This window comes from Lissotriton vulgaris, chromosome 6 (assembly GCF_964263255.1).
Source record: "Lissotriton vulgaris chromosome 6, aLisVul1.2, whole genome shotgun sequence".
NCBI lineage: Eukaryota > Metazoa > Chordata > Amphibia > Caudata > Salamandridae > Lissotriton > Lissotriton vulgaris.
Genome location: NC_141694.1, coordinates 1,486,105,854 through 1,486,177,942, shown reverse-complemented (window position 1 = coordinate 1,486,177,942; position 72,089 = coordinate 1,486,105,854). Strand labels below are relative to the sequence as shown.

Below are 72,089 nucleotides of genomic sequence, written 5' to 3'. Positions count from 1 at the left end.
TTTAGCAGGCTGTAGAATACAGACATTCTAGGGCTGGCAACATGCCGTCTTTCCTTCTTACGCAAAATTGCAACAGGGACTGACCCTTCATAGTGTTGGAATGCCCCTCCCCAGACCCTCCGAAACATTTAGGGGTTAAAAGACGCATCACTTTAGATAAATGACTGTGACAAATGACGGCCCTTTCTTAGACTGCAGGCAGAGACTGTGGTCACCGGTGCAATCGTTGATGCTGTTCTCTTGCACACATGGTGTCGCCAGTGTGAAACACATTCAGACAATTATTATATTTACATTTCTTGTTTCCGTTGCAGGGCAAAGCTACTGTTTGCCTGGACTGAGTAAACGAAATTAGATTTTTCCACATATTTAATTGTACAAGAATTATGTGATAGTATTCCATAAGGCCGTGACACCTCCCTGTCACTGTACACCAGTGACGGAACTTGTGATTCCAATCTTACAAAAACAAAACAAAAAAAATCCCACAAATTTAATGAAACAAAATATGGTATTCCACATTTTCCATGAGGGTGGAAACCAGAACTAAATTACCTCAGACAGGTCAGGTGCTTGAAACTTCACATCATAAAGTTATATAACATAGAACAGCCCAACAACAAATAAAACATACTACAACAAAACCTAACACATAACATATCACAAGGTAACATAGCGTTTTAATAATTTTCCATATCTGGTCAGGCACAAGTTATGAAGCTTCAATCAATCAGGGGCTTGTAAAGCACGGCTACTCACCCGTGAGGCTGGTCCTTGTTGGTAGGGGATAATTTGAAGAGACAGGTCTTGAGGTCCTTTTTGAATTGGGTCAGTTACGCTGATTGCCTGAGGTGGAGGGGCTGGGTATTCCAGGTCTTGGAGGCGAGGAAGGAGAAAGAACTTTCACCAGTTCTATTCTTGTGGATCCTGGGGTCAGAGGTTAGAGCGAGTTGGTTAGAACGGAGTTGTCTGGCGGGTACGTGGAATGCGAGGCAGTGTTTTAGATATGATAGCCATTCATTGTGGAGAATTTTGTAGGCATGTGTGGGGAGCTTGAAGGTGATTCTCTTGTTGACTGGGAGCCAGTGGAGTTGTCAGAGGTGTTTGCATAATGTGGCTGTGGTGGGGGATGTCGAGGAACAGTCAAGCTGTGGTGTTTTGAATGTTTTGTAATTTCTAGAGCTGGGTTTGGGTGATGCCAGCATAGAGTGCGTTGCTGTAGTCGAGTCTGCTGGTGATTAGTGCGTGCGTGAGTGTCTTTCTGGATTCTGCGGGGATCCATCTGAATGTCTTCCGCAGCAGGCTGAGCATGTGTAAACTGCGTTGATTTGGCTGTTCATTGTGAGCGATGAGTCCAGTATGATGCCAGTATAAGTGGGAAGAGATCCCAGAGCAGCTGGCCACCAGAAGGGAGTCATCACAGGCTAAAGGTGTGGGTCCTAGGACGAGTACTTCGGTCTGATCCGAGTTGAGCTTGAGGCAGCTGTCTTTCATCCAGGTAGCAATGGCCTGCATTCTTCTATTGAAGTAGTTTCTGGCAGTTGTGGGTTGATTGGTGAGGGAGAGGATCAGCTGGGTGTCGTCGGCATAGGAGATGATGTTGAGTCTGTGGGTTCTGACAATGGCTGCGAGGGGGGTCATGTAGACGTTGAAGAGGGTGGAGCTCAGGGAGGAAAGCTGGGGTACTCTGCAGCTGATCTCTATGGATTCTGAGAGGGAGGTTTTAGTGGTCACAATCGGAGAATTGGGTTTTAGCGACTGCTAAATAGCCTTTTGCTATGTACTTACCCTATTTTTAGAGTCAGTAACCTATTTCAGACTCTTAAAATTGGGTCTGCAAGTTGGTATTAGGAAGGGGCATGTAATTTTGGAGCAACAAATTTTTCACACTCCCCTCCCCCGCCCAGCGGTCAGACAAGAATGCATATATTTACATTTACATGAATTATCTCATAACAATTACAGAGTTGTTGTTCCTAGCTTCAGCTTAGACTAAGAATACATTTATTCAATTCCCGCCTTGGAACTGGCACCATTCCAATAGGGGAGTCCAAATTTCTAACCCTCTTTTGCGTCCCCTTCTGCCCTTCCGTTCATAAATGGCGCTTTCCATATTTGAGATGGCAAGAAATCTAGCTAACCATTGCTGAAATGAAGGAGCCCTAGAGTCTAGCCAAGCTGAGGCAATACATAGCCTAAAAACAGCCATAGCTTTAAATATGAGTTCATGCCCCACTATGGCATTGTTAGGGTCTGCTGCCCCAAGTAGGATAACATCACAAGATAAAACTATCGGGCTTTGCAGCACTGTTGATAAAAACCTCCCAATTTCTTGTTTGATAGATATTAATCCATCACTGGTAGGGAAGATGTGCACTGAGTCAGCACTATAGAGCCTGCATCTAGGACAGCATGTGCTTTTGCCACTTCCCCACTTAGCTGTTTTATCGGGGGTAGAATATAGGAAGACGCAAGTTTAAAAAAATTGTGCTTGCAATTTGGTTGACAAGAGAATTGTCTGTGACATTAAAAAAACATAATTAAATTCGGCATCAGACAATCCAACTTTCTCTTGCCGTTTCTGTGAAGTTTTTACCATATCGTCCGGAAACAGTGCATTAATAAGTGAATAAATCCCCCCATTAGTATTTCTTTTTGCCATGAATTAAAGTCTCCACTAAATTGTTTTTATCAAGGCCCCCCTACCTTGTGAGACAAGAAGTCCCTAATTTGAAGGTACTTGAAGAAATCTTGTCAAGCCAGACCGAAGTTGTTTTTCAGTTCTTCAAAAGAATAAATCCCATCCGAGGAGAGTAGACAGCCTATTTGAACAATCCCTGCATCCAGCCACTTATGTATATACCTGTCATTAGAAGTGGATTATTTTCTAGGGGAGTGTAAGAGGACCATCTCCCTATACCAAGCATTTTTCTAAAAGCCTTCCAAAATATAGAAGGCGTGTGATCCTCCTCTCCTCCATTACCCGGGTGCTCTGTAACAGCTCGTTCCTATATAATAGCACTGTCGCCCAATAATATGCGTTTAGATTAGGGAGGGCTAATCCTCCTTTCTCCTTGTAAAGTGAGAAGCTTAAATGCCCGCCGAGGTTGTGAGTATGCCCAGACAAAATTTGAGAACTCCCATTCTAATGATTTAAACCATGAAGATGTGAATTCCAGGCAGATTGCCCTGAATAGATATAGAATTTTGGGGAAGAAGACCATTTTAATCACATTTACTCTTCCAATAATAGAAAGGTGCAAGGTGTCTAGGCGCTGGAGGTCTTTCTGTATAGCAGGTATCATAGGTTTCAAGTTTATATTAACCAGATTATCCAGATCGGATGTTATACTGACTCCTGGGTATGTAGCTTGTTCCACCATGAGTGCATTCCGCATTTTGCTGTTCTTATTTAGCACAATCTGTGTTTTACTTTTATTAAGTGCATATCCAAGCCAAACGGAATCGCCTCTCCTTCAATAGCAATCATGGCAGTGTTAGGTTTGGCTGTCACGATTGCGATGTCATCTGCATATGCCAGTGTTTTGGTGGGATAGTCCTGTGAAATTATGGGTTCAATTGCACCATTCTCTTCTAGCTTGCGGATGAAAGGGTCTATATAGATTGCAAAGAGCAGGGGTGAGCAAGGGCAGCCCTGCCGGGTTCCCCGTGATATCATCAGTTCCTCAGTTAGGCTGCTATTCACCATGACTACGGCCCTAGGGTTCACAAATAGATTTTGGATTGCCTGTATGTACCCTTCCTTTATGCCCAGTCTGGCCATGGCAGCCCATATGAAGTGCCAGGAGACCCTATTGAACGCTTTCTCCGCATCAAGCAGCACCAGCGCCATAGGGTCTCCTGTAACATCCATGCAGTCAAACAGGGTGATCACTCACTGGATGCGATTGATAGTAGATCTGCCTGGAATGACGCCATGTCGACTTTGAGCTATCACTTTGTGGATAATAGGCGCTAGTTTATTTGCCCGGATTTTCGAATATATTTTGGAGTCCGAATTAATAAGAGTGATGGGGCAATATGAGCCTAGTTGCTCCCGGGGTTTACCTTTTCGGGAGAAGATAACTATTTTTGCCCGGGACCATGACTTTGGTGGCTGTCCCCCTTTAAAAATTTGATTGATAAGATTTATTATAGTGTCTTTAATTTGTTTTGAGAAGGCAGCATAGAACTCCGAGGGGATGCAGTCCAACCCGGTTGCTTTCCCTTTTGGCAGTTCTTTGATGGTGGTTAAATGTGCGTCTATTGTGGGGATTTCTTCTAGGAGATCTACGTCCTCGTCCCAGAACTACTCGTTGCTAGCACTCTCTAGATATTCCTCACTGCTTGCCTGGTTACCCCTCTCGGTTTATGTGTATAAAACTCAATAAAACTTCCAGAAAGCCTGTCTTATTAATATAATTTCTTTTCGTGAAAGCGTTTTTTTAACCGCGTTATCGGTAAAGACATTCATAATTAAAGCTTTGTCAATTGCCACTTGGTTCTGCATCTTTTCTAGCTCTTCCTTCCCATCAGGCATATTTCTCATTGTCACACTTATTAACCCCTCCTCTGCCTTCCTTAAATTTTCCTGCATCCGCTGCATAGCTTCCCTAGCTCGTTTGTTAGCATTTAAGGAATATTGCAAGGTCTCCCCACGGATCCCAGCTTTCAGCGCATCCCACACTGTTTCGATTGATGTACTCCCCACTTTATCAGTTAAAAAACTTTGGATCCACTCTCTCATGTGACTACAATAATTATCACCTCAAAGCAAAGTTTTATCAAAAGTCCATCATTTGGTGCACCTTTGTCATGATCTATTTCTATGGAACATATTAATGGATTATGGTCCGAGAGGATTCGTGGGAGTTTTTTCATTTTGCATTTTGTTTTTATTGAGTTAGACATTAATATATGATCCAATCTTGCGTGGATAAGATGCGGACTAGAAAAGAATGTAAAACCTGGGTCCTTAGGGTTTATGGTCTGCCAGCCATCCACTAGGCTGAGTATGCTGCACAAATGTTTCAGTGTTTTAAATACTTTGGGTTTGCGACCAACATACTACAACTGTCTTTTAAAGACCAATCAATAGGGAGATTGATATTGAGATCCACGCAGATCATAAGGGGTAATGGCCAATGCATACGTTCGTTTGAGATCACGTCCAAAACTGACGGGTCATCGCTGTTATTACCATAGACTGCACATAGAGTACATTTTTGCCCTTTCCTATACTGGCATTCTGTGATCACCCAACGACCAAATTTGTCTACCTTTGAGCGACTAAAAACCAACCCGCTTCCCATAGCAAGAATAGTAACCCCCCGAACCCTGGCACCTTGTGTAGTTGCACAAATCAGCCTATACCCAAGTGATTTTAGAATGTGCGTTTGTGACCCCTCAATATGCGTTTCTTGTAAGCAAACCACATTTGTCTACCAAAACCTGATGCCCTGCAGCAACCGTTTGTCTTTTTTTTAATATCATTTAAGCCACATATATTCATCTTAGCAAACCCATTTCCTTCCCTTCATTAAACCATACACATAATCAGGACTTCACACATATCGAGACCGGGTATTACCGACATACCTAGTTTGTCTGCCCCATATTGTGAAATTTGAAGCACCCTGTCTGACCCAACCCAAGCCCCCCCCCCACCATCTACCACCCTAGGAGGTTACCTGGTTAGGCCAGGAATTTGACATCCGACATGCAGAACCCCACGAGTCCGCAGAGCCCCCCTCCCCCTTAAGAAAGAGAAAAAATAAAGTAGAAACAACTTCCTCGTCTCTGGTAGCTGTTGCCCTCCCACCCCCCAACATGAGGCTTCTTAACGTCCAGTGCAGAAACAAAGAAAGAGAAAGAAAAAAGGCTGGAAAATAGATCAACGAAAGCAAAAAGAAAAAGAAAAGGTAGGAAGACCAATACCCTCAGCTAAAGAGCGAGTACCTTGTGCAATGTTGTAACCCTACATGCCCCACAAATTCCTTCATCCGTATCTGAGCCTACTTAACATATGCCCCCAGTGATAAGCTCAAATAAGGGCTACCCCCCTTTTCTTCACCCCTTTTCTTCCTTTCCAGAAAAGGATGTTGTCTGCCTTACTTATGACTAGTCAACTCCTCTAGATATTTTTGCGCTTGAATTTCAGAAACAAAGCTACATATGGCCCCCTTATATACCACTTTTAGCCTGGCCGAATTTTGTAAATAAACCTCAGCTCCCTGTCTCTGAAAAAGCTCAAGCAGTTGCCGAAGCCGCCACCTGCGCTCCACCGTGGAGTGTGCGAAATCGGGTCTGGTGAAGAAAGTTATCCCCTCAAAGGTTTGCTTATTTGTGGGTCTTGCGAGGTCGAAGAGAGTTTGGCAGAGTAAGAAGTTCCCAAAGAATACCAGCATAGCACGGGGTGCTGTGGTGTCGTCGTGCATTTCCCAGGAAACAGAGGAAATCTATGGGCCCGTTGGATTTCTCTGTCCAGATCCCAGGATTGTAGTTCAGAAGAGCCCCTTTGAGTAAGGTGATCATAAATGTCCTGGGGTCGTCTTTCTCGGCCCCTTCCAGAATTCCTAGAAAACTGAGGTTATTGCGTCTCTATCGATTTTCTTGCTCCTCCATTTTCCACATTACGTCCTTTACCACCCCCTCATGCTCCTCATGTTGCGTCTGCAGTGTGACATCTTTTTCTAGATGTTCTGTCCTTTTGTCCAACATGGCCATTCGTTCTGCAATATTGGAGCATGTTTTACCGACCTTTCTAACTGCCCCTTGCAGTTTTTTGGCGGCCAGTCGAGATCTGCGGCTGTCCGCCTTAACTTCCTCTTGAAAGCCTTTGATAGTTTGTAGGATATCTGTCAAGGCTGGTTCCTCTCTTGAGTGGGCTCCCCCTTTTGTACTGCCAGTATTTGTTTGATTGATTGCAGGAGCGCAGTAAGAGCTTTATGGATGTAGAGATTGAGATGAAATGTGTACTACAGAATGTCTTTCGATTTTCGGTTCACAGATCTATTGATCTGTGAACCGAAACTTACTGTAGTGTTTCCCAACTTACTGTAGTGTGTTGAAGTGACATGTGTCTCAGGTCGGAGGGAATAGACTTGTATAACATATCAAAGCCCTGGGCAGTGGTGGCTTCTAGGCGCTTGCTTTGCAGACTCAATGAAACAGTTCATTTTGTTTGATGGAGCAGTGTTAAGTTCATTTAATAGCAGGCGACATTTTCCTGATAAGGGCATTGGGTGATGGGAAGAGAAAGGACTCTGTCCAAGATCACACGCTTTCTGTCAAGGGAGGAATTAGGGTTAGCGCCGAAGTCTCCTGGGTTGAAAGTTAATCAGCTAAAGCTAATTAGCTACCCACGCCTCCTAAATGTATGTTCCACCACACACTACTCCTTTCTTTGGCTCTCTCTCGCTCTCTTTCTTACATCTATTTTACAGTCACATTTATTTAACTCTGTCCTATTTACTTTTTTTCATATCCCTTTCCTCTATATTACCTTTACCACAAGCTTTCTCTTTCTACTGCTCACTTTTATTTGGATCCTATTATTCCCTCTTTCTGTCTAGCTTCTTCTCACTTACAAAAAACCATGCCTTCAACAAATCACCCTTACCCTCTCCTAGCCTTCCTTTCATTTGTTCCCCTGTGAATGTAATCTTTTACTGACGTTTTTCTATTCCAAAGTGCAGCCAAGCATTTGCAATGCAATAGGTCGCGTATTTACGCAAGTTTACTCTATTAGCATTGTAATTAACAATGCCTTATATTTATGTTTAAAAAACAAAAATAATAGGCATAGTCATTTACAATGCCAATAGCTTAAACTCTTGTAAATGCGAGACCTAATGCATTGCAAAGGCTTGTTTAGTTTGGTCTGTACTTTTACTGTATGCCTATTGCGCCACAATATGGAGCTGCTTGGTGGAGGTGATGGCGGTGTTTTTTCAACCAATGTGAAAGTAGAACAACAATAAAAGTTGAGGCATTGGGCACCTTCACCCAGTCTGTGGGATCTTCGGCAGAATGCATCTTTTTAATATGGTATAGCTAAAGCGTCTTAAATACAACAGTCCAGTCACTGAGCTTGTTTCTTTTCGCTGCCTTCCATCTCATGAAGTGACAAACACTCACCTGAGCACAGCCACCCAGGGCCTCATCTGCCCCTCATGGCTATGCTCAGGCAGCAGGCCTGGTAAAGACACCAGCATTCCCAGACTGTGACCCCTTGAAAAATTCCATGGTACTCATGGCTTTGTTATTATATATTTTGCATATTCAAAAGGCTGCTGTCCAGGAAATAGTGCTGTCTGAGAAGAGTGCAACAGACAAAGAATCATGCAAAACACAAGCTGATCAAATCTACACAATTATGCCTGAGTTATGGTATTTTATAACTGCTCTTTTCTGGTGTGAAACTTACATGGCCATGATCAGTAATCCTGCATTCATAATCCATGATGACCAGTTTAGAATTACGTAATTAGAAAATGACAATTTATTGTCATTGCTATGGTATATACAAAGTTTGTTGAATACGAACAGACACATAAATGAGACAAGCAGAGAGATGTCGCCGCTGCAACACTCTGTGATTCTGGGCAAGTCACTTATCTCTCTGTGCCTAAACAAAACAAGCTACTTCTCCTTTATGCACAGCTCCGGATGAGGCGGGTTTGAAACTGAGCTCTGCCACAACCGGAGCATAACCCCATTATCCGGCCAATAATCCATTGGAGTAAGCGAGTACGAGGCAACTGAAGCCCCTGGTATATCTGAGAAACCGGCAGACCCGGAGTAAGGTCTGCGAAGGGACCACTCATCATGAGCGAAACCAAAGCCTAAAGAGACAATGGGTGGACCCGTCAGTGCCGTTGCCGGAGGGGAAGATTAAGTAATTTGCCCAGAATTACATGATGTTGAACCAATGCCGAGACTTGAACCTGGTTCCAATGGTAGGAACTCAGCAGCTCTAGTCATTACAACACATCCTCTCCCATCTTTCATGGTTAGTACTTGGTTCTGTTTTAGGCGGCGCTAACAGGAGAAATGGGCTGGTGCAAGCTACCCCCTGACAGGAGCTTCAGGACTTCTTTTTTTTTTTTTTTTTTACAAATTAACCACCTCTGTGGGGAGTAACTTCTCATGGATGAATGAACTGAATATGGCGCTTGGACATGTAGAAGCTTCATTATGGCATCTGCTATTTACACCTGGCTGGTGATTGCCGACTTCCAGGTTGTTGTGACACCGGCTCTTTAAGGCTACTCCTGTGTGAGATGCTACTGTAAGCCACCCTGAAGAGGGGCGAGCATCAAGGCAAAAGGTACTCTTTATTGCTGTTACACAGCCTCATGGGGCAGTTCAGAGCCTGTTAAAGCTCGGTGACAGTTTTCCCACTGCGATGTCCTTGAATCCTTAGCGTCGGGGTGGTAATGGAACTTTGTATTTGTTAACATACGATATGAAGAGCATTTATGAAATGTTTCTTTACAGCAGTAGGTCTCACGGCACTTTATAGCAGATGTTTAATGCTAAACTGTGCAACTGTACTCATTTTATAGTCTTCGGGGAGTGAAAGGCAGGGTTATAACCTGTCACTATAAAATGCGGGGAAGGGGCATGGGATGTACTAAACCAGCGAGACATTATATCCTCGCAATATAACATCGGGCGTAGTCACTACCAGGGTCTGCGTCTCTAAAGGGGAAGCTGGGGTCTCGCCCAGCTTTCCCGCGTGTCCCTGTTCCCCCGCCTGCAGCTTGGGGTTACCTGCAATGGCTCACTCCAGACTAGCAGAGCTCAGCTAAGAACGGGGCCGCACTCCCGTCTCTCACGTCCTGCAATGACCCTGAGAGACACGTTCAACCGGTGCAGACACCAGCGTAGGCATGAAGCATATGGAGCCTGCGCGCTCCCGCGGACGGTGACCTCATTGCGGCATCACGTGCTGGGGAATTACCCACATCCCTAGACCTGACTTCGAGGGCCAGTGAAAGAAGTTCTCCATAAAGCATGCCGCATGCGTGCGCCCGTGCACATCTCTTTGCAGGGAGGACAGAAGATGTGCATGCGGGGCCTGGCTTTACAGGCGGTGCAAAAAAAAGTCCACTGAGTATCATGCTGCCAGTAAAGGGGCCAATACCCACTTGCACATCTTCTGTCTCGTTTGTCTCCCGGCGTGTACGCTGGAATCATATCGATTCCAAAATGCCTCTCATGGCAGAGCAGCGCATGCACTGCTTTCGCCAGGCCGAGACCTAATGAGGAAAAAAGCCCAAGGAGAGAGCAATACGCAGGGGCAGTAGGAAGGGATAAGAAAACGTATGTCAATCACGTCGGCAGCAGTGAACGGCACAGATTAACTAGAATTAATCTGTGCTTGGTCCCTGCTCCACAGAATTCACCTAAAATTATGTTTCGCCTGCACTGTCCAATTAGGGAGCCTGTAAAGAACAGTGACACTGAAGTGCACAAATGGCAAGTAAGCATGAGTGGGTTTCAAGCCCTTTTCTGCATACAAGAGTGCCTCACAAGCGAGAAGCATTCCCTAGCGCATACTCTCGCTGGCTCGACCTAAAAAATGGGATCTGACCTTATGTAATGTAACTGGTGCTCCTCTGATGCAGCCCTGGGGTGCGACATGCTATATATAACTGCAAAAACTAAATATTAAATAAATAAATAAGTCGTTTTATGTTAAAGTACATCAGATCTGAATCGTAATGCAACATCTCCTCCTTTAAAGTGTGTTTTGCAGGCATTCAGTTAAAAGAATTAATGTAGATTCTCCTAGTAGGCGAGTATTATGCTTTTCTTATTATGCTTTATTTTCCATAGCAGCCAAGATAAGTAAAAACTACAGTTCCCAGAGGGCCCAGGGAAACAAACCGGCCAATGGGAACATAAACAGAAAAACACTTCACAACAAATCATGGAGCATCAGTCAGGATAATGTCACCATCTGACTGCGAACATTCCTCTTTTCTTGCTGCTCGCAGTTAGATAAGTGCCTTATCCTCGTTGCTCTGTGGAATTGTTATTTTATGTGTACTGGATATTGTATTTATGCTGCCATTTACATTTATTTATGAATCTGTTGCCTTCGCATGCCTAGCGCTTCAGTTTCCAACGCGTATTACCGCTGTGCGTGTGCCACTCCGCTCTCCCCCCTGCGGCAGCATGCGTGTGGTCTTTACTGTTGCGCATTTCGTTTCCTAGTATGTGCGCGGCTGCTCCGGTTCCCCGCTTCACTGCTGAGCCTTTCCTGACACATTTTGAAATGTTTATTACCGCTTACTCGGTCTCCCTTCAGAGAGCGTAGTTCCAGGCTTGGTCTCTGACTGCTGCCTGTGGACTTCAGCGCTGTGCACACGCCTCCTAGGGGAGTGTTTTCGAAGTCCCTACCTCCTGCTTCAGTTAACTCTTTCCTACCTCGTTTTTTCCCCAGGCTTTCTCTTTACTATGGAAACTGATAGTTCTCCTGCCTCAGACCGACAGCATGAGGAAGGCGAAGCCTTCAGACATGATTTAAACAAATTTATTAATAACTCTGTGGAAACCGCGGTTGAGTCTTCAATGAAGCGCCTGTCTAAAGGCATGGAGAACGATTTTGGAAAAGGTGATGGACAGAGTTTCTGAATGATGCAGAATACTCCTACCCAGTCAAGAGATCAGGGCTTGATCCATCACCGTTTTTTAGCTCACTGCACCATCCCAGCTTCAGAACCTGGCTATATGCAAATTAGTCTGTTCCTGTCCCAGTGCATGATGGGAACAGGGCAAACCAAACTACCAAGCCAATTCTTATACTGGGAAGGAGACAAGCTACCGGGGACCGGTTTCTGGCATTTCAGCCTCATCGGCCCGGCTTGCTTGAATCCTGATGGTGCAATGAGCTAGGGACTCACGTCTGAGTATACCCTCCCACACATAGTGTGGATAAAATCGATTTTGAAAAAGGTGATGGACAGAGTTTCTGAATGATGCAGAATACTCCTACCCAGTCAAGAGATCAGGGCTTGATCCATCACCGTTTTTTAGCTCACTGCACCATCCAAGCTTCAGAACCTGGCTATATGCAAATTTGTCTGTTCCTGTCCCAGTGCATGATGGGAACAGGGCAAACCAAACTACCAAGCCAATTCTTATACTGGGAAGGAGACAAGCTACCGGGGACCGGTTTCTGGCATTTCAGCCTCATCGGCCCGGCTTGCTTGAATCCTGATGGTGCAATGAGCTAGGGAGTCACGTCTGAGTATACCCTCCCACACTTAGGGGGTCATTAGGATGGAGGATTTTCCGCATCCTCCGGGCCGGCGGAAGCCACCGCCGGCCCGGAGGATGCGGAAAATCCTCTGCGGACCCACCAGGACCCACCGCCACATTAGGATGGCTGGTGGGTCATGGTTTAGGTCCGCAGCTTTTCCGCCGCGGCTGGCTTACAACCGCGGCGGAAAAGCACTAAAATGGTGAAGGTGTCTCTTAGACACCTTCAGCCAGATTAGGATGTGCATGGAAACATGCTTTTCCGCGGCGGCTTTTCCGCCGTGGAAAATCATGTGTAACTGCACTGCAGGGGCCCATTGCGGGCCCCCTAGGTGTAGTGGGGGGTGCACATGAGGGTACCTATGGTACCCCCCTGCATTTGCGTGCACAATGCAGCAGGCACCGCGCGGTGCCTGCTGCTTTGTGCACGCAAATGCTGTGCATGCATTTTTAACATTGCTGCGGGTGCAGCTTGAAGCTCCACCCGCAGCAATGTTAAAAATAGAGGATGTGACCGCCACCCTGGCGGTCACATCCTAATCTGCACAGAGGGAACGCCGCAGCCCATGCGGACGTTCCCTCCTACTCAGGGGTCGCGGACGGACTCAAGTCCGTCCGCGATCCTAATGACCCCCATAGTGTGGATAAAATCGATTTTGGAAAAGGTGATGGACAGAGTTTCTGAATGATGCAGAATACTCCTACCCAGTCAAGAGATCAGGGCTTGATCCATCACCGTTTTTTAGCTCACTGCACCATCCCAGCTTCAGAACCTGGCTATATGCAAATTAGTCTGTTCCTGTCCCAGTGCATGATGGGAACAGGGCAAACCAAACTACCAAGCCAATTCTTATACTGGGAAGGAGACAAGCTACCGGGGACCGGTTTCTGGCATTTCAGCCTCATCGGCCCGGCTTGCTTGAATCCTGATGGTGCAATGAGCTAGGGACTCACGTCTGAGTATACCCTCCCACACATAGTGTGGATAAAATCGATTTTGGAAAAGGTGATGGACAGAGTTTCTGAATGATGCAGAATACTCCTACCCAGTCAAGAGATCAGGGCTTGATCCATCACCGTTTTTTAGCTCACTGCACCATCCAAGCTTCAGAACCTGGCTATATGCAAATTAGTCTGTTCCTGTCCCAGTGCATGATGGGAACAGGGCAAACCAAACTACCAAGCCAATTCTTATACTGGGAAGGAGACAAGCTACCGGGGACCGGTTTCTGGCATTTCAGCCTCATCGGCCCGGCTTGCTTGAATCCTGATGGTGCAATGAGCTAGGGACTCACGTCTGAGTATACCCTCCCACACTTAGGGGGTCATTAGGATGGAGGATTTTCCGCATCCTCCGGGCCGGCGGAAGCCACCGCCGGCCCGGAGGATGCGGAAAATCCTCTGCGGACCCACCAGGACCCACCGCCACATTAGGATGGCTGGTGGGTCATGGTTTAGGTCCGCAGCTTTTCCGCCGCGGCTGGCTTACAACCGCGGCGGAAAAGCACTAAAATGGTGAAGGTGTCTCTTAGACACCTTCAGCCAGATTAGGATGTGCATGGAAACATGCTTTTCCGCGGCGGCTTTTCCGCCGTGGAAAAGCATGTGTAACTGCACTGCAGGGGCCCATTGCGGGCCCCCTAGGTGTAGTGGGGGGTGCACATGGGGGTACCTATGGTACCCCCCTGCATTTGCGTGCACAATGCAGCAGGCACCGCGCGGTGCCTGCTGCTTTGTGCACGCAAATGCTGTGCATGCATTTTTAACATTGCTGCGGGTGCAGCTTGAAGCTCCACCCGCAGCAATGTTAAAAATAGAGGATGTGACCGCCACCCTGGCGGTCACATCCTAATCTGCACAGAGGGAACGCCGCAGCCCATGCGGACGTTCCCTCCTACTCAGGGGTCGCGGACGGACTCAAGTCCGTCCGCGATCCTAATGACCCCCATAGTGTGGATAAAATCGATTTTGGAAAAGGTGATGGACAGAGTTTCTGAATGATGCAGAATACTCCTACCCAGTCAAGAGATCAGGGCTTGATCCATCACCGTTTTTTAGCTCACTGCACCATCCCAGCTTCAGAACCTGGCTATATGCAAATTAGTCTGTTCCTGTCCCAGTGCATGATGGGAACAGGGCAAACCAAACTACCAAGCCAATTCTTATACTGGGAAGGAGACAAGCTACCGGGGACCGGTTTCTGGCATTTCAGCCTCATCGGCCCGGCTTGCTTGAATCCTGATGGTGCAATGAGCTAGGGACTCACGTCTGAGTATACCCTCCCACACATAGTGTGGATAAAATCGATTTTGGAAAAGGTGATGGACAGAGTTTCTGAATGATGCAGAATACTCCTACCCAGTCAAGAGATCAGGGCTTGATCCATCACCGTTTTTTAGCTCACTGCACCATCCCAGCTTCAGAACCTGGCTATATGCAAATTAGTCTGTTCCTGTCCCAGTGCATGATGGGAACAGGGCAAACCAAACTACCAAGCCAATTCTTATACTGGGAAGAAGACAAGCTACCGGGGACCGGTTTCTGGCATTTCAGCCTCATCGGCCCGGCTTGCTTGAATCCTGATGGTGCAATGAGCTAGGGACTCACGTCTGAGTATACCCTCCCACACATAGTGTGGATAAAATCGATTTTGGAAAAGGTGATGGACAGAGTTTCTGAATGATGCAGAATACTCCTACCCAGTCAAGAGATCAGGGCTTGATCCATCACCGTTTTTTAGCTCACTGCACCATCCCAGCTTCAGAACCTGGCTATATGCAAATTAGTCTGTTCCTGTCCCAGTGCATGATGGGAACAGGGCAAACCAAACTACCAAGCCAATTCTTATACTGGGAAGGAGACAAGCTACCGGGGACCGGTTTCTGGCATTTCAGCCTCATCGGCCCGGCTTGCTTGAATCCTGATGGTGCAATGAGCTAGGGACTCACGTCTGAGTATACCCTCCCACACATAGTGTGGATAAAATCGATTTTGGAAAAGGTGATGGACAGAGTTTCTGAATGATGCAGAATACTCCTACCCAGTCAAGAGATCAGGGTTTGATCCATCACCGTTTTTTAGCTCACTGCACCATCCCAGCTTCAGAACCTGGCTATATGCAAATTAGTCTGTTCCTGTCCCAGTGCATGATGGGAACAGGGCAAACCAAACTACCAAGCCAATTCTTATACTGGGAAGGAGACAAGCTACCGGGGACCGGTTTCTGGCATTTCAGCCTCATCGGCCCGGCTTGCTTGAATCCTGATGGTGCAATGAGCTAGGGACTCACGTCTGAATATACCCTCCCACACATAGTGTGGATAAAATCGATTTTGGAAAAGGTGATGGACAGAGTTTCTGAATGATGCAGAATACTCCTACCCAGTCAAGAGATCAGGGCTTGATCCATCACCGTTTTTTAGCTCACTGCACCATCCCAGCTTCAGAACCTGGCTATATGCAAATTAGTCTGTTCCTGTCCCAGTGTAAGAATTGGCTTGGTAGATTGGTTTGCCCTGTTCTCATCATGCACTGGGACAGGAACAGACTAATTTGCATATAGCCAGGTCTGAGCTGGGATGGTGCAGTGAGCTAAAAAACGGTGATGGATCAAGCCCTGATCTCTTGACTGGGTAAGAGTATTCTGCATCATTCAGAAACTCTGTCCATCACCACCCCCTTTTCCAATAAAGGCATGGAGAACTCCATGTTAAGTCTTTTGTCCAAGGCACTGGCCCAGTCTGCGGGGGGTAGCAGAAAAAGAAAGGTGGTTTCCTCTGCTTCTTTACATTCTTCCATGAAAGCGTCACGCTTAGATGGCGAGGCTCCCTCGCACTTGATTGAGGACTATGTGCCTCCCAGGCCTTCTGTTAAGGAGGGATTGACAGGTTCAGAGGGCAAACGTAAAACAAAAACAAAGCATATTGAGGTTCCCAAGAAATTGGTTATATCTACCATCTTGGACACTGGCGACATGGGTGACGTTGATGTCCTTTTTGAACTGCTTGATATTTCTGACCCCCTTCTCCTCCTTGTAAGAAATACAAATCAGATTCTTTCTCTTTCGAACCAGTTATGGATTCTGAGGGCGTGCCTATGTTTGACCCTTCCACCATTCGCCATCCTAATTCCACCAAATGTTTTCTTGCCCCTCATGTTGGCGAATATATTTCAGCCAGACTTCGTCTGCCTTTGGACTCGGCTGTCAGGTCGAGGTTAAAGTCTGAGTGCCCTAAGCCCTCTTTGTTTCCCTGGGCCCTCTGGAAACTGTAGTTTTTACTTATCTTGGCTGCTATGGGAAATAAAGCAAGATATGAAAAGCATAATACTCGCCTCCGGTCTTGTCATAAAATGTAATTCCTTTGTCAATCTCTAAGTGAAACACAATGACTCTACTAGGAAGATGTATTATGGCAATGATGGACTCTGTGGTTCAGCTTGAACGACTATATGCATAGATGTGCTTGTATGAATTGCACTCAACACAATCAACTCTTCGTCCATATTTTTTTCAAACAAAATGAATTTTATGGCATGTCAAAAAACCAAGTGAGACATTAAAATCCTTACAATTAATTAACGACTACACTCCTCATAGTATATTTCATTCAATAAAAAAGCACTCCCGATGTACAATGTGTACACAAATACACTATTTCCTACATATATAAAGACCCCATGCGGTAGTTAGTATCAACAATGCTGAACAGAACACATGAAATGTTAAAATGGATACTATCCGCTTTTTGGTAAATTCCTCATGATAGTGAGATCGGCATTTTCAAAAGATCTTCTGTCATTCCCTCAGAAGGTCTGAGCATTTGTAGAATGCCAGCTACAGTTTTTTAAATATATGTACCTGTGTGATCTTTGACAGGTGTGATGCCTGTCTAAAGTGCTTAGAGTATGCCAGGTATTCCTGTATTTTCACCAGTATAGCTCATTGACACTCTGACCAAAAGGGTTCTCATATTACGGGCAAATCACTTAATCTCCCTGTCCTTAAAAAATGAATCTGACCTTGTGTAATGTCACTCGTGCTATGTAAAGCACCCCCTAGCCCATGGGCCTAATCCGCGCTACATAAAACTGCAAGTACTTTTTTTTAAAAGTAGGAGGTTACTCGCAACAACTGTTGAATTCTTACAAACCAGTTTGACATCAAAATTCTACTCTAACTCACACCTGTTGGTTAAAGGACAAATGAGTGGCTCCAGGCCGTCCCCTTTCACAGGCACTGTGGGGTCACAGGTGAGCCTGTTGTGCCATCGTTTGAGACCCAAAACGTAGAGCAGGAATGCGCCTCAACATTATTTCTTCTTCGGTAGGGAATTTAGAGCAAAGACGAGGCATTTGAATAGTTTTAACAGACTGAGGTTGTATACTTGCTGTGAAATTGTAAAGTTTTGTACAGCTCTTGTGCTGCCCCAACACATTGCACATGCTACAAATCTGCACAGAAACAAATATTTATTCACTCCCTTGACTAGAAGGCTGATTCTACTTCAGCCACCCTGGACCAGCATCCATGCCCTCTCATCTTATGATGCATTCTTAAAAGCATTGCCACTTTACTGAAAAAAACCACAAACTAGCAAATTTCAATCTCTGATCTATCTCTATTTTGTGCTCGCTGTAGAATGTCTGGATATCCTGGTGTACTGTAAGATAATCATTTATTATGCCTTAAAAGATAATACATTTGAATATTTTGTATTGTATTGTAATTTTATTTATATAGTGCTTACTACACCTGACGAGGCACTGCAGCGCTTTTCGGCAAGTAGCACACTACTGTGGACCCCCAAAAAGGATTAGTGGTGGATTTGTATAGTGCAATTTGAGTTGATTTGAGCGATGGACAAGTGAGTGTGTTAGTTAGATTGAAAAGGACAATGGGGGAGATGGAAGAGGAAAGAGTCTAGAAAGTGTTTATTGGGAGATCATAGTACTAAGAAGAGGTTTGGGATGAGTGTAAGGCGAGATGCAGGAGGGAAGAATATCTAGAAAGGAATTAGGAAGATCATAGTAGTAAAATTAGTTTTGGGATGAGTCAAGGTGTGGGATAGATGAGGGAAGAATTTATAAGGGTTGTGGCCAGTGGAGTGACACTGGCCACAGGAAGCAGTAATTGGTACACGCTCTAAGGCAGGACCGCAGCAGGATGAAGACTAAAAGTCCAGAAGAAAGCCGAAGGAGAGGAGGAGGTACTGGCCAAGAGGAAGCAAGGGACAACAATGAAATGGGAGCCAACCAATCATAAGTAAAGGTGGGTAAAGGGCGGGCTCGAAGCCCCTTTTAAGAATTTTTAATTTTATTTATAAGATATTTTGCAAGCACTGTTTAGGGGAAGCCTAAAAATCAGGGTCACTCAGCGCCAGCCTGTGGCTTCTGGCATCCTGCCTCTTTACTATATAAAATTATGAATATCACAGATATTACTGTGCGGACTCATTCCGAACAATAACAATGTCAAAATAAACTAGTTTTGAAAAAGCAAAGATAAAACAGCAAGTACATAACACGATTCAGCCAAACCGAGTTTTAATCAAACAAATTATAAAATTCACACAATTTTTATGAAAGTGTGTGGAGAGAAAATATAGAAGTAGAAGACCCCAGGTGTGTAAAGAAACCAAATATAAGATAAAGTGACATAAAGCAAAAGAAAAAACAGGTAGTTGGTTGATACAATTATGAGGCAGCAGTTGAGTTAAAAAATCTCATGGATACATAAATGCAATCATTGCATCAGCAAAAGGTGGACACGACGTCGTTTCGAACCCTTTGGAATAGTGGGGTCTCATCGGGACTAGGGATGCCTGGAGTTGGCAGGACTGTAGAACAGAAATGAAATTAGTAAAATGTCTGTACATATCCTTGAATGGAAAAATGACCTTGAGGGCGGCAGTCCCTTTAATCTTCTGTCAAGATTCACTGGAGGGCTAACCAATAATGCCTCTATAAAGTAGGGCTGAGAGCAATGCAAAGTCTCTGAATCAGCAGGGATCGGATTGCTAGTTCTATGACATAAGATAAAAAGAGACTCAAAGAGGCAGGGTGTCTGATTGAGGCTGCTAGCATGTAAGAAGGAAGACTGCAAACTATGCAGGAAAAATGTTACTGACACAGGTTCAGGGGGTAGCACAGAACACTCGTAATTAAATGCCTCCTTGTGTTGACATTCCTGTTTACAAATGATGGCCCTATGGAGGTTACCACACTTCGGGTCCGATGTAGGTCGGCATTTACCGGCCGGTAACGATGACACGTGGTAAGGGCCTTAAACTCCACTCTCCTCTCAATGGGGAGCCAATGGAGGGCCCGTAGAGCTGGTTTGGCGGAAGACCTCCTAGTGAGTCTGAGAACCAGCCGCGCTGCCGCATTTTGAAAGACCTGCAGGCGGCCCATAACCCTGCCTCTGGCCCCCAAATAGAGCAGGTTCCCATAATCAAGTCGGGAGGTGACCAGGGCATGCACCAGCGTCTTTCGAGCGGAAATGGGAAGCAGATCTAGCACTTTCTCAGAACACTGAAGCATATCCCCGCCACCCGGCCGACCTGTGGGCCAAAGGTGAGATCCTTATCCAGCCACACGCCAAGGTTCCTGGCCTTTTGGCAGGGAGCCGGAACCTCCCCCAGACAGGGTGGCCACCACGCCGACGACCACGCAGACTGTGCACCCCCCACCACGAGCACCTCGGTCTTGCTACCGTTCAACTTTAAACAGTTAGCGGACATCCAGGCAGCAAGGTCTTTCATGCAATTCCTGAAGATGTCTGCTGCAAGGCCGGGCGCACGCGATAGGGAAATGACCAACTGCGTGTCATCGGCGTAGGACACCAGGCGAAGACCATATCCCTCCACGATGGCCGCCAGGGGGGAGACGTAGATGTTAAATAGGGTTGGGCTCAGGGACGAACCCTGAGGTACGCCCTGGCCCAACTCAATCTCCCTGGAGTAGCAGTCACCCAATCTGACTTGAAAGCACCTATCAGACAGGAAGGACTTGATCCAGCCATGCGCAGCACCTGTCACCCCTCCTCCATTCAGACAATGTAGCAAGGTGGAGTGTGCTACAGTGTCGAATGCTGCGCTTAAGTCAAGCAGGATCAGTGCCATCGTATGGCCCTCGTCCACTCCCTGTCTAAGTGCTTCCACTGCCACGAGAAGAGCAGACTCCGTTGAGTGACGGGGGCGGAAGCCAAATTGCGAGTCATGGAGTAGCGATGCCGTCTCCACGAACTGCATAAGCTGTATGTTGGCTATTTTTTCCGCCACCTTCGCCATGTAGGGCAGGAGGGAAATGGGACGGAGGTTGTCCAGTTTTTCAAAGCTAACGTTGGTCTTCTTTTGCAGAGGAAGTACCACTGCCTGCTTCCAAGCCTTCGGGACCACCTGAGACTCAAAGGAGGTGTCCAGCAGCTGACGCACATAAGGTTCTAGTACTGGCAAGCTGTCCTTTAGCCGACTAGGAGTGGTCGGATCTCTGGGGGAACCGGATTTTATAGATCCACAGATACGGAGAAGTTCCGTAGTGGAAGGAGTAACAAAAGTGGTTAGTCGTTGTTCCCCTCTCATTCTGGAGGATTCCGAGGGGTAAGAGCCACTGTCTGTCCTCTGGGGGAAGGAGTTGTAGATATTGGTGACCTTAGTTGCAAAGAACTCAGCAATTCGGTTGCAGCCCTCCGTTGTGCAGAGTTTCTTAGGCACCACGGCGGGTTTTCCTATCGCAATAGACTTATAAATAGAGAAAAGCTCCTTGGTGGACTTCTCTGCTTCCTCTATCTTATTGCAGTAGTACAATGTTTTGGCCTTCCTAATCAGCGTGTGATAGGCACGTCTGCAGTCTATGTAAACAGTTTTGGCCTGAGTGGAATAGGCAATCCTCCATTGCCTTTCGGCACGTTTACATGCTGCTTTGGCCGTTCGCAAATTCTCATTGTACCATGGTGCCGATCTTTGCACTCGACCCCCCATTTTCGCCATACCCAATGGTGCCACCTGATTCAGGGCTTCCAAGATGCGTTGGTCAAAGTTGGAATTAATTTCATCTACCCCATTCATCGGTATTCACCTGTATAGTAGAAAAACACTGCTCCACTCTTTGATTAGCACCTCGTACTATCACGTATAAACAGCCCCCTACACGAAACAAAGACACATATTAATGTTATGGCCAACAGTCAAAGGATTAAGGATAATGGAGACCACACCAAGAACCACACCTACCCTCCTGGTTTGTTAGAAGTGTGAAATAGTAAATATTCCCAAAGTATTTTTTCCACTCCTTCAGAAGTAGTTTATTAGAAATAATAAGTGGTTCTCCCACAATAACGTGCTCCAAAGAAAAACGAACAGGTGTTCCCAAATAGAATTCAATACGTGTTGCCACACTCTGCACACGGTATGATGTAGCTTCCTACTACCATCATCCGCGAGTCAGTCAAATAAGAAGTCCAAATACACCTCCAATTACCATGAGACAAAGTTCCAAGATTACAAAACACGGCAGAATGTAGGGCGCTACCCCACTATCCTCCGCTCTGGGGAGATTGATGTTACTTCCTTCCTTCGACCTCGGATCAATAGAACACTGTCTTATCTTACCGTGTCACTCCGTGCTAGTAAGGAAAAGATCGAACACGATCACAGCGAGCCCGCTGTGAATCTCAACAGAGGTTCCTCCCTTCTTCCTGCTCCGGAAGAACGAGACGCCAGCAAAGAGCGTGACTGTTCAGTCACAGTCAGCCCTTCGGTACCTGTCTGCAATTGTCTGAAACTCCCTTCACACGGCCGAGGGAAACTTCAACCTTTCTTTCTGCTAGGTCCTCAGAAGTCGCTCTGGATACAGCGACACAACCTTCTTCCAGGAAACTCCAGCAAATACAAATTACGTGCAACGTCTCAATGCCACGTCCCCTCTTTTATTCCACACTGCAGCACCGGGAATTCTGGGAGATGTAGTTCTTAACACTAGGCAGGCGCGATAACGTTTGTGAATCCTGACAGTATGTCCCCGTCCCTAGCGCCTCCTAGGACCCGGCTTATCCGGACAACGCTGATGGAAAGATCTCACTGCCCTGGGGGCATGTACATTGGACCATGGCTCCCAGGAATCATCCTCCGCTGTATACCCCTTCCAGGAAACCAGGTACCAGAGTACCCCTCTGCGCATCTTGGAATCACGTATGCTCCTGACCTCGTACTCCACACTCCCATTGCTCATCACCGGCGGAGAAACCGCCCTTCTAGATGACAACGCTGGTTTCAACAATTGAACATGGAACACCGGGTGAATCCGCAGTGATCCGGGCAGTTTGAGTTTATAAGCTACAGGGTTGATCTTTTTTACAATCGAATAAGGGCCAATGTAGCGAGGGTGAAACACGCTGCGCAGTTTGAACCGAATGTTTCTTGTCGACAGCCAAACCCTATCGCCCACCGCATACTGGTGGCTCTCCACTCGGTGCTTGTCCTCCCATTTCTTATAAGTTTCCTTAGCCTTGATCAAATGTGCCTGCACCCCCTTATGCACCCTCCTCAATAATCTCACCTGCTCTCTCACAGCAGGCTGGTTTTGAACCTCGTCTGGAATGTCCACGGGCAGAGTATGTGCATCAAACCCATAATTAGCTCTAAAAGGGGACATTCCCGTCGAGCTATGCCATGCATTATTGTACGCCAGCTCAGCCATCCATAGCAGTTCTACCCAGGATTCATGGGCCTCTTTGGAATAGCATCGCAGATATTTTTTCAATGTTTGATTGAGCCTCTCCGTCTGCCCATCTGTCTGAGGATGAAAGCTGGTTGAAAGAGACACATCGATATTTAACGCATGACACCACATGCGCCAGAAACGTGCTATAAACTGTGGCCCTCTGTCGCTGACTATCACCTTGGGTAGGCCATGCAACCTGATTACATGACTCGCCAACAATTGCACTGTTTGACTAGCTGTAGGCAAGTTTTTACAAGGGATGAAATGTCCCATTTTGGTAAGGCTGTCCACAACTACCAGTATGGCATTATATCCTTGGTCCATAGGAAGACCCGTCACATAATCCAAACTGATGTTCAGCCAAGGGCGCCTAGGAGTGGGCATAGGGATCAGTTTACCCGCTTTCCCCGTAGTAACCCCTTTGGCTCGGGCACATACATCACATTGCGCTACCCACAACGTAACGTCTTTGACAAGGGAGTTCCACCAGAAATGTCGTTGGACGGTGACAATTGTTTTACGTATGCCTGGATGTCCAGCCATAGGCACTTCATGGCACCATCGAAAAGCCTTCTTTTGCAAAAGGACTTCGGGTAAATACAATCGTTCATGTTGGAACGGTAATCCCTGTTTCACCTTCCTTGCTGGATTACCATCGGCCCATGCTTTCCATCCCCCAGGGTATGAATGTGTTTTTATCTCATCCAAAAAAGTCTCAGCCCTCACCACACACACCACCTTCTCTGCTGGGATTATTGCCTGCACTTCCTCTTCCTTAGGCACCACCGGTAAGGTCTGTCTTGATAAAGCATCAGCTTTGCGGTTTTCAGACCCCGGCCTGAAGGTCACCACAAAATTGTATTCCGCGAAAAAGGGCATCCAACGCATCTGTCTCTGCGTCCGATGTCTCGCGGAGGACATGTATTGTAGGTTCCTATGATCGGAGTACACCGTGATGACATGACGGGCTCCCCACAAATACTGTCTCCACTCCTGAAATGCTCTTTTGATAGACAGAAGTTCTTTTTCGGCTATTGTGTAGTTGAGTTCCGCCGAACTCAACTTCTTGGATAGATACGCCACCGGGTGCAACTGTCCCGTTTGTTTGTCTCTCTGAGACAACACTGCGCCAATGGCTTCGTCAGAGGCATCCGCTTCCACCACGAATGGATGTTCCAAATCCGGATGGGCTAATACTGGGGCAGTGATAAATGCAGTCTTTAATTTCTCGAATGCCTCCCCTGCCTCACTTGTCCATGAAAAGTTAACCCCTTTTCTTAGCAATCTGGTAATGGGAACAGCCATCTGCGAAAACTGTACAATAAATCTGCGGTAGTAGTTGGCGAAGCCCAGAAAACTCTGGACTTCCCTTATATTCTTAGGAACAGGCCAATCCTGGACTGCTTGTACTTTACGCTCTGACATCTGCAGCCCTCTAGGACTAAGCATCACCCCTAAGAACTCCATATTGTACACACCAAACTCGCATTTACTTAGTTTGACATATAAGCTGTGTTCTCTTAACTTTTCCAATACCCTGCACACATGTTCAGAATGACTAGTTGTTTCCATGGAGTACACCAAGATGTCGTCTATGTATACCACCACAAACAAATCAATATACTCTTTTAGCACATCGTTGATGAAGAATTGGAATGCCGCGGGGGCATTGCATAGACCGAACGGCATAACTTAATATTCATACAACCCATACCGCGTCTTGATAGCCGTTTTCCACTCATCCCCCTCACGAACCCTGACCAAGTGATAAGCACCCCGCAAATCTAATCGGGTATAAATTCTTGCTTCCCTCACTTGGTCGATCAATACAGTAATGAGGGGGAGAGGGTATCGGTTACGTATTGTGTTTTTATTCAGGACGCGGTAGTCCACACATGCCCTAAGATCACCATTTGCCTTCGCTATAAAAAACAGTGGGGAGGCTGCAGGTGATCTAGACGGTCTAATAAATCCCAAATGCACATAATGGTCCAGATACTCTTTCAAATGATTGGTTTCCGGGACGGACAGCGCATAGACCCGACAGGTCGGTATAGTAGCCCCGTCTACCAGGTCTATGCGACAATCGTATTCCCGATGTGGGGGCAATGACTCAGCTTGACCTTCACTGAAAACATCCTCGTAGGCTGTATATTCCACCGGGAGTTTCACGTCCTTTTCTGCAGCAGTAGCTACAAGAAACGGACTGGCCAACACTGCTACATGAGAGACTTCACTAGCTACCAAATGCTCTTGACAAAACTCCGGCAGGAAATGAATGGTTCTGGATTTCCAGTCTATTCTGGGATTATGGTATGTCAACCAGGGACATTCCCAGAATGATTTCATACTGTGGGGCGTCTATAATGTTCAATTCCAACATTTCTGAGTGCCTCCCTTCATCAACCTCTATAGACACCAACATTTCTGCAGTCTTTTCTGTGATGAGACCTGATTTAATCGGTTGCCCATCGACCGCCAACACTTCCTCTGGGCTATCTCTAGGAACCCTGGATAACTCCAATCGAGAGACCAGCCCGTTGTCTATAAAGTTGCCGGTGGCTCCGGAGTCTAACATCACTAAAACCTTATGGGTTCTGTTATCACTTTCGACCAGCATATTCAGTACCAAATGGGATTCAGTCTCCGTTATCACATTAGTAGACAAGGATGTAAGCTTCCACTGAAGGGTTCCGTCCTCCCCCATCTGCTGGATTTCCCTACCCTCCACTGTCTTTACTGTTGGTGAAGCCACAGCCTTCTTGTTTTTATCCCAACTGTTAGCTCCTTTGTTTTTTACTGGACACTCCCGGACATAATGACCTTTCCTGCCACAATACATACACAACCCCTGGACCCTCCTACTCTCTCTTTCTTCTCTTGACAGGGGTGCTCTTAAAGCTCCGATTTCCATGGGTTCTGGTCCTGGTTCTACTACACTCCCTGCTTTGCGTGGAAACCGATCATACCTGTAACTCCCCTTTTCCCATCTTTTCCGATCCCCACCTCTTTCTGACAACCTGCTGTCCAGTCTCAGAGCCAAGTTTATCATGTCAATACACGTGGTGGGCTGGGGATCTATTTGAGCTATCACATCCTTAATTTCATCCCTAAGCCCTTGATAAAAAAGAGACATCCGTTTTCCTTCAGGCCACTCAGATTCTGCCACCAGGCGATTAAAGGAGGTTAAATACGTGATTAATTCGCCTCTTCCCTGTTTTAACTCCATCAATTCTTTATCAGCACTTAATGTATTGGCCCTTCGGTCAAACACCTTCTCAAATGCCTTCCTGAACGCTGTCCAATCAGAGAGTATTGCATCGTCATTTCTGACCAGAGGAACGGCCCAATTAGCGGCCTCCCCTACAAAATATGAAATGGCAAACGCCACTCTGGAATGGTTATTTGGAAACGCAGCCGGTTTGCAGGAAAAATGAAGCAACACTTGGGTGAGGAACACTTGTATCTTACGAGGATCACCTGCATAACGCTCGGGGTTCGCCAAAGGGATAGGAGGGGGAACAGTAACCTGGACTTGAGCGGGACCAGAAAAAAAAGGGTTTTTTGACAATTGTTCCACCCTATCTTTCAATGCAACTGCCTCAGCCTTAGATGCTACCAATTCCTGTTGCACCAACACTAACACATGCAGTACATCATCTAAGGTGGCCATATCTACCACAATCGAACCCGGCGGAGTATAATTCGTGGGCACGTAATTCTGTCAGAGCTTGACTCCGCAGGATCCGATTGTAGCAATATGGGGTCCACCTCCTGACCTCACCAACACCCCTTGTTTTGCACAGGGTGTTCGAGTGATCAAGCGAGGGATAATAAGATAACAAAACAATAACCAGGAGGGGAAGGAAGAGGACAGCTGGGAAGGGATGGCTGAAATGAGAAAATACACACGGTTAATACACAGGCATTAATCCTACTCTCATTTCATTCTCGCTACCCTCCCTTCGTCCTGTATTCACCTGTATAGTAGAAAAACACTGCTCCACTCTTTGATTAGCACCTCGTACTATCACGTATAAACAGCCCCCTACACGAAACAAAGACACATATTAATGTTATGGCCAACAGTCAAAGGATTAAGCATAATGGAGACCACACCAAGAACCACACCTACCCTCCTGGTTTGTTAGAAGTGTGAAATCGTAAATATTCCCAAAGTATTTTTTCCACTCCTTCAGAAGTAGTTCATTAGAAATAATAAGTGGTTCTCCCACAATAACGTGCTCCAAAGAAAAACGAACAGGTGTTCCCAAATAGAATTCAATACGTGTTGCCACACTCTGCACACTGTATGATGTAGCTTCCTACTACCATCATCCGCGAGTCAGTCAAATAAGAAGTCCAAATACACCTACAATTACCATGAGACAAAGTTCCAAGATTACCAAACACGGCAGAATGTAGGGCGCTACCCCACTATCCTCCGCTCTGGGGAGATTGATGTTACTTCCTTCCTTCGACCTCGGATCAATAGAACACTGTCTTATCTTACCGTGTCACTCCGTGCTAGTAAGGAAAAGATCGAACACGATCACAGCGAGCCCGCTGTGAATCTCAACAGAGGTTCCTCCCTTCTTCCTGCTCCGGAAGAACGAGACGCCAGCAAAGAGCGTGGCTGTTCAGTCACAGTCAGCCCTTCGGTAGTCAAGTCAAGTCAAGTCAAAGAATTTATATAGCGCACTACATACCCAGAGGGTCTCAAGGCGCTTAGGGAGGGGAGGAGGATTATTTGTCAAATATCCACGTTTTAAGTTGCTTTCTGAATGCAAGGTGGTTCTGGGTAAGGCGAAGGTGAGTGGGGAGTGAGTTCCATGTTTTAGCAGCCAGGTATGAGAAGGATCTGCCTCCCATGGTTGTCTTGTTGATGCGAGGTATAGTGGCGAGGGCTTGGCTGGAAGAGCGCAGTTGTCGGGAGGGGGTGTAGAAGGACAGTCGTGAGTTGAGGCATTCTGGTCCGATGTCGTAGAGTGATTTGTGTGCGTGGGTGAGCAGTCGGAAAGTGATCCTCTTGTTGACGGGTAGCCAGTGGAGGTCTCTCAGGTGACCAGAGATGTGTTCGTTACACGGGATGTCTAATATGATCCTGGCTGAGGCGTTTTGGATTCGTTGGAGTTTCTTCTGGAGTTTAGCGGTAGTACCTGCGTAGAGGGTGTTTCAGTAGTCCAGTCGGCTTGTGACCAGAGCGTGGGTGACTGCTTTTCTGGTCTCGGTGGGGATCCAACGAAATGTTTTTTTGAGCATGCGAAGAATGTTGAAGCAGGATGAGGATACGGCGCTGACTTGTCTATTCATTGAAAGTGAAGAATCCAGGATAACGCCTAGGTTCCGTGCGTGGTCTGTCGGGATGGGTGCTTTTCCAAGGGCTTCCGGCCACCAAGAGTCGTCCCATGCAGAGGGGGATGTACCTAAGATGAGGACTACAGTTTTGTCTGAATTCTGTGTTTCATCCATTCGGCAACTTCTTTCATTCCTTCGTGTAGGTTAGTTTTGGCGGTGTTGGGGTCATTGGTGAGAGAAAGGATCAGTTGAGTGTCATCCGCGTAAGAGATGATGTTGAGGTTGTGTTGGCGTGCGATGGCCGCGAGGGGGCTCATGTATACGTTGAAGAGGGTGGGGCTGAGTGAGGATCCTTGTGGTACTCCACAGATGACTTCAGAGGCCTCGGACTTGAATGGTGGAAGGCGGACTTTCTGGGTTCTTCCGGTGAGGAACGAGGTGATCCATTCAAGTGCTTTTCCTTGTATTCCGATGTTTCTGAGGCGTTGTAAGAGGGTCCTATGGCAAACTGTGTCGAAGGCTGCGGAGAGGTCGAGGAGGATGAGGGCGACTGTGTCTCCATTGTCCAGTAGAGTTCGAATGTCGTCTGTTGCTGCGATGAGGGCGGTCTCAGTGCTGTGTTTTGCTCGGAAGCCAGATTGTGAGGAGTTGAGGGATTTGTTGGCTTCGAGGAAGGCGGCGAGTTGGTTGTTGACGGGTTTCTCGATGACTTTGGCCGGGAAAGGAAGGAGTGATATGGGGCGGTAATTTTTGAGTTCGGTGGGGTCCGCTGTGGGTTTTTTCAGAAGGGCGGTGAGTTCAGCGTGTTTCCAGCTTTCCGGGAAGGTGGCGGAGTTGAAGGAGCAGTTGATGACGTCTCGGAGGTGCGGAGCTATGACGGAGTCTGCTTTGTTGAAGATGTGATGAGGACATGGGTCTGTGGGGGATCCTGAGTGGATGGAGTTCATCAGGCGGATGGTGTCGTTGGTGGAGATTGGGTTCCAGTCGTTAAGGGTGATCAAGGGGGGAGAGAGTTCATCGTATGGTTGGGTGGGTTGGTCTCCGGGTTGGTTGTCGAAGCTGTTGTGAATGTCTGCAATTTTGTTGTGGAAGAATGAGGCTAGGGAGTCGCAGAGGGCTTGAGAGGGGGTGATGTCGTTGGAGTTGGCCGAGGGATTGGTAAATTCCTTGACGATGTTGAAAAGTTCCTTGCTGTTGTGGGCGTTGTTGTCTAGTCGGTCCTTGAATGCTGTTTTCTTGGCCTTTCGGATTAGTTGGTGGTGTATGCGGGTGGCGTTTTTGTAGGCGTCTTTGGTGCTGGTGGTTGGGTCTTTTTTCCAGGCTTTTTCAAGGGAGCGGCAGAGTTTCTTGGACTTCTTAAGATCATCGTTGAACCATGAGGCCTTCTTGCTGCTAGGTTTGCTCTGACGTTTTTTCAGTGGTGCTAGAGTGTCGGCAGTGTTGGATAACCATAGGGTGAGGTTGGTGGCGGCTTGGTCTGGGTTAGAGGAGTGGGCAGGGGTGTTTAGAAGGAGCGATGAGGAGATCTGGTCGATGGTGATTTGGTTCCAGTTTCTTTGTAGAGTTGGTTGGAGGTGGTTGATGGGTTTCGGCTTGTTGTAGGTGAAATGAACGCAGCTGTGGTCAGTCCAGAGGAGACCAGAGGTACCTGTCGGCAATTGTCTGAAACTCCCTTCACACGGCCGAGGGAAACTTCAACCTTTCTTTCTGCTAGGTCCTCAGAAGTCGCTCTGGATACAGCGACACAACCTTCTTCCAGGAAACTCCAGCAAATACAAATTACGTGCAACGTCTCAATGCCATGCCCCCTCTTTTATTCCACACTGCAGCACCGGGAATTCTGGGAGATGTAGTTCTAAACACTAGGCAGGCGCGATAACGTTTGTGAATCCTGACAAGGAGAAATTCATTAAAGAAAGAAGTGCTTAAAGACTAAATAAGACATACCATGTAACAACAGAAGTGACTGTAGTGTCTGGCTGGACACGGTCTAGTGTTTCATCCTGTCAAACACACACTAACACCCACCCATCACAGGCCTCACCAGTCAGTTGACCCTGTTAATAAAAGGGGCCGGGCGCACGTGCCCCGGGCCAGTTCTAGTACCCTACTACAGTGTCTGTTTACCCTCATTGCTTGGCATGTGGGCCTAGGGCCCAAGACTCCACAGTAACAAGCATTTCCAATGCAATAGGTCTCGCATTTACGCGAGTTTGAGCTATTGACTTTGCAAATAACAAAGCCTTTTATTTTTAGGGCTCGCCTGCTGTGCGCATGCGCATAGCTGGCGAAGCTCTATAGGGGCTTAAATAAGCTTTACCTAGACTGGCGATTGACTGGCGATTTGATGCTGTGCCCGTGCGCTTTTAGGTCAATGCGCAAGCGCATTGACCTAAAATGCGCGTGCAGATCATCAAATCGCCAGTCAATCGCCAGCAGCACTCCTCCCTTGCTGCTTCACACCCTCATGCCGCTCTCCCCGCTCCGCCCCCTCCCCTGCCCGCCGTGTCGCATTTCTCATCCCCCCTCCCCACAGCAATGCCCTCAGCCGGCCGTACTTTCACTTTGACGGCCGTGTTTCTCCTTGTCTCTCGTGTCACCAGGCTGTGTGTGCTGCCTCCAGGCTGATTACAATTGTTTTCGAGATTGTTTGCCTGCTGTGTTTGCATGCCTTTGTAGCTGCTCGTTTGTGTCTGGACTGTAGTGAGGTGTTTTTTTTCAATTAAACATGTTGCTCTTCTTCGATCCTGAAATAAAGATTATTTATAAAAATAGATCTGCCATGGTTTTTGATTTGGGTTACATTTTGTGGGTCAAACGTCAGGCGGGATAATTTCCTGTGAGGTCATCTGCCCCGAAGAGCATTGGAGCTCCCTTGAGCTGCCTGTCTGATCTTGGTCCAGTGACGTCAGTGGGCACTCTTCCATGTATTTCCTGGTGTGTTTATGAAGCTTGCTTGTTTCTATACTGTTTGCCTGAAAGAGTTCCGCTTTCGGCTACAATGTTTGTTGTTGACATAGCGGTTGCTGTCCGGTCTATCGGCTTTTAGCCGCTGTCAATAATAGGTGTTTCTGTTATTCGAGCCCTGGCTTCTCATTTTATTCACCTGGGACGGATGAAAGGTATTCTGAACGTGTAAATCTTCTGGGAGACGTGCATAATGCATGCATGAACAAACCAGGACACCTGCGCCTCTAGGCGCTTTCTTACTGAAGAAAGAGCAGGCAGGCTTGTTGAAGGAATTGTGTTTTCATTCGTGAAATCGTATTCTAAATATGAAAAAAAAATATTTTTTAATTTCTGTTTATTTTTTCGGGTATACAAACTCAACATCAACATTTTTGCAATCAGTTCAAAACACAGTTTGGGTCCATTTACAACATAAAATATGCATTGCTAACTCCGAAGCAAGTCTCGGTAAAGGAACAACATGGTAATGGTTAAAATAAATATGAAACTTGCTGGTTGCATACGACAACTGCGGTGACATAAAAACCACCAGAACCGTGACCTTTTTATGTGCGCCTTCATTTCTGTATCCGGTGCATTAACGCACTCCGCTGCCTCGTTGGCTTCTCGAGATATACACACAGTTTCGTCCACGGCGCTTTTTGCCGGGACTCAGCCAGTAGTCCATGTCCTCAGGAGCCTGTGTCATTGGCCTGCCTTTTTAGGGCTCGCCTGCTGTGCGCATCAAATCGCCAGTCAATCGCCAGCAGCACTCCTCCCCTGCTGCTTCTCATCCACCACCACCGCATCCACCACCACCACTACATCCACCACCACATCCACTACAACCACCACCACATCCACCACCACCGCATCCACCACCACATCCACCATCAACACCACATCCACCATCACATCCACCACCACCACCACCACCACCACATCCACCAACACATCCACCATCACCTCCACATCCACCATGACATCCACCGCCACAGCCACCACCACATCCACCACCACCGCATCCACCACCACCGCATCCACCACCACCACCACCACACCCACCACCACCACACCCACCACCACATCCACTACAACCACCACCCCATCCACCACTACCACCACCACCGCATCCACCACCACCGCCGCATCCACCACATCCACCACCACCACATCCACCACCACATCCACCATCACCACCACATCCACCATCACATCCACCATCAAATCCACCACCACCACCACATCCACCATCACATCCACCATGACATCCACCATGACATCCACCGCCACATCCACCACCACATCCACCACCACCACATCCACCACCACATCCACCACCACTTCACCACCGCATCCACCACCACATCCACCACCACCACCACCACATCCACCGCATCCACCACCACATCCACCGCATCCACCACCACATCCACCGCATCCACCACCACATCCACCGCATCCACCACCACATCCACCACATCCACCACCACCACCACATCCACCACCACCACATCCACCACCACCACATCCACCACCACATCCACCACCACATCCACCACCTCATCCACCACCTCATCCACCAACGCATCCACCAACACATCCACCACCGCATCCACCACCACCGCATCCACCACCACCACATCCACCACCACCACCACACCCACCACCACTACATCCACCACCACATCCACTACAACCACCACCCCATCCACCACTACCACCACCACCGCATCCACCACCACATCCACCATCAACACCACATCCACCATCACATGCACCACCACCACCACATCCACCATCACCACCACATCCACCAAAACATCCACCATCACCTCCACATCCACCATGACATCCACCGCCACCGCATCCACCACCACCGCATCCACCACCACCGCATCCACCACCACCACATCCACCACCACCACTACATCCACCACCACATCCACTACAACCACCACCCCATCCACCACATCCACCACCACCGCATCCACCACCACATCCACCATCAACACCACATCCACCATCACATCCACCACCACCACCACCACATCCACCAACACATCCACCCAGGGCCGGTCCTAGAATTTTTGGGGCCCCGGGCGAAAGGGAAGATGTGAGGCCCCTCTAATTTGCATGTAACATCACAAGAAGTGACCACAGAAAGTGACATTGCGGGACTATTGATCTTATTCGGCATCACTGAAGAGACCTAACGTGGATATCAGTAACAATGACAAAAAGATAAATATACAAATGAAAGAAGTCCATATATTTTCAAACTGTATTAAATGGATTACATTTGTCACATTGGATGGAAAAGCTAGTTCCAGGTCTTAGAAAGATGGATGTTTTTTCACTCAATGTTAACTGATCGTTTCTAGATGAGTGCTTGATAGAAATTCCAGTTCTGTCTCATGAAGGGGGGAGATCCTGTTGAGGTAATGAGGGGCGGGATCATTCAAAATATAAAATTACACAAAAGCAAACCTCGCACATTTCAAAAGTCTCCCTTACCATTTTGTGTCATTATGCTGCCACCTTAGGATGACATTAATACTAAGTAATTTCTTTTAACGTAAATCTTCTCACCAGTATACCACACGCACATGCTAAGAGTCGTAGGACAATCTTTTTTGTGTGTGGGCTCTTTACTTGCCAGAATTATGTTGAGTGCAAAAACACAACACATATAATACAAAATTACAAGACACCATTGCGAACAAATTAAGATTGTACATAAATAAAAAAAGACATAGAACAACCGAGACCACTACTAAATCATACATTGACTTGAAGGTATGCTGCTGATTTAAGTTTTTTTTTTTTAAATCAACGTTTTTGATTTGGTGTTAGAAATGCAAGTGGCCGGCTTTAGCGCTGGTGGAGCCCTATGCAACAATGTTTGTTAGTGCCCCTAATTACTTCCTCTGCCACGGATTCCCTCACTACCACCCTTTAATAGTGCCCCTCGAGTCTCCATAACCACATTCTCAGAGATGCATTTAATTTGATTTACAGCGCTACTGATACCAGTGTAGGGTGTCAGAGAAATGTATATCACACACATTATACAGAGACAATCTCTAATAAATGTCTAAATCACTGTATAGGAAATGTTACATAAGACAAAGGACTACAAGGTGTAGAAGTCATCAGACAATCATGTTACTAGGCATTATAGTTTATTAGTGGATAAACACAAACTCTGAATTTAGAGCGTAATACCATGGTTGGAGGTTCTCTTTAATAGCCAGAATTGAATTATATCCCAATGAACACTTTTTGCAACATTAAGATAACCAAAGACTGGGGAAAAAACATAATCCTCCAATTTATACCTTGAAGTTTGCATGCAGCTCTTAGATGACAGTTAATAGCTCACTGTTCAATGTTAGGATTTTGACTTAATAACTGACTTATTTACAATATGTGCACTTTGTGATCTGCATGGTACATGTTCTTTGCAGCAGGCACATTAATCCTCTGCTCTACCTTTCCACGAGTCAAAACTTCCACTAGACTAAACTTCGATCTCTCTCAAGGAGGAACATTAATCACTGGAGTGATCATGACATTTTTATTGTTGCCGAAAATTGCTGGAGGCCAGGAAGGAGGCAGCAAGTGCTTTTAAAAACATAATATACTTGCAAAGATGACGCCCCCACCTAAAGTGAGCGCTCAGTGCGATGTCACCGGTCCCACCGCCCTAGAGCCTCCCTGCTCAAGGGTCCTGTGACCTCAATGACTGGGTCACTGACCATCTAGGGCATGGGAACTCACAAACTTTCTCTGGGGGGAGGGGGGGGGGGGGGGGGAATTTACAGTGTGTTTTTTGGCCGAGGGCCGCACCGGTGGGGGCGGGGTCAGAGGGGGAAAGCAAAAAAAAATTGTGACCATGAGGTTTCACACAGGTCCCTGCAGCAGATGCCTTTGTCCACTGAGCCACCAGACCAGCATACCCACATCTCTTTCTCTATCTCCTTCTGTCTCCCTCCCTCTATCTCCCTCCCTCCCTGTCTCTCTCCCTCTGTCTTTCTCCCTCCTTATCTCTCTCCTTCCCTCTGTCTCTCTCCCTCTGTCTCTCGCCCTCTGTCTCTCTCCCTCTGTCTCTCGCCCTCTGTCTCTCTCCCTCCTTGTCTCTCTCCCTCTGTCTTTCTCCCTCCTTATCTCTCTCCTTCCCTCTGTCTCTCTCCGTCTGTCTCTCTCCGTCTGTCTCTCTCCGTCTGTCTCTCTCCGTCTGTCTCCCTCCCTCTGTCTCCCTCCCTCTGTCACCCTGCCTCTGTCACCCTGCCTCTGTCACCCTGCCTCTGTCACCCTGCCTCTGTCACCCTGCCTCTGCCCCATCTCATAAAAACAAAAGTAGCGCTTCACTGGCAAACTCTTTAAAGTGGCGCTAATGTGCTTTGGGTTTGAATAAAATCAATGTTGCCACTTTTTTCGATCCACACTGTCTTGCTTTAGGTATTTTTCAATTTTAACCTTTATTTCTGTCCGTCCCGAGGGAGCACATTTAAAGTGAAAAATGTCAGAAAAAGACAACCTTTCCAGCAAGCATGGTTTTTTTGGTGGGGGGACAAAGAAAGGAAAGAGGGAATAATGGCTACAGGGCACAAGGAGGGGGGCCCCACACCTGGATCTTGCTCTAGTGCCTAGAGGCCCAGGGAAAGGGGGCCCCCCTCCCCTGGGCCTCCAAGCAGTAAAGAAGCATTTCGTAAAACACTAACGTGACAGTTCTACATCCATTTTAAATGCACATTCCAATAAAAAAAAATACGCGATACAAAAGTAAACACGAGCCAGTTGATCTGGCTGCTCCCTCCTCCCCTCACCCACCTCTCCTTACCTGTGTCTGGCTGGTTCTGCTAACAAAGGGGGCCTTCTGTCACCTAGCAACAAAATGCAGAAAGGCAATGGCCGGTACTTAGCAGAGGTGTTGCCTCCCCCTGACACTGTGAGCACACATAATTGCTCGCCCAGTTGCGGTGCAGTCCCTACTTTGTTTGTCCCTTCCCCCCCCACCCCTGTGCACCCAGGAATGCCATCACACCCTGACAGCAAGGTCAAGACACCTCGCATTTGTAATTTGATTGCGTGGGGCAGGGGGCCCTGGAGGTTAACTGGGAAAGCGTGGCCTTTCACGGTGAAGCAGGGGGCCCCCTGAGCGCGAGGCCCTGGGCGGCTGCCCACACTGCCCATGCCTAGCGCCGGCCCTGCATCCACCAACACATCCACCATCACCTCCACATCCACCATGACATCCACCGCCACAGCCACCACCACATCCACCACCAACACATCCACCACCACCGCATCCACCACCACCACCACCACACCCACCACCACGACACCCACCACCACATCCACTACAACCACCACCCCATCCACCACTACCACATCCACCACCACCACATCCACCACCACCACATCCACCACCACCACATCCACCACTGCATCCACCACCACCACATCTACCACCACATCCACCACCTCATCCACCACCTCATCCACCACCTCATCCACCAACGCATCCACCACCACCGCATCCACCACCACCGCATCCACCGCCACCACACCCACCACCACATCCACCACCACATCCACTACAACCACCACCCCATTCACCACTACCACCACCACCACATCCACCACCACATCCACCATCAACACCACATCCACCATCACATCCACCACCACCACCACATCCACCACCACCACCACATCCACCAACACATCCACCATCACCTCCACATCCACCATGACATCCACCGCCACCGCATCCACCACCACCGCATCCACCACCACCGCATCCACCACCACCGCATCCACCACCACCGCATCCACCACCACCACATCCACCACCACCACATCCACCACCACCACTACATCCACCACCACATCCACTACAACCACCACCCCATTCACCACATCCACCACCACCACATCCACCACCACATCCACCATCAATACCACATCCACCATCACATCCACCACCACCACCACCACATCCACCAACACATCCACCATCACCTCCACATCCACCATGACATCCACCGCCACAGCCACCACCACACCCACCACCAACACATCCACCACCACCGCATCCACCACCACCACCACCACACCCACCACCACGACACCCACCACCACATCCACTACAACCACCAACCCATCCACCACTACCACCACCACCGCATCCACCACCACCGCCGCATCCACCACATCCACCACCACCGCCACATCCACCATCACCACCACATCCAACATCACATCCACCATCAAATCCACCACCACCACCACATCCACCACCACATCCACCATGACATCCACCATGACATCCACCGCCACATCCACCACCACCACATCCACCACCACTTCACCACCGCATCCACCACCACCACATCCACCACCACCACCACATCCACCGCATCCACCACCACATCCACCACTTCCACTGCATCCACCACCACTGCATCCACCACCACTGCATCCACCACCACCCCATCCACCACCACCACATCCACCACCACCACATCCACCACCACCACATCCACCACCGCATCCACCACCACCGCATCCACCACCACCGCATCCATCACCACCGCATCCACCACCACCGCATCCACCACCTCATCCACCACCTCATCCACCACCTCATCCACCACCTCATCCACCACCTCATCCACCAACGCATCCACCAACGCATCCACCACAACCACCACATCCACAACCACCACATCCACCACAACACCACCACATCCACCACAACACCACCACATCCACCATCACCACCACATCCACCATCACATCCACCACCACATCCACCACATCCACCATCACATCCACCACCACATCCACCACTTCCACCGCATCCACCACCACCGCATCCACCACATCCACCACCACCATCACATCCACCACCACATCCACCACCACCACATCCACCACCACCACCACATCCATCACCGCATCCACCACCACCTCATCCACCACCGCATCCACCACCACCACATCCACCACCGCATCCACCACCGCATCCACCACACCCACCACCATCACTTCCACCACCACATCCACCACCACTTTCACCACATCCACAACCACCACATCCACCACCACCACATCCACCACATCAACACCACATCGACCACCTCCACCACCACCACCACATCCACCACCACCACCACCTCCACCACCTCCACCACCACCACCACATCCACCACCACCCCCACATCCACCACCACATCCACCCCCACATCCACCACCATCACCACCACATCCACCACCACATCCACCACCACATCCACCACCACCATATCCCCCAGATCAACCACCACCACATCTACATGTGTGTGGCTCTGTGTGTGTAGGTGCAAATGCAATGTTCTTGGATTGTCGTCACAATAAAATACACTGAACATAATCTTCACAAAAGTTATTTACAAACGTTTAAGCTATTGCCATTATAAATTACAATAACTTTTATTTAAGTATTAATTATTTACAAAATTAAAAGCCATTGTTGTTTGTAATATCAATACATCTAAGTCACGTAAATACAACACACATTGCATTACAAATGCTATAGGTGTCACATTTGCAAAAGTTAAAACTATTGACATTGTAACTGACAAAGCTATTAATTTTGCTACTTTCAAAACCAACACATAAATAAAAAAAGTGTCATTTACAATACCAATAGCTCAAACTTTCCTAATGCGAGACCTATTGCATTTCCAATGCTTGTTGTTTTCGTTTTTAAAACAGAAATAAAAGGCATAATCATTTACAATGCGAGTAGCTTAAACTTGCGTAAATACGAGACCTATTGCATTGCAAATGCTTGTTCTGTAGTGCATTTGTTGGCAGACAATATTTCTTTGGTTCTCCTGATGTGTTGATGGCCTAACACGTCCTACACCCTTGTCCTCATGACCTCGCTGAAGATATCGGCCTCTCGGTGGTGCACATAGAGTTAGGCAGATGTAGACGGTTTGCTCAAGAAAGAAAGCAATGCTTTCCCAAATGCACAAAAGAGTGTACATTGTTCAGACCTTTGCACTTTTTTGTATTATCTTGCAAAAGAGGGATATCTGAGATGTGCACATGCACATTTACAAAAATTGCACGTTTGCACAACTTTTCATTGCCATGCAGGATATTCCCCTCCAGTGCACACTGTGCAAAACCTGTGCACTTGCTTTATGTACATATCACACAGTGTCGCACCTTTGAGTAAGCCTGGGTCATAGTGACCCCTCTCCAAAGATGGCTAACACTTTTGTGTGAACTTTTCACCACTACTCTTGAACACAATCTGCGGTGAAGTACCATTAGGGAAAATAATTCTAAATTAATGTTTACAAGCATGCTTAACAATACATCACAACATGACAAACTGGCTCTGACTTTAAAGCAGGCTGTGAAATATTCTCCCAGTTTTATGCCTCCCTATGCCACATTGGCCAACGTGATGCAGCTGTAGTTCTTTCTTGCAGGGTTGAAGTGCCAATAAAAGAGCCATTGTGCTACAAACAAAACCAGCCCAGTTTCTTCGTGTGTTTATCTAAACGCATTTCAAGTCGGGGGACGTTCATTGTTGAGACATATTTGGCTCAGGCCCCGAGTTCCGATTTCCATCAGCAGTTTAAATAAGATTATGCATTGGGTCCCAAATAAGAAACAGCACTTGTTCCCACACACAAAATAGCACAAGTGAGGATAAACATGGAACCGAGGAGATGAATTTAGGAGATTAGGAAAGAATTCATTTAACTGGGAATGCTGACTCGCCCTCCCCCCCCCTTCCCCCCCCCCCCCCTTCCCCCTCCCCCCGACCCCACAGGCTATAAACAAAGCATCATGCAGTTCTGAGCGAGCACTGGTCAGTGGAGGAACAGGGGTCAGGGGTTCTTAGGCGGTGGGAGAAACATTTACTCCACAGAGTTATGAAAAGTCGATGATGAGGAAAAAAAACATGGTCTGGAAGTTGTTTCTAACTAGAATTTTCGTGGTACTAACATCAACACATTAAGAATGCTTTTTCTAATTTTACAGTTCGCAAAAACATGTGTTTGTGAATACTAGTGAATAATACAACCGTTAACAACAAGTGAAACAGTCAATATCAAAGCCAGTGGTTCTGGCTATACTGTAAGTGAAATCAATGCTTCTTTGATTGGAGAGCGGCGATTTGTGTGTAGAGGTGAGCAGGCGATTGTCAAAGTGAGTCATCAGTTGCATGGGTGAGTGAGCGCATGGGTGGGGCAGGAGTAGGTGACAATAGTGCATAGGTAAGTAAATGGTGTGTTCATGGATGAAATGTTTAATAGATGAGTGCACTGGTGAATGTTTCAAGAAAGATCAAAGGTCGCTAGCCCTGTGTGCAGCACTCGGTGCAAGGGGTTGTCGAATACCCAGCCTATGGCCCACTGGCCACTGCCTTTCTGCAGGAATACGAGGAAGCGTCAGTCTGACATCACGGGGAGGGATTGCACAAGCCTTAGTGGAAGGACAAGGAAAGCACTGTTGAGATGACATTGCAGACTACATGTTCCAGATATACACGCATGTAACTGGAGATGTGGCTTTGAGATTGACTTGAAGCTATGGAAGTCTGGGACATGGAAGCTAAATTCATAGTGCCCACACCGCCAGCGCTCCCTCTACCTTGCGCCCCATACCACATCCATACCAAGGAGACTCATGAGACATAATTGTGGGGAACGGTGGTGCAGGTTTATTTTGCATAACAAGTAGCAGATAAGGTGGGTCATCTTACAGGCGATCCAATGCGGCAGCCCCTCGCTGACCCGCTTGCCTAATTAGCCATCTTGCACGGTAAGTCGATGCTCTTGACGGTGCAATACGTTAGTACTTTACTACGTTTACTCCCGCCCAACTAGACCTGTAACTCTTTTGTGTACACACTTGTGGCTTAGGGAATTCCCTTCCAGGGCAATGTAGGCAGCAGGGATATTTGAGCCTGCTGAAAGTATGCTGTGGCTGCCTGACAACTTTTGATTGTGCTGGATGGCTTCCTGCTCCATTGAGTTTGGCGCCATATTCTGAATCCCTCGCTCTTCTGGTTTCCCCATGTGACAGTTTCCTTGTGTATGCAGGGTTTAGGCAGCTTTCTTTGCTTATTTGCGCTGCCTGCTTCCGGCTTCCGCTTGGAAGTTCTGTCTCTCCTCGGAGTCCTGGTTTCCATGCCTGTATCATGCTTGGTGTGGGACTCAGAGGAGCACAATCCGCCCAGGAGTTTTGTAAGCAATGACAAATGCTGCTTTTGTTTGGATACTTCTCTGTATTTACTCGCCTGATAGTCACGTGATTATCAGTATCCAAGACGCGGATACCTGCTGAGCTTGCCAACTTCCTTGACGTTTCAAAGAAGCAGATGCGTGGTACCTTTGTCTCTCTCCCGCCCTCTCTTTCTTTTTTTTCTTTCTCTCCCTCTCTTTCTTTTTTCTCTCTCTCTCCCTCTCTTTCTTTTTTCTCTCTCTCTCCCTCTCTTTCTTTTTTTCTCTCGTTCTGTCTGATGGATGTGTGTTTGCCCAACCCACTGGCAGAGAGAAAGTTGGAGGGCTAGAATTCTTCACATCGTAACCTTGCGCTCAAAGTACCAACCTCATCAGAAGCCTTGCACAGGAGCTCCAGGTATTCAAGGACTGGATGGCTGCTGCACATGACTAAAGGCCAAGTGTGGTGGGGGGTGAGGGCATCAGTACTGGGATCAGGGCACAGCCAAAGGTCATGCTATGCGACCAAAGGCTTCTCTGCCTCGCCAATGAGTGAGCCCAGGAGCCTCTAGGTATGGCCAGAGGGCGTGTGCAGTTGATTGGTGCCAGGAGGAGCAGGAACACACTGGAAACCCCAAGGTGCACAAGTTCACAATTAAAATGGGGTCATGGCTGAGTCTTGGCAGCCCACTCAGCTCTGACAGCAGTCTCAAACTGCAGCTCTCCGGGGAAATGTCAGAGTATCAAAATGGTCAGTCTGGTCCTTGATGATGAGTGAGCTCAGAGCATGCCCGAAGGCTGTGCGCTGCTCCAGTGGCCACAGCACATAGCCAAAAGTCATTCATAATGGTTCTAGATGCAGGAGGACCGAGGGCATGATTTTTTTTAAAAACAGACTTTATTCAATTTTTATATTTAGCACAAGCTGCAACATATATATCATCTTATAAAATACATTATAAATGCAGATCCCAACAGTCGGTTGTGACCACATGATGACATAGCCCCGCATCTCATTAGCTCATGTAGACCGCCCTTTTCTTCTTCGCGAGTCATATCCTATCCGGCTTGTGTCATAACCCTAAGGGGCTGAATCGTGTTGCCCCAAGATTATGTGAGCACTGTCGACACCTATTTACCAGATCAGATAACAAAGAACGCAACCCCCCCCAACTCACTCCCCCCTACTCTGGCCCCCTCCCATTAGCCCCACCTCCCTCCACCCCTCAGACATGCCGCTCTCCCTAACAGCGCACTTGTTGCACAATATTTATTCTGCACGCTCCGTTGGATTCCCTATGGCAGTGATCCATGCCCCACCTAGAAAGATGCACCTACGTTAGTCATCTCCTCACCTACCCTCTCACCCTGCGGCCTATGGTTGTGTTTTCATGTAGTAAAGGGTGACACCCATATCCAGAAGGATCAGTCATCGTCATCAGTCGGATTTTTTAAAAGATCTACTATCACTACCCAGGCTCTCGCCGTGTCCCACAATTTGTCATTGTCAGTTCACTGAGCCAGCTGCAGCCGGAGGGTCCCTTCACAGTCCGCCCACATTATAAAATCTCGCAGCTAGTGCGCAACACTGGGGGCTGTGACCGCCTTCCAATGGCTAGTAATTTCTTGTTTGGCGATGACTAACCCCAGATCCAGGAATTTACTGGTGGTTTTGTTGCGGGCAGTGTGGGGGAACCAGTGTAACAGGCACACCCCTGGAGTAGGCTGCAGCTCCCTTTCCGTCACCTCTGTCAGTTTAGCCAGAACCTCCCCCCAATATTCATGGATCAATGGACAATCCCAGAATATGTGCAGAAACGCTGCGTTTTTCAGTCTGTATCACGGGCAGGCAGTGCGGGAGCCAAAAAATTAATTGATTTTGTAAGGAGTGAGGTACGCCCGATGGAACACATACAATTGTATGAATTTTGAGAGCATTTCCATGCTCGTTCCAGAAGCATCCCCCAGGGTTTGGCCTCTATAGGCGGTCCCAGATCAGCCTCCCATTTAGTGCGCAATTCCTCTAGAGGAGCCCTTAAGCCCTGCGTCAGTCTCCGATACAAACACGTAACCGCCATGATTTTACCCGCAGAGGTGACCCCGTATTGGCAAGGGAGGAAGACCTGTGGTTCCTCCATCCTTTTTTTCCAGTGTTTGCGCACAGCTGCCATCACTGCCGCATGCAGAAGAAAGTCCTGAGCAGGTAGTTTGTGTCTTTCCATGAGATCTTGAAATGTTAAGAGGGTACCATCCTCGTATAGATCCCCAATGGAGGAGATCCACAGCTCCCCCTTCCTGCAGTCGCTGCCAATCCCCTCCGTGAGGCAGCTCCTCGCAGAACCACACCGGAATCTCAGGCGCATACGCAGGACTCACTTTATTTCATCTTAGAGCCCTATTCCAACATTGCCGTATACCCATAAATCTCTGGACACCTCTCTTTCACGCACCGAAAGCTGTAACAGAATCCGAGTCAGGTGGCGAGGACCAAGCGCATGATGTGGCTAAAAGGATTTCTCACACAGTGGTTGCTGCACAAGGCCGAAGGCCATGCATAGATATTTGGGAGCTTGAGGAAGATTCAAAGGGCAATGTTGGAGGTAAACAGTGTGCCCCGTTGCCACTCCATATACAACAAGCGTGTCCATCAAAGTATCAAATTTAACAGCGATGCAGAAGAAAAAGCATCTGAGGTCTGCATGAAATTTAGCTGAATCATTACTGTGTTATGATTAATATAAAACACATTAATAATTGTATTTCGACTTTTCTTTTTATTTCAACATATTTTTATTGATTTTTACACATATAGTCATCAACGCTTTGTCGTTACAGGGCAACACAAAGGGTGGCAGCCCAAACTGGCTGTGTTTGTTGTCAATACAGTGACACCATATGTATGTTTGGCTGTCTCCATTAAGTCAGTCACTATTCTTTTTTAAAGATTACCTGTAAATATTAGGCACTACCAATAATCTTTTGCATGTTTATCAATTTCAAAACAAATATTAACGCGTCATTCAGAAGTACACGATTTTATCACAACATTAGAGTAAACTGCAGGTTTACATACTATTGATATTTGCTAAATTAAGCATTTTAATAATTTCAAGGGTTTTATTATGCCGACATTATTTCATTTTGATACATATTAAAATTTATTGTCATTACACTCTCCATGTTGATAAAGATTTGTTTCTCAAAACACGTGATTACATGCATGGGTAAATATAATCATTTCTCTCTCTTCGTTTGCATTTTCACATTTCCATATTTCAAACACTTCTGCATGCTTTTAGGATGCAGTATGAAATCTCACGTTTTTCGACATATCCAGTTTTCATGTTTTCATCAAGAAATATTTGTTGTGAATCTCCTTTGATAGCGAGAATTGATAGAGGCGAACGTCCTTCAACATTTACGCTCCATCAGCAGTATTTAGTAAGTCAAATAATATAATGAATACATCATAATGCACTGAAAGAGTAATAATGACTATGTAGACGAGGATAAATCATGTAGAGACATTTATATTAAGTTTGTTCAGAGGACATTAACACATATTAAATAATTGCCAAATAAACATAATATACGTGGTTACTGTGAAAGTTGAACACGTGGTGCTGTTATAAATCACATCCCAAAGTGTGAAGAGACAAGAAAAACGACGACAGACTATGTATATTCAGTCATTGCAGGGTGTTCAATTACTTGTTAGTCCATTAAATTTGGATTTCACATTCTGCAATCCAGTAAATCTCAAACACCCTTATTGGTATATATGTCAATGCCGTCTCGACCAAGACATCAATGAAGGGGTAATCATCAGGATGAGGAAGAGTTAACTGAACACAGCAGGTGTGTTTGCCACTAAAAAAATAGAAAAATTGTTTATCTAATATATAACGTGAGGTTTAACATTAATTCATTGACAAAAAGAAAAATAGAAGAAATGAACTGGACAATGTGTCTCGAGGCTGTGTGGGATTCCATTCTAAAATGGAACCTCAAGCAAATCTTTGAGACAGTTGCTGGAAACTCCTTCCTGGGCTGGATTAAAAAAATTACAATTTATTTATTACTTAATTGACTTACCCCACTATACCCGCCAACCTACCAGCCCACTCTTAAAACATAACTCAAATATAGAATGTACCATAATTAACATAATTAATAATCAATTATTCGATTCAATTCAATATATATTATTTAGGTCCTTGGACCATAAAAGTGCACAGTACACATATTTAAGAATCGTGCAAGACATAGAGGTCACCTAAGATTAAGAATTAAAACAATACCATTGAAGTAAAATTCAGTTTAAAATCATGATACAACCATTAGCACTAGGATACCTTCCTGCTGAGACAGAAACCTAGGTGAGAAAAACCTCAAAAATAGACCTAGGTACTTACACCCCTCCACGCTAAGGCAGATTTTCCCCGCCATCTCTGATAGATGCTGGAGGGGTTGTGGGCTACTTGGGGATTTCCAACACATATGGTGGGATTGCCCGACTATCCGCCCCTTCTGGGAAGAAATACTGGCACACATAAAAGATATACTGGGCTATCATATCCCTACAACCATGGCATGCATTCTTTTGGGGCTTCGTGACCCTTCCCTAGAGCACCAGACCCGAGCTGATAAGATGATTTTGTGGCTTTGTATCGGAGCGGCTAAGATCACCCTGGCAGCGGCCTGGAAGAGGAATAAAGCTCCGGCTATCTCCCTCTGGCACTCTCGCTTGTGGAAACTACTCAGCCTAGAATGCATGTCAGACATATTTGGAGATAACTATAAGAACTTTGAATTTAAATGGGGCCCCCTAGTCTCTTTTCTCTCACGAGGCCTCCCATCGGCTGTTTGTCCATCCACTATAAGGTCCCTTCATCTTTTCCAATTCTGATCAGAATGCTAGTGTTACATGACTCTGTCATCTTATGATGGTAGCCACAACCACATGGAGGGTGGGTTTCGGGGGTGGTATTTTGGCCTTTCTTTATGTTCTCTTCCATTTGAGATAAGTTTATGTACGATTTATGCTCATACCATGTAGCATATCCCACTTGGACGACATGAGAAGATACCGTCGCTGACAGAAATTGTCATTTTTGTAAAAATGCTTGCTCTTATCTTGAAATTAGAAAAGACTAACTTCAAGCTCCATTACACTTAGAAACGGTATCCACTATTTGGGCCACTTTATAAGGAAGGAGCTTGATTGTATTGGGCACTGCATCTCCTTCAGCGTCTATACTTTTGCTGCATTATTTTGCTCCACTGCGTGCGATGTTGTATGGGTTCTATCTGAAATTGTGTGTTGCAGCAACTCAATAAAAATATCTTTGACAAAAAAAATAGACCTGGAAATAGGCTAAGGTCAGGTCACTTATGCCATCTGGAGGGCCAACGCTAGTTAAAAGTTCAGAGAACTTTATGTAATGGCTAACATATTAAAATGATTAAGTGCACAGTATAATTTTAAAAAGTACTTATTCCAATCAAGGAGCATTAGAGCAGCAGAAGCGTAAAAACACAATACATTTCTCAGGTCTGTTCGTAACAAAGTAAAAGCAATGCCACACAACAACACTGCACCATTCTACTTGATTTCCAGTGATTAAAAGTTAAAAAAGGAGGAGTAGGAACTAGAATATAGCAGCATTAGTGTTTCCATGAAATCAGTGGCACAGTCATACCTGGAGCAAATAAATAGCACATGTCATCGTCCTCTATTTCGTGGTGACAGAACTCACAAGCTACTAAAGTGAGTTGTTGGAATTTTCAGTCATATATATATATTCATTGAATAATAGTGTTCCCAGCCTGTATATTATAAGAAGTGTACGTGCTAAGGGAGGTTGAACCTGATCAAGCTACATTTCTTTTGCCAGGGCGGTTTTCCATGCCAAGAATGGAAAACCCCTAGGTTTGGTTTTGCAATGTTAGTCAATAGCATTTCTGTTCTAAAATGCAGCTTAACTATACCCTTTGCATCAGCCACAATTGATGAGGGTTTACTCCAATATCCACCCAGACCAAGGTCATTGAGATGGAATTTAACAAACCTGAGTCTTGGAAGTGATTGCACCTTGCACTGGCTCAATACTTCATCCAATGACAACCCAGTACAGGAGGGGTTTCAACATCGCCAGGTCCACCCCCCCCCCTTTTGAGGCCTGAATCAAAGAATGGTGGTAGCATAGGGGTACTCTAAGGTAGGCTGAATAGGATCGCAAGAAATTATTTTCTTTTGTGATCAAACCATTAATGTTAGAGATCCACCATAGTTCTGCTCTGTGAAGTGCAGCAGCCTGGGCTTTTGCCCTATACACCTCTATTGCGGTGGAGGCAGATTTGAGAGAGGTTGCTTTAAATCTCTTAGAAACTGCTGAAGCAGAATGTAACAGTACCATTTCACTCCTCTGTATAGGTGATTTCCAGGATCTGCTCTTGTCAATTCTGATCCCCAAATAGTCAAAGTTCCCTACTATCTGCAAGGGCTCCCCATTCCTTAAAAAAATTGCCTCTACTAGCTATATGCAGGTTGAGAATCATAACTTTATTTTTTGTGATATTCACCTCCAATCCATGGGTGTTACAAAACTCAGAGAATTTGTTAAGGAGGTTTTGAAGCTCTGATGGAGTTCAGGAAAGGAGAAGGGTGTCATCTGCAAAAGGCAGTGCAGGTGTAGGTCAGCCAACAAGCTTTGAGGACCATTGGAAGCACTCCCTGGGAATTTAACCACATCATTGATGTACAAAGAGAAGGGTGTTGGTGCAAGTACACACCCTTGCCGTTCCTGACACTAAACAGGTATGTGATCAGTTAGATTACCAACCAACCCCCACCTGACTTCTGCTGCATTGTTATTGTGTAGTCTAATGAGTGTGTAAAATAGGGTATGATGCCTCAGGACCAAATCAAAGACAGCCTTGAGGTCCACAAAAGCCAAATATTGGTGGTCCCTCAACAACTTAAAATAATCAATTAAATATTAATTAATATTTTACTTATGAATTATTAATCAACTAATAAATTACTGCCCACCCTATACCACTCAAAATCCTGCGGACTGCACCTAATATATAATAAAATAAAATACAAAAATACAATTATTACACAATTTACATAATTAATAATCAAATAAATTAATAAAAAATGTTACTTGATTGTTCATTAATTATTATTTAATTAACTTCCCACCCTATATCCCTACAAATCTATCAGCCCACACCTAATATATAACTTAATAAATATCTTTATTGCACAATTTACACATTTCTTAATAAAGTAAATAATTAAAAATATCAATAATTAATTGATGAATAATTATCACTTAATTAATTTTCCACCCCATACCCCTGCAAACCCAGCAACCCGCACCTAATATAGAACTAAAATACAATTATTACATAATATACATAATTAATAATCTGTTAAATGATTAGTAATACATTCCTAATTATTAATTAATAATCTTCCCATTCCCTATGAACCCAGCACCCTGCACCTAATATACAACTTAAAAAATATAATTATTGCACAATTTACATATTTATTAATCAATTACCTAATTAACAATACATTACAAATTAATTATTAATTAAATATAAATTCAGTATAATTTATTAACTCCTCACCCTACACCACTAAAACTTAGCAACCGACTACCAAAATATAGATTACTATTAGCAATTACATTAAAAGCGTGCAAATCACTTAAAAGTACAAACTATTTAAAAAATATTATTAACAATTATATAAACAATAATAAGACATCAAACTAATATTTGAACTAACACACATAAAGATAATTAGAAAATGATATATGTTACAACTATATTATTTAAAATGATGTTAATGATATTATTGAAAATGATTTTATTTACCTGAAAAATCAATATTCTTGACCATAATATTTCAGATTCACAATATTTTTGTATAACGATCTTCTTTTTCTGTTATTTCTACAACTCGATATCTCTGACCAGATATTTTGTCCAAATACCAAGCACAACATTAGAGAATGTGTGCCTTGTGCTTGGAGCGATAAGTCACAAACATTGGTAAAATACTCCCCAGTGATCTCAGATAAGTATCAGATAAGTCTGATGATGTGTGGAAGAAAATTGCATTTGTTTTATGGGACAGTCGTGTGCTTTGAAAAAATGTCCCAAGTTTGCCATTTTGGTGGTGAACTATTCTCGATGACCTGAATGTAAGCTTACTGACCATATTACTGCAAAAAGTACTGGTGGAGCTTTTGAGTGAGTTGTGTGGCAGAGAGGGAGTTCCAGAGGCGATTGTCAAGGGCAATGGAGTGCAGTTTGTGTCCGAAACCATGAAGGACTTTTTAGAGAGTCATGTGATTAAGCATGTATGGTCTTCTGTGTACTATCCACAAAGCAATGGTTTGGTGGAGCGGTGGAGGGGATAGAGTTGGCTCTTGTTAGTGATATGGAGTGGAGAAAGGCAGTACGTAGATTGTTGTGGTCGTATTGATCCATCCCTCATGGAAGGACAGGGAGATCTCCATTCAAGATGATGAGAGGTTGCATACTCAGGGCTTTGCTGTCCAAAGGAGTGGAGAAGCAGGTCAATGTTCAGGAAGGAAATCCTGATGGTGTAGATTACCATGTAGGCGAAGGGTTTCGGATGTTAAAAGGTCGGAAAGTGAACAAGTTTGAATCTAAGTTTTCCAGACCTTTATCTGCGAAAAAGGTGGGAGAGTCCCTGATTGTCTGAAAGGTGTTGAAAGGTTGCAGAGTGGGGAAGTACAAAATGATCTTGATAGTGAGCAAGAGCAACGTAGAGTGCTTCGCAACCAAAGAGAAATAAAATTGGCTGCAAAATGTGATGATTATAAGTTATATTAAACTTATCAAAGGTATATGCTTTATCTTTAAGTTTATGTACTTTATTTACAGTTTTGTACACGTATCCTGCCTTAATACCATTTTCATGATCATTTACCATGTGTTTTACCTGTCAGTTAAGTTATTGTTATTTTTTCAGTGTTTAAGGATGGGGAGGTGTGTTGTGGCTGGAGGTTGTGTGGGGTTCCATTCTAGAATGGAACCTCAAGCAATACGTGGAGACAGTTGCTTGCTTAACAGAGAAAGAAAATGGTACATTTTAACCTACCGTGTCACCTGCACCTTATTTCACATACCCTGTACTGCAATTGAGAAGAAATGGATACCTGAAAGGGAAAAAGGCAAATTAGGAGTGGTTATTAAAAAATGAGAGTGGTTCGGAAAAAAGGTGAAATGGTGTTGCTAACCTGTTCTAAGGTGAAATATGTATGCAGTAAAAATAAACATATATGATGTCACTTTACAAAAACTATTTCTTTAGAGAAGTTTCCACAACTCCCAATTCAGGTGAAATGCCTAGCTGATACAATATTTTGGTATAAATTATTGTACACAAAATTATTGTGTCAAAAACATTGTGTACTAAACATATGATGGAAATTACAAAAACAATTGACTCAGAAATCCTGTGGAAGGAAATATTAGTGAAAAACGCGGGAGTACCCCTGCCTCTTTCCATGCTGACGGGACACTCCCTGATCCAAAAGATAGATCCAGCAGATGGCTTATATGGAGTTCCAGTGTATTTTTACTTTCCCTAAGTATTTTTGCGGGCGCCGGATCATTGGGGGAGCCTGTTTTAATTTTGGATGCTATGTCGATTAAGATATCCTCTTGGGGAGTACTGAAGGATACTAGTAACTCAAATCCTTCAGATTTTACAGTAGCATCTTCTGTCATGCCCTCTGTTCTAGCCTCCACCTGAAATGAGGAATACATTTTCCCCACTTTATCTACAAAGAATTGGGCCACCCAGTCGCAGGATTCCACCGAGCCTTCCAAAGGAGCGGCAGTGCGGGAGAGGGAGCCAACTTTCTTAAACACAGCAAACAATTCCTTAGCTGAGTTATCCGCACCCTCGATTCTGTCTTTATAGTGGGCCAACCGATACTTCCTAATCAGAGCATGGTAGCCCTTGAGCTTAGTTTTATAGGTCATCCTGTCTGCCACTGAATAACCTTTCCTCCAGTGTCTCTCGAGGTGTTTACATGCCGCCTTTTCCTTAACAAGCTCGGGCCCAAACCAAGGTGCAGATTTAGATTGCCTCCAGGGTCTATTGTTGGTCCAGGGGGCTGTGTGGTTGAGAGCTTGTAAGATGCGGTTATCCAGCACTTCACAGGCTGCCTCTATCTCTTGACCTACTGGAGGTCCACCCTGTTCCAGAAGCTCATCAAATTTAGCTCTGGAGAAGCCTACCCATTTCCTGCGTTTAGTTATATCGTCAACCTTATGTGCTTTCCCCTTCCGTACCACAATCTGAAAGGGAATCTGGTAGGGGTCCGACCACACCACAGGCACTGGGGTGTCTATGGTCAGCAACTCCCAGTTGGAAAAAATAGGATCCAGTAAGTGACCGTGATTATGGGTGGGGAGTTCCGATTTGAGCGTCATTTGCATCGCTGCTAGCTCGTTGCGAATCTCCAGGGCTTCTGTGTTGGTGGGATCGTCAAAATGAAAGTTTAGATCCCCCAGAAATAACAACCTCTCATATTTTAGGGCAGACTGTATCAAATAATCTACCAGGCATTCCGTGAATCTGGTCCCTGAGCCTGGGGGCCTATAGATCAGGAAACCTTTCAGGACCTGACTATCCTGGCCTATGATGGAAAAGAAGCCCGCTTCCCTCTCTTAAATATCCGCTGGTTCCAAGGTGCAGCATATTTCTGATTTAGAAATTATAGCTAGTCTGCCTCCCCGCCCCATGGGTCTGTCAATCCTATTGATGTCATACCCTTGTGGTAGTGCATCTATTATATCAGGTGCAGAGTCTTCATTAAGCCATGTTTCAGTTAAGAACAGGGCATCCAACTGTCCATCTGTCAGTAAATCATGGACCTCCGTTCTGTGCTTCCCTAGCGATCGACAGTTAATGAGGGACAGTTTCATTCTCTCCCCAGCATTTGCCAAACTGCACTGCTGAACCAGAGCGAAAGGACAGTAGTTACACCAATTTGCTCGGAGGCCAGCGTTATGCTGTGGCCGCATTTCTCCCCAACTCCCTGCCTTAGGGCCAAAAGTTGTTTAGCACTATTTGTCATTATGCCAGGAGAAACGGCAGGGGGTCTGGCCCCTAGCCCCGGTCGGCCGCGGACGGGCACAGACGGGCTTATCTTTTGCGCGCCGGCGGCGCGCCGGCTGCACGCGTTCGCTACGCGGTCGCTGGGGCATGGCTCCTTTAAGCTAAAGCGCTCCCAACAACTAGAGCGCTAACCTCTGAAACCGGAAGTGCCTGGCTCTACCTGCCCGCCCTCCGCGCAACGGTTCTGGCTACCGCGTCGGACCAGGGCGGGGAGGAAGGAACGCCGAGCTCAGGCCTCCAGGTAAGTGCTGTCTGCCCCCCAGTACCCTCTCAGCGCTACCTTCATTACTTTGGTTTTTAAAAAATATTCTCGGGATGCTAAAAGCAGAATTATAGTTTTTATAAGTTATCGAGAGAACCTGGTGGAGGTGCTTGCAAGATTAGCCAGGCTCGCCACCAACAGCTCAGGGGGACACTGCCACTGCCCACCTTCGCCGTCCTGCGGCCGCCAAAGCTCTGCCTCCTTTATGCTAAAGCGCTCCCAACAACTAGAGCGCTAACCTCTGAAACCGGAAGTGCCTGGCTCTACCTGCCCGCCCTCCGCGCAACGGTTCTGGCTACCGCGTCGGACCAGGGCGGGGAGGAAGTAACGCCGAGCTCAGGCCTCAAGGTAAGTGCTGTCTGCCCCCCAGTACCCTCTCAGCGCTACCTTCGTTACTTTGGTTTTTAAAAAATATTCCCCGGGATGCTAAAAGCAGAATTACAGTTTTTAAAAGTTATCAAGAGAACCTGGTAGAGGTGCTTGCAAGATTAGCCAGGCTCGCCACCAACAGCTCAGGGGGACACTGCTACCGCCCACCTTCGCCCACCATAACTCGTGCCCTGAGGAAACTATAACTCACTCCCTCGCCATGCACTGCTAACTACTCCAGATATTATTTAATTCATGACATCTTGTTTGACATCACTAATAATAACACTGCAACATTTGCAGTCAAATTATTGATGAGAAAACTGTGCACGCGAAAGTGCGAGTTATAGTTACCTTAGGGCATGACTTATAATTACTTGAAATAACTATAACTATAACAGCTCAATTTCTATAATCACTAATAGAGTGGAGTTAAGTAGTATAGAGTGGAGTGACATAGAGTGAAGTAGTGTAGAGTGGAATGGCAAAGAGTGAAGTAGGGTAGAGTGGAGTGGAGGAGAGGGGAGTGACTTGGAGTGCCATAGAGAGAAGTATAGTGAAATGGAGTGAAGTATCAGAGTGCAGTATCGTAGAGTTGAGTGAAGAAGAGTGTAGTATCTTTGCGTGTGACCCCTGACCCTGCTCGCAGGGCCGGTCGCTCCACGCACCGCACAGCTCCCCGTGTGTGACCAGGACCTCTGCCCCTCACCGCTGCTGCCGCGAGTTCGCCGCTGCACCACCTGCTGCAGGCCTGTGTTTTTCCTGAGTATTTTTGTTTCTCTGTACCCAGTATTGTTTCACTTTGTGCCCTGATTGTTTCCTGATTGCCAGTGGTTGTTCCAAATTTCCCTGTGACTGTTTCCCGCTTCTGTGCCCCCCGCTCCCCGCTGCTGCTCCCCTGTGGCCCGCCTCTTTCTCTTCTGTACCACGCCCCCTCCTAATGCCCATTGGCCACCCCACTCCCCAGCAGCTCCTCTCTTCCACTTGGCCATTTATGGAGGACGCCGCACAGTGGTGAGCTGTGACCCCTGACCCTGTTCGCAGGGCCGGTCGCTCCACGCACCGCATGGCTCCCCGTGTGTGACCAGGACCTCTTCCCCTAACTGCTGCTGCCGCGAGTTCGCGGCTGTACCACCTGCTGCAGGCCCGTGTTTTTCCTGAGTATTTTTGTTTCTCTGTACCCAGTATTGTTTCACTTTGTGACTGTTTCCCGCTTCTGTGTCCTCACCACTCCCCGCTTGCCGCCGCTGCTCCCCTGCGGCCTGCCCCTTTCTCTTCTGTATCTTGCCCCCTCCTAACACCCATTGGCCACCCCGCTCCCAGCTGCTCCTCCCTCCCACTTCGCCATTAATGGAGGACGCCGCACGGAAGCGCCGCGGAGGCGCGCAGCAGGCGCGCCAAAGTCGCGCCAAAGGCAAGCCCGTCTGCGCCCATCCGCGCATGGTCCACGCCCAGAGCCAGAACCCCTGGACCCCGCGCCCCCCGCCACGCCAGACTGCACTACGACTTCAGCACCCTCCATGCACTCAACACCGGACGAGCCTACCCCTGCTACCGGGCCACCCCGAATCGCACCCAAGGACCCTTCACCTGCCGGAACTGCAGCTACACCAGCATCCAGCCCACCAAAACACCAACCAGAGAACCCAACCACCTCCGCTGCATCCTCGTCAACACCCGCTCCGCTCGCAAGCACGCCATCGAACTCTGGGACCTCCTAGACTCCATCGCCCCGGACGTCGCCTTCCTGACAGAGACCTGGCTGAACGCCACCATCGCCATAGCCATCCCACAGGGCTACAAGATCTCCCCCAGAGACCGCACCAACGGAGTAGGAGGTGAAATCGCCATCATCCACAAAGACTCCATCAGAATCTCAACTAACACAGACAACACCCTCACCACCGCCGAGCACATGCACTTCCAGATCCACACCGACCCCAATACCACACTCAGAGGAACACTCATCTACAGACCCCCCGGACCTCGACCACAGTTCAGCGACACTATCGCCCACCTCATCAGCACCCATGCCCTCGCCTCCATGGACTACATCCTCCTCGGGGACCTGAACTTCCACCTCGAGAACAACAACGACGCAAACTCCACAGCCCTGATCGCCAACCTCGGACTCAGACAGCTCGTGACGACACCCACCCACGCCGCTGGACACACACTTAACCCCATCTTCTCCGTAAGCCCCACGTCTCCTTCAACCACACCACCGAACCCCACTGGACTGACCACAAATGCGTCTACTTCACCTTCAGGAAACCCACCACACACCACCGCACCCAACAACTGCCACGCCGCTGCTGGGGCAAGGTCACCGAGGACCAACTGATGACCACCCTCGCCCGGAGACCACCCATCAACCCCACCGACCCAGACACCGCCGCAACCAACCTCACACAGTGGATCAACGACTGTGCCAACACCCTCGCCCCTCTCAAGACCTCCACAACCAACCACACCAACAAGAAAGCCGCCTGGTTCACCGAAGACTTCCGGATCTCCAAGCACACCTGTCTGAAGCTGGAGAAGAAATGGCTCCACGACCGAACACCAGACAACCATACAGCCCTCAAGAGTGCCACCTGCAGACATCACCAACTCATCAGGACCGCCAAGAGGACCACCTTCAAGGACTGCCTAGATAACAACGCACACAACACCAAAGAGCTCTTCAGCATCGTGAAAGAACTCTCCAACCCCAGCTCCAACACTAACGACATCCCACCATCACAAGACCTGTGCGACTCCCTGGCTACCTTCTTTGACCACAAGATCACCGACATCCATGACAGCTTCAACTCCGACCCCCCTCGTCCACCACCCCTGCGACTACCACCCGCACCAGCCGCCTGACCAACTGGTCCAGCGTCAGCAACGAAGACACCATCAAAACCATGAACTCCATCCACTCCGGATCCTCATCGGACTCCTGCCCTCACCATGTCTTCAACAAGGCCAGCACAACCATCGCGCCCCACCTCCGTAAAACTATCAACTGCAACTTCGAGCTTCGAGACAGCCACCTTCCCGGAAATCTGGAAGCACACCGAGATCAACGCTGTTCTGAAGAAGCCCAAGGACCTCAAGAACTTCCGGTCCATCTCCCCGCTCCTGTTCCCGGCAAAAGTGACAGAGAAGATTGCCAACAAACAGCTAACCCGCTACCTCGAAGACAACAATATCCTGGACCTTTCCCAGTTCGGTTTTCGCAGCAACCACAGCACTGAGACCGCCCTGATCGCCGCCACTGACAACATCAGGACCCTGATGGACAAAGGAGAAACAGCCGCCCTCATCCTCCTGGACCTATCAGCAGCCTTTGACACAGTTTGCCACCGCACACTATCAGCACGCCTCCATGACGCCGGTATCCAAGAGAAGGCCCTGGCCTGGACCACATCCTTCCTATCCGGCCAAACCCAGAGCGTCCGCCTCCCACCCTTTCGCTCAAAAACCACTAAGAGATCATTTGCGGCGTGCCACAGGGATCCACCCTCAGCTCGTCGCTGTTCAACATCTACATGGCACCTCTCGCCCACGTCGCACGACAACATAACCTCAACATCATCTCCTACGCCGACGACACCCAGCTGATCATATCCCTCACCGAAGACCCCCACACTGCCAAAGCCAACCTTCACAGAGGAATGAGGGCCATAGCTGACTGGATGAAGGACAGCAGACTGAAGCTGAACTCAGACAAGACGGAGGTCCTCATTCTCGGACCCGCCCCATCAGCCTGGGACGACTCCTGGTGGCCCACATCGCTAGGCACAGCCCCGGAACCCACGGACCACGCACGCAACCTGGGGGTCATCCTCGACTACACCCTCTCCATGACCAGACAAGTCAACGCCGTCTCCTCATCCTGCTTCAACACCCTCCGAATGCTCCGCAGAATCTTCAAATGGATCCCTACCGACACTAGAAAAACCGTCACCCAGGCCCTAATAACAAGCAGACTCGACTACGGGAACGCCCTCTACTCAGGAACAACAAACACGCTCCTGAGATGACTACAACGAATCTAGAACGCTTCGGCTCGAATGACCCTCAACGTCCCCCGCCGCAGCCACATCACACCCCACCTGAGTGGCCTGCACTGGCTCCGCGCCAACAAGAGGATCACCTTCGAACTCCTCATCCACTGATACAAAGCACTACACAACACCGGACCTACCTACCTGAACAACCGACTTAGCTTCCACACCCCCACCCGAAGCCTCCACTCAGCCAACCTCGCCCTCGCCACAGTCCCTCGTATCCGGAAAACCACAGCCGGCGGAAGATCCTTCTCCTACCTCGCCGCTAAGACCTGGAACACTCTCCCAACCAACTCTGCTGGCCTTCAGAAGACTCCTCAAGACCTGGCTCTTCGATCAGTAGCAACCCCTCCCCCCCCCCCAGTGCCTTGAAACCATTGCGGGTATGTAGCGCGCTTTATAAATACAATGATTGATTGATTGAGTGGTCTAGAATGAAGTGGTGTAGAGTGGAGTGGCATAGAGTGTCATAGAGTGGAGTGACATAGAGTGGAGTGATGTAGAGTGGAGTGACGTAGAGTGGAGTGACGTAGAGTGGAGTGACGTAGAGTGGAGTGACGTAGAGTGGAGTGACGTAGAGTGGAGTGACGTAGAGTGGAGTGATGTAGAGTGGAGTGATGTAGAGTGGAGTGACGTAGAGTGGAGTGACACAGAGTGGAGTAGAGTGATTCAGAGTGGTGTAGAGTGGAGTCGAGTGGTGTTGAGTAAAGTAGAAAGGAGTAGAGTGGTGTGGCATGAAGTGTCGTAGATTTGAGTAGAGCGGAATGGCACAGCATAGATAGGAGTAGAGTGTTATGTGTCGTGCAGAGAGTGTTGTACAGTGGACTGACATAGAGTGAGGTAGAGTGAAGTATGCATGGTGTGGTAGCACACTGCCATTACAGACAACACAATCTCAATTGAAATTTCCATTACATTTGTACTGATAAAACTATACAGCACACAAAAGATAATGTGTGGAAATGGCTTCACCAAGTGTATTGATTTGTTTTGATCGTATTAAAATGTTTTTCCCTCACACTTCAGAATTACAAAAAGGTGCTTCATTTGTGCTTTCCTAATTCTGATATATTCTGAAATATTTGCACAGTTCATTTACAAACATTTAGATTTTTTTGTGTGTTAGAAAAAATACCATACTACAGCCTTTTCTCTCACATGGGTACCTAGCAGGATTGTCACATAACTCCTCTCACTTTGAAGTCAGAGAAAGGAAACTAAACACCAAGCTCCCTCAGAAGACAGATCCTGACATTTGACCTCTCTCTAGGAATGCACAGCAAATGTGGCTAGAGAAGAACAAAATTCAAAGAACTGTTTACAGAAAGCGAGTACTTATGGAAGACTAATTTTAAAGGCATGTTTGCCGAAAGTGAGCACTTGTGTTAGAATAAAAGGAGGTATGGTGAACAGGCTTTGCTCCATGGGAGGGACAAAGACATGCCAGATAGCCTAAAGCAACTAAAGCAAGCAAATATGAGTTACAAACCACAAAGCCAATGGTAAACAGTGTCCGGAGTGTATTACCAGGTAACCTTTCAGAATATCTCCAAGATGTCCTTGCATACCAAACAGGTGTGCTCTCTGGTAGGCTTAGACCTAAAAATAAAACAGAGAATAAATCACTATCTGACTGAGCTCCCAAAGTGCAAAAAAGATAAGTAATTGGTATTTTAGGTTAAATAGTAAAATAAAGTGCACTTTAAATTAGCTTGGTTACTGAAGAGAAAGGAACAATTTTCCGTTGAAGTGAACAACGTGTACAGGCTTTGTACAATCACTCAAAGTGAAAAGGGCCGATGGGTAAAAAGAGCAGACGTACTAACCCATGCTGAACGCTGTCATGGATAAGAACAACATGTGAGTAAAAATATAACGGATCACTGGATGAAACCATGTGTTCGAAATCTCCTTTAAGTCTGTATCTATTTTATTTTTTTAAAGAAAGTATGGCCAGACATCGAAAGCTGTCTTAAAGGTCAATCTTAAAAAATAAAACGAGATATAATTGATATCATTGTTCCTCTAGCCCCAGCATTGAAGTGCACTACGTTTCTGGCTGCTGTGCACAGCAGTGTAATAGACCAATCGATAAAGGCCGTGGACTGAAAGTCCCTTTAGGTAAATATTTATATATGTATTTTTTAAATAAGTATATTTTGAAAATCAATAGATCCTGACAAATTTAATTTCAGACCTTTAAAGTGAACATAGGGAAAATAAATAACCAGTGCCCCGTGGCTATTAACAGACCAGAAAAGATGTAAAAAAACGATAAACTAATAGTCGAAGAGTGATCTTAAATAGTCAAGTAGAGTATCAAACTATAAGAGAGAAAAGAAAGCCGCAGACGATTGTAGCTCTTCTTGAAGGAAAGCCATCAAGCATCCAACATTTTCCAAACAGTTGTAAAAGACTATCAAAGTCGGGTCAAACACGACAGCAAAACCACCCTCTGTATGTTTCAGCGCCATATTTGACCTAGCTTCTCCTATCTAACAAAAACACACACAAGGGTCTGCAGCAATATTTGTAGAGTCTCAGAAAACAGCAAGAGCAAATAACAAGCATTGGCAAAGCCAATAGGTTTGACCTTCTCGAACAAATGGCTTGCCCATGTTTTTGTAAATGGTTCGCTGTATTGGCAAAAAATAAATATAACCTGCAAAAGATTGCAATGATTGGCGCACCAATACCATGGGTACACATCATGACACTATAGGTGCCGAGAAGGCTGCCATATGTGCGTTTGCATCACTATGCATGCACACCCAAGAGGCATGAAATGGCCGCTGTTTAAATTATTGTTCTATTTACTGTTGCAAGATGGTGGACTCCACTTGGATGGTGGGTAAATAAAAGAAGAAATTTAAAAGGCGCAACAAAAACGGTTTTTGAAAACAGAGAGGATCAGCCAGCAAATGAAAGCTGCCAGGCCATCCAAAAATATTTTTTCTAAGTACTGTGACAGGCGGAGAGCAATGGAGGAGTGGGTCTGGGGGAGAAGGAAATGTGTGGGGTCAGTGGATAGTGGGAAGGGTAGCAACAGAGGAGCTTGAGGCAGTGGAATAAATAAAAAACAAAAACACACAGGGTGGAAAAGCAAGCAATGGACAAGCTGTGAGTGGTGGAGGAGAGGCAACATGCAGCAGCTGGTGAGAGAGCTGTATTTCAGGTTGAGAGCAGCAAGCGAGGAAGAAAACAAGAAAACACATGCAATCTAATGGAGGGCTGAAGAAAAAAGTGTGAGCAATGGAAGGTTCCAAGTCATGCAGTCAAGTTAATGGAAAACAAATGTGGTCCGGGGGGGGGGGGGGGGTGGGGGGGGGGGGGGGACAAAAACATAAGCATTGACAAAGCCAATAGGTCTTGCGTATTCGCTCTACCAATGTGTTTTAGCCATGTTGTGCAACAGCGTGGCTCCTGTTCAGCATGGCTAATCGTTAGTGGCATAGAGGAGAGTGGCATAAAGTGGGTTGTCATTGAGTGGCGTGGTGAAGGGTGGAGTAGAGTGTCGTAGAGTGGAGAGGTGGAGAGTGGCGTGGAGTGGAATACAGTGTAGAAGAATGGGTGTTGTAGAGTGTTGTGGAGTGGCATATAGTGGGTTAGAGTCGTAGAGTGCAGTGGCGTAGAGAGGAGAAGTGTTGTGGAATGGAGTGTAGTACAGAGGCCTAGAGTGAAGTGGCATAGAATGGAGTGGCTTATAGTGGCACAGAGTGGAGTAGAGTGTCGTAGAGTGTGGTTTAGTAGAGTGGAGTAGATTTTTGTAGAGTGGAGTTGAGTTTCATAAAGTGGCGAGGAGTGGAGTACAGTAGAGTGTCATAGAGTGGAGAGGACATAGAGTTGAGGGGCGTGGAGTGGTGTAAAGTGTAGTAGAGTTGGTGTGTCGAGTGGAGGGCCATAGAGTGGAGACAAGTGGTGTAGAGTGGAGTCGAGTAGTACAGTGCAGTGGTGTAGAGGGGAGCAGAGTCATGGAGTAGACTGGCCTAGAGTGAAGTGTCATAAAGTGGAGTGGTGTATAGTGGCACAGAGTGGAGTAGAGTGTCATAGAGTGGAATAGAGTTTCATACAGTGGAGTGCATAGAGAGTGGTAGAGTGGAGTACAGTGGAGTAAAGTAGAGTGTCATAGAGTAGAGAGGGCATAGAGTTGATGGGCCTATAGTGGAGTGAAGTGTAGCAGAGTGGAGTGGCATAGGGTGGAGTGCCATAGAGTGGAGATGAGTTGTGTAGAGTGGAGTGGCGTAGCGTAGCGTGGCACAGATTTGAGTAAAGTGTCATAGATTGGAGTGGCATAGCATGGAGACAAGTAGAGTGCAGTAAAGTGGTATAGAGTGGAGTACAGTGGCACAGAGTGTCATGGCGTGGTGTAATGTGGAGTGGCTTAGAGTGCAGTGGATTAGATTGACTTAGTGGGTGGAGAGAGGGAGGGTCTGAGAGACCGGCTCAGGGACAAAGAGGAGAGGGAGAGACAGCCGCCGCCGGGTGCACACGAGGCGGAGAGACATACAGGGGTGAAGCACGGAGAGCTATCAGCAGCAGAGATATACGAAGGCTGTACAGGAGGGACGGCAAAAGACAACCCGCGCAAAAATTCAAGAGTGCAACACTGTCTGCGGGAAATCCCCAGACACTACAATTGACAGCCAAAAGAAGATACTCTCCGAAAAGGTAAGAGACAGGACCAAGAGACACAGGGAACGCACACAGCCCCAGCAAGATCCAACGAGCAGGAAAAAAACAGTCAGCGAGAGCACGCGGGGTCTATTGACCGGGGCATCCTAGGTGAACAAGAGAGAGACACAAAGAGACGGCGCCACGAGAGAACTGCTGGTCGTAATAGGGGCTATAGAGAGACACAGGCAGTCACCTGAGGAGCCCCACAGACACAGGGGGTGAGAGACAGAGCAGCAAAACAGAAAGCCAGAGGTGAAACTGGACATAGCTGCTCAGCCACGTGTGTCCTCGTTGTTTGGTCCCCTCAGAGGTGACAATCTTTACAGGATTTTTTTTCCGGGAGCGACAGCTCCGTAGCACTCAAGTGCCCTGACAGTTGACTGGCCTCTTTACAGCGCTGTCATCCTCGTTTGTCTTGAAGCCCTGACCTCTGAAAGTGACCGTCTCTCCAGAGTCCACCGTCCATGGCGACTGTCAGCCGCCCGAGGGCGTGCCCCACTAGCCCCGCGTGTACTTCCAGAGCCCCTCGGGCCCTGGGCGGCTGGGGAGGACCCCGAGGAGATACCTGTCCGGCGGCAGGGGAAGGTGACGGTCAAGTACGACCGGAAGGAGCTGCACAAGCGACTCAACCTGGAGGATTGGAACCTGGAGCAACTCGTCCAGCTGTACGACTGTGAGGAGGAAGAGATTCCGGAGCTGGAAATTGACGTGGACGAGCTCTTGGATATGGAGCACGATGAAGACAGGAGCTCCCGGGTCAAAGAGCTCTTGGTGGAGTGCTTTAAACCCAGTGAGACCTTTGTGAACGACCTGCTGGACAAGATCAGGGGCATGCAGAAGCTCAGCACGCCACAAAAGAAGTGACCGATCAACCAGGGGAAGACTGACACGCCAGGGGTGGATTCCAGCCATGATGGGAAAGATCTCTTGCCTAAAGTCATGTCAGAGAAGGTGCTCATTTCAGTGGATCCACCTTGCGTGGTGGTGAGGCAGCAGCGTGCAGCTCCTTCACAAAGCCTGCCAAAATCAAAGAGACAATTAGACTGATCCACATCCGGGTTAGTGTTTTGATAATGACCTTCCATCCTGTCTGGAGGTGAGGGTCTGGAAACCTCTACCCCTACACCTCGTTTTTTTAAGCAGGTTTTCGCTTCATGTTCTTTTTTAATTTAATGGGGTGTTTTTAGGAACTTTTTTAGATAAGTTAAGGGTGCAATTTATTTTTATTCAATGGATTGAATTGTGAAATAAAAAATTTTTTAGATTGACTTAGTAAAGTGGCATAGAGTGCCGTAGAGTGGAGGAGTGGAGTGTCTTATAGTGTGGTAGAGTGGAGTAAAGTGGCATTGGGTGTCGTAAAGTGGAGTACAGTCATAGAGTGTTGTGGAGTGGCTTAAGAGTGCAGTATGCATGGTGTGTTAGTGTATTGCCACTACAGATAACGCATTTTCAATTGAAATGACTATTACATTTGCGCATACGGTTTATGGCACGATTGTCACTTAAATTCTCTCACTTTGAAGTCAGACAAAGAAAAGTAAACACCATGCTCCCTCTGAAGACAAAGCCCGATATTTGACCTCTGTCTTTTAAGGCACAGCAAATTCGACGTGATAAGAACAAAATGTAAAAGGCTGTTTACAGAAAGCAAGGTCTCGTGAAAGAATACAAGGAGCAGTGGTGGACAAGCTTTGCTGCACATAAAGGCTAAAGACTTATTCGACAGCCTAAAATAAACAAAGCCAGCAAAGAGAAAGCTAGAAAATGGGAGTCACAACTCACAAAGTCAATAGTAAGCAATGGGTGGATTGTATCCCAGGGAAGCTTTCAGAATGCCATCTGTCTGGTAGGTTTAAACCTAAAAAAGTGCTTAAACAGTGATACCAAGAGCCATGGCAGGATAACTCATGTGGGTGTAAGGTCGCCCAAATAACACATAATGACACAAATGGTAAGGTGCAACATGCTTAAAATGAGTTGATCAATATCACCCCCGTTTTGTTTCCTTTACCTCGCCAATTCACTATTTGCATATAGTATGTAATGAGAAATCCTTAACTTCATTGGTATCATAAACATTTGCATCATACACAGTTCTGTGATAGTTACGGAGTCCGTGCGCATGGTGACTAAGGAAATAAAAACAGGACTCTTTATGCCAATGGCATCGCATTAGTACTATCGAATGTTTTTTTAACTAATCTATGTGGTCTAAAGTTGTCAGATGTGCCACTTCCAGAACTGTCCAGAAATTACCGTAACATTTTATCATATTGTTACATTTTGGGTTAATTGAACTGTATTTTTTTAACTCATTGAGGCAAAATTACGTTACAATATTAGGTATTTCACAAACAAACAACACAACTATTGTAAAATGAAAATGGAAAATAGAAATACAGACATTAGAAGTCATTCACATTTCTGTATCTTGTTCCTAAGTTCTTGGCCACCATTTACATAGGCTTGTGGTTAAATAATATAAAAATCGCTCAATACTCCCAGAGTATCTGTCAGTTCGATAATTAACCTGCCCTAAATTAGGAAAGGGGAAAAATCGTCAATCAGTTATACATCCAATATGACAAAGTGCTATAGTGTAGAGATCTAAAGTTTGGACACATTTTTCCACCATTTTGAATATGCAAAGCCAACTTAGCTCTGTCAAAAGGCTGTGCCCAGGAAGCCTAACAGTGCAGAGTGCGAAGCACAGTTGGTCCGTCCCTCCATCCACTTATAGTACACTGATAGTTATGTCAAGCATCTAGGTTTCCATAGGAAAGGCATATTTGTTAACTTTGGCGCCATTCAAACGAAGCCACATAATTGCCTAATCCTCTAACCCTCACCACTGCCCACTGTATTATAAACAATATATTCAAGAAAAGGAAGTAAAGCCTAAGCATTTTGATTCCAATCAGTGGATTCTGTTGCTGCAATGTTTACTGCATGACTATGGATTCACTCCACTTGCCACCAACTTTGCAAAATGTGCAGATGTCGCCTGTAATGTGGCTTTCTATCTCAACTGGATAAAAAAGAATACGGACAGAGATTATGGCACATAATTTGACTTTATTGCTGCATAGTTTAGACCATGACGGGTCCCCTGCTAAGGCGAAGGAGCATCGTCCCACTGCTTCGCAGCAGCTGCGGCAGCTTTGTGCGGCGGGGCCCGGCTGCTCTGCTCAGAGAGCAGGGCAGGGGAGGGAGTGGTAGCACCCTCCTAAGTGCGCAATGACTGTAAAACAGACATGCGCACTTCGCATGTTCTCCATGAAGCCTGCATTGCAGCTTGCGTGGAGAACTTGCCCAGGCTCCCAGTCCCTGGCTGAGTGCCGAAACATGTGTTCAGACCAATCACAATGCTGCATTGCAGCTTTGTGATTAGTCAGGGGATCCTGGGTGCTTACCAATCACAACGTTGCATTGCAGCGTTGTGATTGGTCAGGGGGCCTGGCTGCTTCCTGTTCCATTCCCGACGTAAGGAGAGACAACAGAGAGACGCTGCGGTGAGATAAGTTATGTTTTTTTTTTTAATATCCCCTTACCCCCGCTCACCCCCACCACCCCTGATCTGTGCCTCCCGCTACTGAGTGTAGATAACCTTGCCACATAATATGGTCCTCCTTGTTGAATATTTCTAGAAGCTGTGACAAAGTTAAAGCTCTGCAGAATAGTTAGAGGTCTATCATTATGATGATGAAATCCGAATTTCAAAGGCAAACATGAAATATTTCCCATATTTCATGGATCTCTATGAAGTATGGGTTTTACACCACTGCATTTTGTTCAATAAATTAAATTTATATATATGTGTGTGTGTGTGAAAATATATATATATATATATATATATATATATATATATATATATATATATATATATATATATATATATATATATATATAAATATTCACACACGTGTATATACTCTATTTCTTTCTCTCTATCTCCCTTGCTTCCTCTGTCCTGCTCTTTCTCTCTCCGTCTACCCAAACATTTAATCACTTTGGTCAAACAACTGACCCTGCGCATATACAGAGGTGGCTTCACGTTTCCCAGCACGTAATAAGCGGTTCCTTTTCAACAAGGGCCCACCCATAGCAACAACCGCCCTTTGACATCAGCGAGGAATCCACAAGCATGGGCTTCTTCCATTGGCATGGTGCTGATGTGTGTATATAAATGACCGGTGTCTTTCACCAAGCCCCACGGCTGCTGCTACATTCCTGCCCTTAAAGTATAAGGTACGGACTAGAACTAGATGATAGGTTTGTCGTGTAGCTGACATGATGCATTAGAGGGCTGTGACAACAGCGGGGCCTCTTCAGTGAAGCATTCTTTCATAACCACCAGTTTGTTTCCACAGTTTTTCACGAGAAGACAAGTTAAGCCCTAATTACAAGGTTGCCCTTAAAAAGCGGGTTGGTCATCTTTTTCAGGACTCAGTTTAAGTATAGCCTGTCGCCTTCTGAGACAAAGCTTTTTAAAAGGCTTCACAATATTCACTTATTTCATCAAATAATTCATTATTCTATGTATCACATTGGATTTGATTTCATAGCCATTCTTGAGATGTATTATAAGTGGTCACCGTTATACACAATGACCACTGTATATTATAGGTGGACAGTTGGGATAGGCGGGGGCGGGAGAGACTCAGAGCCTCTTTTATGAGGTTTGCTGTAGGGCGCTGCCCTAATGCAAAAGTAAAGGGTAGGAATACGCTGTATCTATTAGCAAAGCCGCATTCCTGTCCCGTTTCCCTGCGCCGGCGCAAAGGTGCATGCGGTGCAGGGATGAATATTTTTGTGCAGGAAGGGAAACCTTCTTGCACAAAAACAATCACAAGAGGCTGTTTCCTCTTTCTATGTATTCTGTAGAAGCACACATAGAACAAGCATTGGCATAGCCAATAGGTCTCGCTGTTGGGGCCTTAGAAGTGTTTAGACAGAGCTGTTGGCTTTGCCAAAGTCTTTAATCTATATTGTAGAGCAGTATGGCTGTAGACTGTAATCTAACTGTCTATGAAGAGACGATTCATTAAAATCATATAGTGTTGGCGCTTTAATTTGTGAGCCCCACCCTTCAACCTTTGGACCCAGTGCGACAGCATAGTTCGCACCACCATAAAGCCAGCACTGCAAAAAGAAATGCAGAAGGTCTATGAATATAAAACAACTTGTAGAACGATATATAACTAAACATAGTTGCACATTAGTCACACTGTGTTGGTCTGTGATCTACTAAACAGTATGGGGTGTTTATAATGTATAGGCATAACTAACATGTTTTTTTTTATTTGAAAATATTTATTTGCTCAAAAAAGAGCACATCAAGATATTCTAATCCACAATAACTGAATGTGGTAGCAGCAAATAAAATATCAACACAATACACAGTATTCAAATTCCTAACAGGTGATCAATTCTTTACAGATACATATAGATAGTCTAACCTACATTGTCAAAACCAATAGATGTTGCAGAGGAGAAACCTATATGCTTTGCCAATGCTTTTTTAATCGATATTGCTAGCCTAATTTGTTTTGCAAAGAAGCAATATCATTGCTCTAAACATGAGAAGCCTGACAACTCAAGTTATTGAGCCACCCAGTGGTCTTCCATTTCTTTACCGGATATTTCTTGATATAAGCAAAGCTAGCGCCAAAACGCCTATATGCATTCAAGTGCTCTTATATATTCTTTTGACAAAACACAACCACTTGTTCCTATGTGCTAAGAGCCATTTTTGCTGGCGGCCGTGATACATCTAAAACTGCATTTATTAATTATCAGCCTACAGATTTTGGAAAGTTGTATAATTGTGCCATCGGATTCTTAGATACTCCGATATTGATACTTTTAGAATGCCTACCTGATTTGGCCCATGGATCAGGACACCCATTTCAACTCGTAAACACCAGCTGAATAATCAAACCTAGAACCCTGTAACGGTTAGGGACAGTTAAACTACGTCTCCCATGATGTTTGAGCAGCTAAAACCGGAACTTTACTGACGCACGAACGCTCAGACCCGTTTAAACTGACCAATGAAGATTACGCGTTTGTATCTTGGGATATAGTTTGTGACTTGTTGCTCCAATTTTAAACATCTTCAGCCTTCTAAGTCCCGTTTATTACTCTACGTTCTCAAGAGCCTGACCAGTGTTGTGTGGACTACTGCTGCAGGTAAAGCGTGGTTCGGCTCGGGTGTAAACTGGGCATTCGGATGGCTGTGATGAGAGAGTGTTTTAACTGCTGTGTGTAGAGGGCTCTCAGTAATTATTTCTGGTGCGCTTTAAATTTCACGATGCACCGTATCTGTCTCTGACGGTGACTGCTAGTGTTGGAGATGAGTCTCGCATTGCTAATGGTTTTGGCGCATGGAGGGATCTAGATGAAGGTCATTGAGAAGGAGACAAATTAAAGTGAAAACCAGGTTTCGATGGATTCGAATAGAGGGTGGCGAGGCGACGCACGGCCGTAAAAGTAACGTGGACGCGAAAGCGATCGAGGGGACGCGCTCTGTGGTGGGGGAGGGGCGGAGCGACAGGCGCTGTAAAGGTGCCACAGGAAAGGCAGATGGCGGCTGCGCATGTGCACGTGCACTCAAGCTTGAGGCCAGGGAAAGCCTGTGTAGCACTTTGAATTGCCGCTTACTAAATGTCTCACAGGGCAACACATGCGCTGGCTCAGGCGAGACCTAAAAAGGAAAAATGAGAAGAAATAAAGATATTTCTCCTCGTTGTGCCTCCCCAAGTTTTTGGTGCTGCCTCAGAGTTGCGATTTCTCATAAATCTTGTGCAGTGTCAAAAAGCCATGGATGTTGATGGGACCGCCCCCAGCAACACCCATTGCACGCCCCTTCAACGCAGAAAACTGCGCTAAAGGGTACAATATTTACGAGGCAGCATTAAGCCAAAAAAGTGGCTTAGTGTGGCCTCGTAAATATAGAGCAGGCTCCTGCCCCACGGCACGTCCAAAAAGTGACATTCCAGCAGCGTTTGGGCAGATATACCTAATTTATTGTTCCCCCTTTTGTAATTGATTTTGTAATGCACTCACGCCTTTACTGCTATTATACAACTTGGACTTTCCAACTGGCACTATGTAAGCATCAAGCAGAGGTACTCATGCGCCGAGATGCATGTGCACCCTAGTAGCCATGTATTAGAGATACTTGCTTTGCTCTTCCCTATGGCTATGTAATACATCACACACTCTGTAACCTGCTGATTCTGGCTATTATTGTATGCGCTTTACCTTTATGCTAATGGCTCTGTCTGATTCCCTGCTTTGTTAACCTGTTACCTTTGTTTAAAAATTCAATAAAAAAGATTCAAACAAAAAAAGCAGTGGTCAAAATTATGAATTTCGTCGACCATAAACGCAGCAAAAGAACAAGATACTAAAGACAAAGGTAGGCCAGATATGTTGGCTCTCCTAGGTAGTGGGTTAAATGTATAAGTGGTGGAACGAAAAGTTCCATCATGAATTCGGCTGAGCAAGGAACCAACGTGAGCCAGTCTCACTCTCCAGTAAGGGATATGGGAGTGGTCTGCCATTTGTCAGTACAGCAACAATAATACCTGTGGCATGCCCAATAGTAAATATTCTTCACCAGAACCTATTTCCTATAATGCTCAGCAACATAGCTTCTATTGGTGCAGCATGTTCAGTGGCACCAGGGCCCAGAAGCCTGAAGGGTCCACCTAACCCTGATTTTTGCTGCATTTGACAGTTCAAAGAGCATCCAGAGAGCCCATTTCCTTCCTTGCACCAGGTCCTATGACACACCGGCTCTGCTGCTGATAATGCTTGCAGAGGAGAGAGGCAGAGGGGTGTCATGTATAGAATGGCGGAACTCTCATCTCCAGATACATATAGACACTTGGCACACATCTTGGTGTACTCTGGAGATGAGAGAGAAGCTACAATGTGGAGTTCAGGGGAGATGTTAGGAACTACAAAAACACTACTGCCTTAAGATACCACATGGCACTGCAGAAGTGCTTTAATAAGTAAGCAATTATAATTATACCTAAACACAGCATTTGGAAAAGAAGCTTAAAAACCAACAATTTATCTGAGTTCTTTAAATTCAGTTAAAGCTTTTATGACTCACCTTTATGCTCTGTCCCTGGGTAGGCAGTATCTTCAAGTAAACATTTTAGACAACTGCTGAAAAAGGAGCTCTCAGTCGAGCGGATGACAGCATCACACAGGGCTTCCGTGTCTATTACCCTGTGACACCAAATTCCTTTGTCGACCTTCCTGTCACTGCTGCAGCTCTCCTCATACGATATCTATGGACTGTGAAAAGGTAAAGCCAGACAGCGCCAGGATACCCGCTGGGTGACAGCTGCGCTTAATAAGCATTAAAAAATACATACACGCGCAGTGGGAAACCTTTCAGAGACTGGATTCATATCATGCTCACTTCATGGGACAGGCAGCCCGGGAACTTTTAGTATCAATCAAATCAGGGGGTTGTAAAGCGTAGCTACCCGCCAATGAGGGTCTCAAGGTGATGGGGGAGGGGAGGCTGCTCCGTTGGGTGCTGCGGTCATCTGAAGAGCCAGGTCTTGAGGTCCTTCCTGACCTGGAGCAGTGTAGGGCTTTGCCGGAGGTGGAGGGGGAGATTTTTCCAGGTCTTGGCTGCGAGGTAGGAGAAGGACTTTCCACCCGTTTTGGTATTGTAGATGCGCAGGATGGTGGCCAGAGAGAGGTTAGCTTATCGGAAGTTTGTCTTGGGTGCGTGGAAGGAGAGGCGGTTGTTTAGGTATGCTGGTACGATGTTGTGGAGGGCCTTATATGCATGCGTGAGGAGCTGGAAGGTTATTCTTCTTTCGATGGTGAGCCAGTGGAGATCGCAGAGGTGTTGGGTGATGTGGTTGTGACAGGGGATGTCTAGGATTAGTCTGGCTGCAGCGTCCTGGAGCTTGCAAAGGAGTTTTTTGTTGATTCCACATAGAGGTAGTTGCCATAGGCCAGTCTGCTAGTGATGAGGGCGTGCATGACCGTTTTTCTGGATTCGGAGGGGGTCCATCTGAATGTTTTTCGGAGTATGTGGTGGGTGTTGAAGCAGGCTGAGGATACTGTGTTGATCTGGCGGTTCATAGTACAGTATGATGCAGAGGTTTCGTGAATGGTCTGTTGGGATAGGCGTTTTCTGAGGGCGGGGGCCACCAGGTGTCGTCTCATGCTGAGGTTGTAGAGCCAAGGATGAGGACTTCTATTTTCTTGGAGTTGAGTTTAAGGCAGCTCTTCTTCATCCAGGTGGCGATGGCGTTCATCCTTTCTTGGAAGTTGTGCCTGGTGATGTTGGGTTCGTTGGTGAGAGTGAGGGGATGAGCTGCGTGTCGTCAGCGTAGGAGAGGATGTTGATGTGGTTTCTGTCGATGGTTGTGAGGGGGCCATGTAGATGTTGATGAGGGTGGGACTGAGAACGGATCCATGGGGTACTATGCATCTGGTCTCTGTTGGTTCTGAGAGGTAGGGCGGGAGCCTGACTCGCTGAGTTCTGCTTGTGATAAATGAGCGTATCCAGGCAAGGGCCTTTCCTTGGGTGCAGTAGTTGTGGAGTCTGGAGGCTAGGGTGCGATGGGAGATGGTGTCGAAGGCAGCTGAGAGGTCCAGGAGGAAGAGGGCTGACATTTGGCTTCGGTCGAGGAGGCCGCGGATGTTGTCGTGGCGGCGAGTAGGGCGGTCTTGGTGCTGGGGTTGCTGCGCAATCCGGATTGGGAGATGCCCAGGACGTTGTTGGCTTTGATGAAGTTTGCTAGCTGGGTGTTGACGGCCTTTTCAATGACCTTGGCTGCGAAAGGAAGCAGTGAGATGGGCCTGAAATTCTTGAAGGCCGTCGGGTCTGCAGAGGATTTCTTCAGGGGGGGGTTGACTTCAGCGTGTTTCTAGTTGTAGGGGAATGTGGTGGTCTCGAAGGAACAGGTGAGCATTCAGCATAGTTTTCGTGTGCGAGTAGATCCTCTTCATGGTCTTTAGGGTATCTCCTGTCGTGAGCAGGGTCCAAGTGAGTACAGTATGTTGTGTGGCGTCGCTGG

The 72,089-nt window shown here is 46.6% G+C and overlaps 1 pseudogene; it reads left to right on the top strand.

Moving 5' to 3' along the window:
* The first annotated feature begins 27,070 nt into the window (after positions 1 to 27,070).
* Positions 27,071 to 63,069, top strand: LOC147709035 (protein phosphatase 1 regulatory subunit 14B pseudogene; annotated as a pseudogene).
* The last annotated feature ends 9,020 nt before the right edge of the window (positions 63,070 to 72,089 follow it).